The following is a 70,788-nucleotide window of genomic DNA, read 5'->3' as shown; positions in this document are numbered from 1 at the left end:
AAGCAAGAGCTCAATCTGCAAAGTTTGTCCAAACCATTTTCTGATTGACTCGCATTTTATTACAGTCTATTCCTAATCCCTTTTAATCCTGGTTTTTGATTAATGTTCCTTTAGCACTTCAACCAAGGTGAGTGAGATGCTGGGAAATGTCAATACAAGTAGTGCTCTGTCTGCCTTTGAAAAAATGGAAGAGAAAGGTGAATAAAAATTATTGACATTACTCATTAGTTGTTCGGGTATTAAATATATAATAATAGTATGCTGGTCTATCCTTGATGTATGCCCTTGCTTAAATTGGATTGACAGAAAGATATTAATGGTTCTATGCTTTGTATCCTGCTCCCTTTTTCTATATATATTTGACATTTGCATTCATTTCAACAATCTGAATAGTTTTATTTGCATATTCAGTTATTACGATTATGCTGAACACAAACTCTGTGTTTTATAGATGTTATGCTGTTATGTGTGTGCTATTCTTATTTCTTAAATTGTTGTAGTTCATGCAATTGTAGTAAAAATATATGGTAACAGAAGTTTATGAGTAAAACTGAAGTTGGTATAGTTGAACATTTGCCTAATCAATATGTGAATAGTAGTAGCTCAATTGGAAATGGCATGTATCACTTGGACTCTTGGTGTTGCCTTGTTGGAAGCAGGGAAAGCATATTCCACCGGATTCGGGTTTCGTGGTTTGGAATTCCTTCTAATGAAGATAAATCCCCTTATTCTTTTTCTCATTTTGTTGCTTTCCTTGATTATCCTACTCTGTGCTTTATCATGTGTTTGCAATTCGATACCAAGGTTCTTCCGGAGGAAATATCCTCCCGTTTTCAGACATATCAATTTTTTTTATCTTGTACACCTTTCGTTTATGATATAAAAGAGGAATTTTTTAATCTTCTCTCATTTTTTATCAATCACTTTTAATAGGTATATAAGAGAAGTGTATACTAACTACTAAGTAGTGCATATAAGATCTCTCAATTGCTATATTTGTGTAGCTCCTACGTCTCGCCTGCTGACCGACTTCATGTCATGTTTTCAGCAGTTACCTCTTGATGCTTCCATTGGATTTGTGATGTGAAGGTGCTTTCCAAGTTTATCAGGCCGGAGGAAACAAATCGCCCGGCGATGATCAACATTTAAGCCCAATCATTCATCACTTCCATTTTAAAATTTTGTAATTGAATATCTTGTATTCTGTTAGTGTTTTATCGGTAGCACAAATTTTGGTATTCTTGACTTGAATTGTCAAGATATATTTTGTAGATTAAGGCAGCAGGGTGAAGTAGATCAAAGGTTCATTTTTGTTTTAAGGTATCGAGTTACATGTTACTATTTTTTGTTCTTATGTAATAAATGTAACTTTCTGATTTTGTTCATCTAATTCTGAGTCATGTTAAATATTATAAAAGGGGAGTATAGATTCTGAAAAAAACTCAGTGGGTAATTTTGAGTCATCTAACTCCACTGTTTATATGCACGCTTTTATAGTCCTTTATCATTACTCAATATGATATAAAACCAAATTAACAAAAATGGGTTCAAGACACAAGACTAAACTCACAGATTCGTCTTGAAATAAGACAAGTTCTTGCTTACATTTTCAATAGAACAACCAAAGCAATAATTGAGACCAGTTAATAGAGCTCCAACAAAAGATACTGCCACAGTAGTTAATAAAATTTTGAATTGAATCTAAATTTAAATTTCTCATCAAATTTATGCCTGGGGTAGAAAGTTCACCCCAGCATTTGTCACTGATGATATTTCAAGTTCACCCTGGGGTAGAAAGTTTCCAATTATCATCATGAAGCCAGCACAAATCTCAAGGAAATCCAATGTTGCTACCAAAGCACCTCGTCTGCACAAACACAACATTGAGCACATATATCTACCTAATTATCCATTAAGACTAATTAATAAACATTTGACGTGCATATTAGCTCGAACCAACAAATAAGCAAACCATCGAACACTTGGTGTGCACAGGAAAATTCATAGAAGGGAGGGAAGAAGAAAAAGAAAAAACGCACGAGTGTTTCTCTGAATTCTTATTGTGCGATCTTGCGCTCCTGAGCCCTGATTTGTGCAGCTTCGGCCTTGAGCTTCTTGCGCTCCTCATTGGCAACTTTAAGGGCTTCTCTGCGAGCTTCGTCCTTGCGCTGCGTCTCGATCTGAAGCAACTCCATGGCAAAGTCATTAATAATCACCAAAGCCACAAGGCCCTTCAATTCAGCACCAGATGCACCACCACTCCTCATCAAAGCTTCTTTTACAGAAATAAGCTCATATAGAACAACTCTGAAAGCATATACATTTATTTTGGGAGAAACACTTCCATATACATATCTGCAAATAAGAGAATCCTATTATTAAATCTAAAAAGCTCACTTTCCTTTCTAGAATGTGAATGTGTGAAGTTAATACTGAAAAACTTCTACTTTTATTGCTTCTAATTGGAAACAAGGAGATGTAGATCAATGAATATTCTGTCAACATTCATAAACTCATAACTATGTACTAAATTAATGGGGAAAAAAAGAACTACCAACACTTTGCAAGTTTAGTTAATGTATAATAGTTAGCATACTTTAATCCTTAGTTTGCCAAAAGAAATTGAATAGATAGAAAACAGTTCATCATACTCTAACAGTATTATCATACATAAAACTTGACTATGCATGCAGCATCTATTCAAGTAAAAGAACTGCAATTTAGTTTCTCATTAATAAAAAAATATATGCAACTTTTCTTTCAAATACTTGTAATCAAAACTAGTAACACAGAGAAATTATGAACCTCGCCATTGAGCTCTCCATAATAGACTTCACCAAAACCACCTTGACCAATCTTTTTAGCCAAACTGAAGTTATTTGTGGCATTGGCTAGTTTCTCATACGAAAACTCTGCTGATTTTTCTACCTTAACACCCATAATACTAGTATCATCTGAAGCTGAAGTTCTGTTTTTGGCATTATGAGAGGTTTCGCCAGAAAGAGAGACAATGTATAAGAGTTACTAATCCAAGCATGCTATTAGATAAAATATAAGTCGAAATCCATATACCTTGGCGAACAAAGTTCTCGCTGGAATCTTTAGCTACCAATTTTTTGTTCCACATCTTCTTTCTTCTGTAACATTTAACATAAACACAAAATACCAATAACAGAAGTGCTGCTACTATTCCAACAGATATTCCACCAATAACGCCACCGGATAGACCTTTCCCTGCAGAAACAATAGAACATCACAAAGTCCTTACCTTCACTGTCTTGATATCAAACTCAAATGAAAAGAATGATCAATGATAGAAAAACTGTGCTGAGATTGTCAAACCTCCATTGCTGAAAAGGAAAATGAAAACAGGGTCATTAAGTTTAGAAGATCACTGAAAAATGAAATTTAAATAGCTTGGACAGTAAGGTTAAGAGAAAAGTTACCTTAGTTTAAAGGGCACATAGTTTCCATTTTCGTCTGTAAAAAAGCGAAATGAAAGGAGAATGTGAGATATTATTCACTTCAAAATTTTGAAGTTCCTCGGAAACCAATTTGAAAGATCCAACTATAAGAATGATGCTAATAAGTTAAGCATACTCTTAACAGTATTAGAGACAGATTAATTAACACTTATTTAACAATGGTTTATCAGAATCATTAACAATGGAGTAATTCACAGTAAAAACAGTAGGATTCACAGATTAATTAACACTTATTCAACAATTATTCAACCCATAACAAATTCACAAATTAACTAATAACAATTATTCAGTAATTGTTATAAAAAATTACTTGGAATCTAGAAGCCCTAGAACAGAGCAGAGCAGATCTTGAGCAAGAGGGGGACAAGGACATGACCGAAGGGATGACAGGTGAAACAGAGATAGCGCCGGCGACGATGGAACAAAGCTGCTCGACAGAAAAAGGAGGCGAGCCTGGCGACGATGGAACCGAACTGCGCGACGGTGCTTTCAAAGCTGAAACAGTAGCTTCAAGATGGTGGAACAGAGCTGCACGATAACGACGGTGGCTTCGAAACTCGTTTCGGCGACGGCGGCAGGAGATGGACAGAGGTGAGGGAGTGAGATCGATGACGGAGAGAGGAAGGAGGAGCTCGAGGGTGATGGGAAGGATGGGTTCGCGTTTAGGCGTTGTGTGGAGTTAAGGATAGGAAGAGGAGAGAAGAAGAGGAGCAGAGAGATAGAGAGAGAGAGAGCGAGAGAGAGAGAGAGAGAGAGAGAGAGAGAGGATAGGAAGAGGAGAGAAGAAGATGAAGAAGAGTGAGATTTCAGTTTATTTTTTTAATATGTTTAGTACTAATAAAGAATAATTTTAATTTTTTGTTTTTTTAATATGTTTTTGTTTTGTTGTTTTAATTATTTGAATCTATAAAATTAAGATTAATTGAATTATAAAATTTGATTAATTTAAAAGGATATTTTTGTCTAATCAAACAAAGAAAGGATGTTTAAGTTTTTTTATAAAATTAAATAAATAAATATTTTTTATTTTTATTTAATTAAAAGGTTGTTTTAGTAAAAGTGGTGATATATTATATATTTAAAAAAGAAAAAGTGGAAAATAAATTCCACTTATCTTGATGTTATTTGTCCATATTTTAAACGTATCGATACGTATATATTTATCATCGTACCGTAGCAAACACCTAAATATTTATTTAGCTGTAGAAATTTTTTCAAAAAAGAATATAATACAAATATAATTTTTTTAAAATTTTTTGGTTTTCTTTATTTTAATTATAAGCATTTTAATAAAATACCGTATCTCATATTCTTACTGTTGGTTTCCAGTGATATTTTAAATAAAAAATTTTTTTTATTAAAAAATAAAATATTTTTATTTAATTTAAAATTTATGTAAATACAACTTTTAAAATAATATTTTTATTTAAATCTTTTTTAAATTAACAATACTTTCTTTAAAAAAATAAAAAACATTTTTAACATTTAAAATTTTTTTAAAAAATTTATTTAAATATAAAAATTTTTATTTATTAAAAAAAATCTTTTAAAAAATAAAAAATAAATACTTTTTTCAAAAGCAAGTTACTTATTCCGCCAAAATCTTCACCTTGTTTTTTCCTTTTCCCAAAATACCCTCTTCCTCTCGCCCTCTTCTCCCCTCGGTTCTCGCCCCAGCCGGTGGAACCCTCTCTGCTTTCACGCCATCGGCAAAGTCTCGCTTTCTACTCTCTAAACTGCCTGCCTTCCCTTCTCTTCTTGCTCAAGTAAGTGGCTTCTTCCTTCAATCTCATAAGAATTCTTTTATGCGTCCTGGAGAAGGTGACTGAATGTTTCATGCATCCAAGTGCACTTCATAGTGAACTTGTCGATGCAGTCCTTCGAAGGCAACACACCTAATAACTCTTGGAACCAATCCCATGCAGGTCATTCACCATCAATGTACTGCTAAAAATCCGTCAGGCATTCGCTGACATACTGTTCATTAATGGGAAGGCCTAACTGGTACGCAATATCCTGTAGCGTAATCGTACACTCCCCGAATGACATGTGGAAGGTATGCGTCTCTGGCCGCCACCACTCAAAAAATGCACTGACCAGCGGCTCATCCAACCTAAACCAGTGGTCATTGAGTCTCTCGAGATGGGCTCAGCCGGGCATCTACAGGTACGGTATGATCCTGTCGTCTATAGACATAGCATGCTGCCTCCTCATGCTGGTGATATATCGATGGGCTGCATGACGATGAAAAATTTTCTTAGAACCATGACAATTAACAAACCAATTCACCAAAAAACTATTAAGTAATGCCGACCCTTTTCAAGAAAATCATATCCAAGTTATATCAAAAATCACCTAAAGCGGACAACTCTATTAAAAGTAAATTTTAATGTAAATTATATTGCAACTAGTGACAGATCCAGAAAATTTTGGTAGTAAGGGCAAAATTTATATAACGTGATAATAATTTTTATAATAAAAATAATATGTGTATATAAAAAATTAAATATTAAATTATCTATTAACCACTATATATCTGTGTATAAATACATGTATTGTTTAACTTATTTTTAATATATATTTTATATAGATAATTATTTTTAATGTACATATAACAAGATTATTGTTATGATTATATTTTTTATTGTAAAATATGATTAGCTTTCAAAATATCTAATATACAAATTAAAATACTAAAATAGTAATTAAATAATAACATATAATTTAAAATTCTATTGTTTTAGGTTTTATATTTTTAAAAAATTAAGTAATTTTTCTCTTAACACTACCATCAAAATTTCTCTCTTTCCATATATATTACTAAACAATTATTTATAAATTCACTTTCCAACACAATTAGAAGCCGACTCTTATTGATATTCATAGTTAAAAAAGTTCTTTCAATTAATATAGTTGCTATGCAAAAAATAAAGCTAATTTGAAAAGAAAATAAATAATATTCTTTTGAGTTGATTTTTAAAAAGAACACTAATTTTGTTTAAATCTGAGAATTGATCATTCTAACGAATATCTAATATAATATTTTTAAATTAACGATTAAGTACCAAAAGTTGAGTAAAAAATTATTGTGGGGTGAAATTTAATAATCTAATAGGAGCAAATAAATATTATTATCATATACTACTCAAACAAATTCCAAATTGTAGTGGGGGCGCTTGTCCCCACACCATTACCCTAACCGTCCCTCAATTTGCAACCATGGACATAAATAACTTAACATTCAATAGTTTAATAAAATTGTATTAAACCAAATTAAATTAAATTCTAACAGTACATAATTAATCTAATATTCAAGACGTAAAGTATAAAATTAAACTAAATTAAATTACATTAATTTAAACACTAATATTTAAGGATTAAATTAAATTAATTTTAAATAAATTAAAATTAAACTAAATTAATAGCTCGTTAATCTAACCTTTATGAATTAAATTAAATTAAAAAAAATAAACTAAAATAAATCTTTGCCAAACTTCTTTTGCCTATCTAATATAACATTCGAAATCTAAATTAGATTTATCTAACTCCAAAATAAACTTCTAATATAGTTAATCACTACTCTAATTAAATATTGTTTATCACTCTTCCACCTTGCATTTGTACTTTTAAAATACTAACAAACTACTAAATTACTACTCTAACCAGCATTTGTAATAAGGTTCTAAAAATCGGACCGGACCAGCTAGTCGAACCGGTTCAACTGAAAACTGGCAATGCAAACGGTCCGGTCCTCTTCCTATAACCGTTGGGAGAAAACCATTAAAAAACCGTCAAATCGGTCGATAACCGGCCGGTTGGACCGGATCGGTAACCAGCCGGTTCCCCTAAAACGACGCCATTTTTAAATTTAAAAAAAAAATGAAAACCAAACAGATGCGTGAACCATCCCCCCTTTTCCCCATTCATCATCTCACTCCATTGTCGTCGAACCCTAGCCCTCTGAAGCAAAAGAACCCCAAACCCTATCCCTCCATCATCGCCGCCGTTCTGAGGTCGTCAGCACTGCCGCCGTCCACAGGTCCTTAGCACACCCGCTTCTTCCTCTTTCCCGTGTCAGGAACCCAGTAACTCGACAGATCCTCTTCGTCTTCACTGGCTTCTCGAACCCAGGTGAGTGCTCCTCATCTTCATCTTCTCTGAACTTGTTCTTCAATTTTTGTTCCATATTTCTTTAATTCATCTTGGGTCTTGGCTTGAAATTTGGTTCTTCAATCCTTCTTCTTCGGTCTTCAGTCTTGGTTTAAACTTTGAAGTGTGGTACTGTCTTGGATTTGCTGGTTGCTAATGGTGAAAATTTTACAAATTTGTATGTATGGTTCTGACTTCTATTGCTTTGTTACTCACTTACTCTGTTAAATACTTAAATCATGTATATTAAAATAAACTTACTCTGTTATATCATTTGTATCAACTAGAACTCCTAATACAGTAATACTTACTCTGTTACTCTGTTTTAGTGTTTTCTAATTGCTCGATGGCTCTGATATGTTTTACTGGTTTACCAGATGCTGATGGCTCCTAATTTGTTTGTTGTAATATTGTTGAATGCTGTAGGCAGAATTTTAATATGGGCTCTGATAGTGTTTTTGCTTGAATTTTAGAACAAAGAACAATGTAATGTATTCCTATTTATGATTCGATAAGACCAAGGTTAAATTAATAATTCAGGTGGAGTTGAGTTTTATTTATGAGTAATTAAATGCATGAAACAGGAATAGGATTGCTAATTTCTTTTGTGACTTTCATTATTCTTTTCCCCTTGTTGTGCTGCTGTTGTTGTTACGCTGCTGTTTTGTTATGGCACTGTGATTCTGCGATCATTGATCAGTGTTTTGAATTTGAATTTTCTGATTAGTGACTTGTTAAGCTGCCGTTGTTGTTGTTATGCTGCTGTTTTGTTATGGCACTGTGATCATGATCACTTATCAGTGTTTTGAATTTGGAATTTGTGATTAATGACTTGTTAAGCTTCTGCTGTTTTGTTATGGCATTGTTGTTGTTATGCTGCTATTTGTTGCTGAATGAGTAGGGTAGCTACCTGCCAATGCCATATATAAATAAACTGATGAATGATGATGATGGTAGTGGAAGGAGAGTCAAAGTGTGTAGGTAGTTGGTAATATGTTATGTTTTCTTATTCAATGACTACTTGTTATGTTGATACCTCAACTTGGAAATAACACTAGGTTCCGTTTATGGCTTGCTCAGCAAGAAGAATCTGTTGTTAAGAGAGCTCTCTTACAACAGATGAACGCAATACTGCCTAAGATTAAACCGAAAAGGTCATCTTTCAAGGTTCAGGTTCATGTTCAGTTAGCACAATACCACAGAATGATCAATATTTTCTAACTAAACTAGCTCAACATTCTTTTGAAATTGATAATCCTTTGTCTCCTGACATTTCTAAATTAGAATCTGAGGTATTAAGTGATCCTGTTAACCCTCAAAGTCAAAATTTAATATTTAGATATTTCTTTTTACTATTTAACTTTTGTGTTTGTATTTTGATAATATCATATGAATTGGGTTGTTGATTTTTTGTCTAGCGTTTTAAATTTGGAAGATATTTTAGGATGTTTATTTATAATTTATTTATTATTTTTATTCTAAAACGGTTTTTCTGGTTGAACCACTGGTTAGACTAGTTAGACCAGTAAACCAGTAAACCAATAACAATAGCAGTTTGATGACCGGTTCGGTTGTCAAAACTTTGTTATTTTGTAGTTTAAAAATCTTAATAGCATATATAATAAAATTCTAAGGGACTTAACATCACAAACAATTATTTATTTTTTTTAAAAAAAAATTAAATTTCATTCACTAACCTCTTCATGTATGAAATAAGCAATATGGACAACACCGTTTAACCGATAGATACGATTCAAGTTGTCTTTCATGTTCACATGATTTTTTTGGTTCAAATTTTCTTTAAAATTAGCATTTAGGGGAGCATTTTGATGAAATATAATTCAAAACAAATAAATCCGAATTCTTTATGTACTTATATATATATACTAAGTCGAAGTCACTCAAATCGATGGGCATATATCATAGATCTACTTCAAAACAAATAATTTTGATTTATTATGAGTGGATTACAGTTAGAATAGCTAAATCGAATTTAATCAATTTGAATTACATATAATTATAAATAAGATTTTATTAGATTTATAATGATTTTTGTGAACAATGTGAACAATAAATTCTAAAATTAACTTAATAAAGTAAAAAATACTTTATTCTCAAATTATCCTCTAAATCTTAAGATTATGATAATTATTTGCATACCTAATAAATTGAACATCTATTCATTATTAATTATATATGAATAAACTAAATAAAAAAGAATAAACAACTAATTAAAAATAATGAATATAATTATCTACATACTTATTAAATTAAACATTCAATATATCTATTATTCACGTTATTTAATATTCTTATTCGTTAGTTATACTTTTTCTCGTGAATATTTCTTCTTTGCAGGAGTTCCTCATAAAATTGAATGGGGTCTAGTTTCTTCCTTTTTTTTATTTTTCCCATTTTTCCCAAAACCCCCGTTCCTCTCGCTCTCGCCCGCTTCTCGCATCCCATCGGTTCTCGGCTTCTCGCCACAACCAAAGGAACTCTCTCTGCTTCCACGCCATCGTCAAAGTCGCTTTTTACTCTCTAAACTGCCTTCGCTTCTCTTCTTGCTCAAGTAAGTGGCTTCTTCCTTCAATCTCATACGAATTCTTTTATGCTTCTATAATTCCATCGTTTTTATTTGTTGTTCTTTGTTATCATTCATCATTCATCAACCAACATGTTTAACTCCCACCGTTACAAACCCCTTATCTATCTAAACCTAAAAGTTCTATTCCGAAGAACACAACCACACATGTTCTGCACTTCACAATCACACTCTTTGACGGTTTCATACCTCATCAATAACCTTGGCTTCACCCCACAATCTGCTCTAAACGCATCAAAACGGCATCGTTTCAAGACCCCACACAAGGCAGACTTAATAATCGCATTCTTCAAGACCCATGGATTCTCCCATTCCCAAATCGCTGCCATTGTTGCCAAGCTACCTAAGATACTTTCAGCCAATCCGGAAAGAATCCTGCCAAAGTTTCAATTTCTGGCCTCCAAAGGTGCTTCCACCGATGACATTGTTCTGCTATCCACTAGGAACCCTAGATTCTTGCATTTGAGCCTCAAGAACAACATAATCCCTACTTATGCAATGCTGAAAACCTTCTTTCAATCCGATCAGAAAACGCTCCGTTGCATTGCTTCTATCCCTGGTTTGTTTATGGAGGCTCGCTTGGTGAAAAATGTCAAGTTGTTGGCTGATGCAGGAGTCTCTGACTCCGCTATCGGCTATTTGTTGCGGACCAGAGTTTTAGTGCTCTTGTCTGCTGACTTGAGGAAGCAGGTGGATGAAATAAAGGAATTAGGGATTGATCCTTCAACGGTTAAGTTCGCCATAGCTTTGCAAGCCAAAAAGACTGTACCGAAATCACTGTGGGATGCAAAAGTCAATGTCTTGAAGAGCTGGGGTTGGTCTAAAGAAACAATGTCCGAAGCATTCAGGAGGAACCCTTTATGTATGCTATCATCTAAGGATAAGATTAATGAGGTGATGAAACTTTGGGTCAATCAGTTAGGTTGGGACCCTTTGGCTCTTGCCAAGATTCCATGGCTTTTTGGATATAATTTGGAGAGAAGGATCATTCCGAGGGCTTTTGTTCTCCAGTATTTACTTGCAAAAGGATTGAGAAACAAGAGTGACAATTTGTGTCTGCCGTTTTTTATTCCGGAAGACATGTTCCTTAAAAGATTTGTGGAAAGTTTTACAGAAGATATGTCTCAACTACTTAAGATATACCATGAGAAAAAAAAGATGTTTATGATAACTGCCTAGTATGTAACTTAGATATGTCACTCCGTAAATTACGACTGATTGTTGCATTCTTCAATTCCCCGTGCACTTGTCATGTATATCAACTATCAACTAGCTGATGCTTTAGAAATGACTGATGCATTATAAGTTTTTTACAGATTCTTTAGTATCCAAATATTTGTTTGTAACCTAGATGACACTACCATTATGTTGTTGCTGCCATTCTGGGCAATATGTGTGTTTAGTGTTTTGTCCGTGCAAGGATCTTTAGTGCTTAGTTCTTCTTAAATCTCAATTTTAGGTGCAGGTTAGCTCATTGTGCTAACGAGATAGGTGAAGATATCAAAGGTTCTCTTAATGATTGTGGAGTTGGAAATTTCAAGGTTCTCTTCAATGACCAAATGAGAGCAAAGTTTGATTGATGGGATAGTTGTTCATCCATCAGTTGTTTTTTTATGTTTAGTTGCAGATAAGATATTAACTACAGATCAAGATATTTCTTCTTTTCAGTTTTGAAGTTCCCTCACTAGATTTTATATATATTGAAGAAACTTAGCTTGCTTTCTCCGTTTTATTTCTTTTATTTTTTCACTCTCTAGAGGTGTTCAGTAAAATTCTTTTCAATATGCAAAGAGAAGTTATGTTCTTATTTACAGCATGATCATGTGAATAACATAGAGCATAAGTTACTATCATCATAGAATGAGTTTGATACTTTGATTCCAACTTGCTTTTTTGCATTCTCCTGATTATTTTAATTTGCGTCATAAGTTAAGCTTTCTGTACTATACATGATGGGTAATCTGTCTCAGAAACCATCTACATGAGCATGTTCCTTGGATGTGAATCCTTGGAGTTTGAAATCGTTGGATACAATAGTTCAATGTGATGGTTAGACAGCAATGTCACTCTCTTTACTCTCTTTGACATTTAATTTAACAAAGCTTTCCGATGAATGCTAATAAAACCCCAAGTTAGTCACAAAAATATAGTCAAATTTAGTTACATAAGTTTTAGAATATGCTGCCTTAAGAACTGATTTGATTGTCAAATACTCAGATGTCAAAAGTGCAAAACCAAAAACTGAATTCATTGCTTTTAATTATTAAAAACTAAATTGTCAACCCTTGCAATGCATTAAAAAAATGATAACTAATGTTCCGGAGACATGTATTAAAAATATAAAAATAAAAATAAAAGTCTATTTATTTAAAAATAAAAAAATTGATTTATGATCTTGATTAAAAAAAATAAGGAGAAATTAAAAATTATTGATTATCGGTTTCAAAAAGTCATTTCCAATATTTTCAAATAACAGGTTTTATTTATAGCATCCTTCTCTTTTCTCAATGGGTGAAAACCGAAAAGTCGAGAAAAGTTAGACCCTGTCTCACAGACTTAGTTTGGTAAAATTTTTATTTTTTAAAAGTAGCTTATGAAAACTGTCTTTTAAAAGACAATTTTTTAAAAGCGACAATTTTTTAAAAGCGGTAGCACTTATGTTTGATAAAATCACGTTAAAAATAATTTTAATAAGCACAAGCATTACAATGGTGTGTTTGGTAAAATAGCTTTTAAAAATAAAAAAATTATAATAAACATATTTATAACAAAGAATAATTTTTTTTTCAAATTTTAGAGACTAATAATTTAAATATTTATTTGATTTACTCTCTATATTAATATAAATAGAGTTATCATTAGTCAATAAAAAAATTTGAATGTAATCCAATGTTAGTACTGATACGTCCATTACCCATCTATATATATCGACTCACTTTTACAAATCACAGAAGATGGGACACATATCTCAAGTAAAATTATATATCTATATTTACATATGTATATATATGTTGTTATTATAATTTTGACTAATGTTCATGAAGTTAGTGTATTTGTGTTGAAAAACAAACATCTACTAAAAATACAAAAAACACACAAAAAATAATATAAATAGATAGAAGTTCATACCTAATACATGATAGAAATGTATTTTTGTTGAAATTGTGAAGATTAGGTTGAAAAATAAAAAAATATATGAAGATTGTGTTAGAATTTGTGAAGGTTAGGTTGAGAAATTAAATATATGAGTATTTCAATGGCAATATAATAGTGGGAAATATGTGTGGAAAAATAAATGAAATCTGGTGTTAATAATTAATAATGGTAATTTTGAATATTTATTATATTAGATTTTTTTTTAATTTTGATAAGCACAAGCCAATTTTGAAAAGTTCCCTCTTAGGTGCTTTCAAAAGTAGGCACTGGGTCCCAGAACGTTTGGACTATTAAATGGTCCATAACAAAACATGTTTTTTAAGTTTTTTTAACAACTGCTAAATAATCATTTTCTAATTTTAATTATAAATTAATCTCATATATTTTATTGAATTATAAAAAATATTTTTTATTTTATAAATTATTATTTTATCATTCATCTATTATGATTATTAACAATCAAAATAAAAAACAATAGCGAATTAGATCTTCCATTGATCGTAATAAATTTTGTGGCCATTCCAATCGATTAAAAGTTTATATTTGATTCGTCACGTTCAGGACTGTGAAATCGTGTTTCTTTGAAAATCAATCGATTGAATTTCAGGTTTTCCATAACTCAATTGATTGTTTCGCAACTAAAATGTTGGTTTTTTAAAATTTAATCGATTGAATTTTGCAAGGCATGCGGGGTTTTTCTTATTCAATCGATTGATCATATTAAAATCATCAAAGCAATCTGGTTTAGTTAATTCAACCGATTGGTTCTGTTATTCCCTCGATAAATTCATCTCCAAAATCTTGTTTAGATTCATATTATTTATCCATCATATCTTGGTCACATATTAGCTCTTTTTGTTGGTTAATGTCATCGTAATAGTATTATTCATCCATCTCAATGTCCGTAAATATACCTGACATCTTCAAAATTTATCAATGAAAAAAATTCCAATACACTTCCTATAACATTAAAATCATTTTTAGTTATTATTTAAAAAAATACCATTTTCCAAAATTCCATTTTTCAACTTTAATTTTTCAAATACGATTTTTTTTATTTAGGGCGGCGAGTTAACGGCACTCTATATTTTTGTATAGATTTTGTCTGACCTCCCGAACTCTATCACTTTTATACAGTTTGTCTAACCCAGCGAATTTCACTCGAATTTTTTTCAAAACCAACAAAACTCAAATTTTTAAGCCATTATCATCGTGTACAAGAGTACATAGGAGTACACAAACATACACCGATAACAAGCATGATTTTTTGAACATTAATGGCAACCATTATCATCATTTCCAATATTCTTGTGTACTCATATGTACGACGATGATAATGGTTGTCATTGTTTATTGTGAAATTTAAGAACTTGAGTTAGCCAGTTTTTTTAGGATTTGAAGTGAAGTTCGTCGGGGTTAGGCAAACTCTATAAAAATTATAGTGCGGCGAACTTGCTTTGCATAAAAAAAACTCGTATTTGGGGAATTAAAGTTAAAAATGGGGTTTTCGAAAATAATAATTTACTGAGGGCTAACATAACCAATCAATTGAATTAATTAAACCCAGATTACTTTGATGATTTCAATCGATTGGGTAATATGACCAATCGATTGAATAAGAAAAATCTCACATGCGTTGCAAAATTCAATCCATTGTGTATCAATTCCAATCGATTGAAGTTTGGGAAGCCTAATTTCAATCGATTGGTTTGTGCATCCAATCGATTGAATTTTTAACAAAAACAATTTTTCTAACTCAATACGTATGAAATTGGATCAATGATAAAATTATAATCGATTAAGATCGTAAAATATTTATTACGATGAATGGAATATCTAATTTATTATTGTTTTAGTTTTTTATTCTCAATAAACATGATAGATGAATGATAAAAAAATAATTTATAAAATAAAAAATAGATTTTATAATTAAATAATATATAAAGAACTAATTTATAATTAAAATTAAATAAGAACTATTTAGCAGTTATTAAAAAACTTAAAAAACATATTTTGTTATGGGACCATTTAATTTACCAAATGCAAAATGAGAAGCTTTACCAAACCCAGCCTTTGTAGGTTAGGCTTGCAAATCAGTTACATGGTCTGAGTCTGTTCCTGAAACTTGTTAAAAGATCTGGTAATTTTTTAATATTTAGAATACTAATTTATTTTAAAAAAGCATTTATGTATATTGTATAATATGCCAAATTCAATATTTACAGCAATATTTAAACTTTTTAAACATTTAAAATATATAAAGTCGCATTTCGTCTAGCATCTGGTAGAATCCAAACACCTCAGACCTCATCATCTTCATTGTTGAAGCTGAAGCCACCCCTCGAACGAGAACCACTTGATGCTGATAAATTCTCTCTTTTATGTATTTTGCTGGATTAGAAAACGGAAAATGTTAGTGGGTAGAGACTTTGGAAGCAGTGATTTTGGACTCAACCTATTTCCATAATTACAATGGCATTACATTTTTTAGTCTTTTTAGTAGCTATTGTTTTGTCTGTGAAGCTTGCCAGTCTTAACTTGCATTTGCAAATGTGGTTGCTGCATAGATAATGCTTGTAATTCTGGTTTTTGTGTGAGGATTTATTGATGCCACTATGATAATTATTTGGATATGATGTGCTGTTATTGTTCTTGGCTTAAGATGGTCGTCCAAGGGTTACTTTTGACAATACTGCTGCAGGCCTTTGTGGTTGAAACGTACATAGGGCCATGCCGAGATTGTGGAATACGAAGCTAGATTCTGGCAGTTATGGGGAGAGGCCAGTTCCTGCAAGTGTGCAATTACGGCAGATCATCCTCTTGCATGAAGGCAAGGCTGTGAGTAGTTATTGACTTTTGTAGTTGGATTGTACTAATATAAGTGCTTGCACTTGGAATTGATCTGTTCATTTTCCAATGTACCACAACAATTCTTTTATTCAAGCCACTATCTGTAAGGTTAATGGAGTAAGCTGAGACTTTGTTGAAACACATATTTTATGGACCCATTAGTATACAAATGCACATAAAATACATGTATTTAATGTTTCTCCAAAATGTTGAGACACATATACAATCAATTGGACACAATTTTTTACACTTTATCCCTTATTAATTTTTAAAATAATATTTTATTTTATCTCAAATCCTAATTTTTTTTCTCTATCCAGAGAGATGCTCACCATCCTCCGTCCTCCCTCCTCCATCTTTCCTCCGCCACTAACCTCTCGCTCAATCATTACTCTTTCTGCCACCGTTGCTGCCACTGCATCTCCTCCTTCATCCAGATCTGCCGCCGCTGCTACGTCTCTTCCTTTGTCCATATCTGCGATTGTCGCCTCTCCCCCCTTCGCAGCACCCAGGACCGCCTCTCCCTCTTCCTCTTTGAGTCTGCCATTGCCGCCTTTCTCTCTACCTCGGTTCTTCTCCTTTTACAGATCTGCTCCTCAGTCACCTTCTCCTCTCCTTTCGTTTTTCTTTTTTCTTTTGAAAAGTAAATATTTTTGTTGATTCTTGTGAAATTTTTGCTGGCTGATTTGTGATGAACTATGTGTGATGATAAATCTAGTGGTGGAGATGATGGATAGTAGTGGCAGCAATGGTGGTTAATTTTTTTGTTTTAAAACAAAATTTATTATAGGGATAATATGGACTTTTTTTAATTTTATTGTGTCTTGTTCAATACTTCAATATTTTACCAAACACAATACATATAATTTGTGTCTATGTCTTTAATGTTTATATCTTTGTCTCAAGAATTACAAAAACCAAACACTGCCCTAAGGATCCTCCCCACCCACCAAAAATAAAACTTTTTTTTGCCAACAATACGAATGTTTAGTCAGGTTTGAAGTTATTTGTACATCTCTAAATCTCAATTATCAACATGATCAATAGTTAAAATATATTAGCATATACCTGCTTCTTGTATATTAAAAGGGGAATTATTTGAGTACAAAAGAATGAGATCCCAGAAAACAAAATCACAAAAAATTTCTCCCCTCAATTTAAGTGTTAAAAAATCAAGTCAAAATTGACTCGAGCCAATCTGATGTCAATTCATATGCTACAAATGTTACAGCACCAGCTGGTGCAGCTTTAACAGTTGATGGGATGATCCCCTTATACAGACCAGCCCAACCTTCTGCCTGTGATATCCGTTTCATGGCGTCAAACATGTTTCTGTACGCACGGTGTTCCACACGAGCTCCATATCTTGGATGCCTTTGCAGACCTTCAATCTGGAGGAAAGAAAGCATGAAGATCCATAACTACATACTCGATGGACGTCCATAACGATAGGGCATGAGAAGCCATTTATTCAGCATGCGTTCTATGGGTAGGTATGAGCTCAGGATCTAGTTCTAAAGGGGAAGGGAAGAAATAATAAAATAGATTCATAATTACCCTGAAAGAAAGACGGTCTGTCAGATTCTAAAATCTACCTGAAATCTTTTCTTGACTACATCAAGTGGATGACAAACAAGCTTAGCGCATGTACCAGCAGCCAACCCACACAGGAAAAGTTGAAAGCTAGATAGGCTATCTTCTCCAATAGCATTTGAGTATTGAGTGTGGTTCCATGCCTACAATTTTCACATAATATGACAATTACAAATGAGGAGATATCAAAGAATCTCTCACTATAAGGAATACTTATAAAGCAAAACATTTATTGGCTGCATGTCAAGGAATTCAATTTTACAACTATATAAACCAAATTTGTACAGTCCCAACTTTGTACAGTCCCATTTTAACATATACCTTATTCTACTATTTCCATACAATTGTTATAAAACAAGCTGAAATACACCTGACACAAGGTATGCCTAGATGCATTGCTCTATAATGGCCTCCATATGTAAAACTGACGGAATCAAATGTCTAGATATCTGGAATGTGCTAACATGTGGAAGGTAGACATTAGGAAAGTGAGACATAAAACTGTAAACCTCATATCTGCATAAACTCATCATAGGATTCCAAATAGCTTATCAATGCATTTCATATAATTCTAGATCTTACAGATTCATTTCACTTAAACCAAGATTGTAATATTACAGCACTGAAGAGACACACATACTAGAATGACAAAAATGCTGAATATTAGAGAACCAAAAAAATGAAACTAAGTTACTCTGTTTTCAACTTTCAACATGATCGGCGGCATTTAATGCATGCAGGGAACAATCATGTCAATAGAAAACAAATAGAAAAAGGACTGAAATTTTACCATAGCCCAACGTTTAAACGTATCGTAAGTACCAAATTGTAGGCCTGCATAAGGTATAATCTCAACTAGCGTTGGTGACAGTCCGGCATACAAGCCAGAGAAACCACGAGTCTTAACAATGTCAACGAATGCTGACCTCATGTTTGGATAAACCTAGATGATGGGAAAACATTAGCATAGCATAGTTATTAACTCAAATCACGAATAACGTCATTATATGCATTCAAAAGGTTAAAAATTCTATTGTCAAAGACCAGGAGCTCAGTCTTTTCAATTCTTCTGTTTTTCTGACCTCTGCAGGGTGAAACACAAAATTACATTACATTAATTTATTTCAAATCCTCATTTAATAATGTTGATACCTTCGGTTCACCTTGAGAAGCTAATATGGTTCGAAGGAGATCAAAAGGATATGATCCTACAGTAGCTGTACACCCAGCTAATGCCCCACTCACATAGGATAGATAAGGGCTCAAATTAATGTGATTCTCTGCAGAAACAGAAAGCAAGCAATGAGCAACATACACCTACAACAGGAAATTTATGATAATTATTTATAAACTGCACAGGGACGCAGGTTTTGGTCTGCATATATATAGTTTATGCTACAGAAAGCATCCTACCCTAAAGTGACTTGCAAAAATAATTCAGCAAATGAAGTTTGACATTATGGTAAAATATGCGGACCTACATTTTCAAAAATTATCGATAATAATGTGAGAAATCTAGGAGATAGGTTCACACTGCTCATCAGGCTAATATGTTGGGCTAAGAAATAACAGTTGAAAACAAAACTGAATACCTGATTTGGAAGAACCAGAGGCAAAAGATTTTAACTTGTGCAAAACTGTGAACTGTATGGATGTATATGGCATAACCATGAGCAAAGCTGGTACATTGCCCCGCCAAAAACCCTGTAACATGTTGCACACAAAAAATGATAATACACAATTACACATTTTTTCCATCGAAAAATGGTTGGCAAAAAACTTCTAGGAAACTACTTTAAGAATAAGCATTATCGGGAAAGGGTAGCCTAGTGCTTAAGGTTCCTACCTAATGTGATATGGGGAGAATATAAGTGTGTATTCTTAACCCCCACTAATGGACAAACTATTCTATTACTCCAACCCATGACTTATAGGCCACAAGGCAGCAACCTTGTTACAGTAAAGCTCTTCCTCTCGATGCAAGCAAGCGCTATCACATAAAATAATTTCACCAACAACTATTTGGTAACAGTTCAAGGGGACTACAAATGCAGCACCAGAATTAACAGGGAAAGAGCAGTAGGCAATTTAACCATAATTATAAAAGCTTAGTTATTTTACCCGTATGCCTTCTTCTCTAAAGATATCTTTGCTTGCTTGAAGCATGCCAGTATATTTTGATGGTGCAGAAATTTCCTTGCGTAGTAAAGCCCATGAAGATGTGGGCTCGAGTTGAACCTGAAAATAAATGGGAAAAGCATTCTTCAGCTCAATACTTGATATGATAACGGAGCAGGAGATAATGAATAGCCATGACTCTCCAGAATCCTATATCTCATAAAAGTTAAAAACATTACATAGTGCATAGATACAAATCACACTGAAACATGCCAAACCCCATGTTAACGCAATTATCCTAACGTCACATGATTTTTTAAGAACAATAATGGCAACCGCTGAGAAATCCATGGTACATTAACTAAGTAATTGGAAATTTTTTGATGGCCATGAATGAATATAATTCTCTAAATGGTCAATAGACCATTTTTTGTTTGCTGAGGGTATGATGAAAGGAAAATAACGACATGAAGCCATATTTTCAATTTCCAACCACACATCTATAATCAAGCAACAACAAAGCAAATTATACTCCATACATTTCACACCAGATTGTATATATCACACCCATGATTGCAACAAGAACTACATAGTCATTTAGCCATACTCTTTCCAAATTCCAACCAGTTAAACTTTAGGTGAGCCGCATCACATCAAAGTAAAAGTGGAACAGATTACCAAAACAAAGCCCATTGTGACATAAATGATATAATGGCACACCCTGGAAATTGATTCTCTGCCATATGCTATTCATTAGTTACAAAATCAAAAACTGGTTTCCAGCAAAATTTTGACAGTGACATGAGTCTTTGCCAAGCAGTATACATCTCCCTAAGATATTTTTTTAAAAAAATAACTATATAAAAAAATTGCCAGGCTAATGTTTGTCCCCAAGTTCCATTCTGTCTCTATTTAGTGAAGTTTCAGCAGCTCTTACCAAACTGTATATGAGACCATCTTCAATACTCAATAGTTCTAGAACCTAGAAGAAGCAAGTTTTAATAGTGTTTGAATTCTCAATGTACCGGTTTTTGTACTTCCCCTTGCTTATTAATTACTCTATCCACTATTTCATACCCCTCTATATATCATACAAAATTAGCAATAATCTTCTTATGATTACTTTTGTAAATGCAGCATAAAACACAAGTATGAATATGACAAAAAAAAATGATCATGATAAGAAAAAGAGTTGACCTGGAACCTAATCTTAATAACATCAAGGGGAGAGGTAACTGTTCTTGATATAGCACCAGAAATAGCTCCAGCAGAGGAATCAATCAACGCTCTCTTCAGCTGGCTCGGCTCTTCCTCCTCCATTGCCATACTCTCTTCCCTTTTCCAACTACCACCTACAACAAATCGTCAAAACAGTTCATTCTTTTGACCCATTGACAAAATAAAAATAAAAAAATCGAGGACATGGATTGAGAAAATTAGGGTTTCTTTCTTAATTGGGTAAAAACGGCAACGTTTTGGGGGGGAACTCACCGACAATCGAGGACGGGGAAGGAGGCAATGGAGAAGGACGCAGGCATTTAGAGAGAGAAAGAAAAACGGTATTTGATTGGTTGAATTGAATTGAAGACTGTCTAAGAGATTTGTTTGAAGGAATTTAGAAGAGTCCAAGGAAGAAAGAAACTAATTTATTTGTTGTAATAACTAAAAAAATAAATAAATTATGGGTTGAGTTGAGTTGTGATGGAGAGAGTGATTCTGGGGATGAAGTCAAGCTTTTAGTTGTTCTTCTTTTTGCTGTTTGGTACGGGTCAAGATTCTTTCCTACTTTGCAATCTTCTATACTTTTCTTTTTTTCTGTTTTTTTTTTTTAACTAAAATTTAAAATAATATACTTGCATGAAAAACAAGAGAGACTTTAAAGTTTAAACAAGAGAATTTATCACGCGTCAAAACTCAAAACCCAAAAAAGAAGATTAAAAAAAAATTTGTTAAAACTAGTCAAAATCAAAATTCAAAAGTCATCCCGTCATGCACACAGACAATCCCTATTTTGGTCAGAATAAATAATCTACTAGGTTTAAAATATAATAAAGGTTAAAATTTTCTCAAAATAAATTAATAATTTAGTATACTTATACATTAGCACAAATTGTAGTGATATTTTTATGAAAATATTTTTATATGAAAATGATATAACAAATAGTTAGATAATGCAGTTAAATATATTTAGTCAAATATTTTAAATTATGAAAAATTTTTAAAGGTTAATAATTTTTAGTATTTTTTTGTCAATATTTGATTAATACAAATACTAAATTATCTTTAACAAATATAATTTATAGATGTAAATTATGAGTGTAAACTGTATTAATTTATATGTGTAAAATTTTAGTAAATATAAGTCAAAATTATATGCTTTTTGTATATAAAATTTCTGTAAATATAAGTACAAATTATTAATAGTCCAGTGCTAATAAAAAATAATAACATTTACTGACAATATTGCATTACTTTTAAATTATTTAACAATTTATAATATTATCTTTATATAAAAATATTTTTGTTAAAGTAACCACCTCCTTATAAAGCTACGTAGAAAGATATGGTGATAACTAATAAGAGATTTAGATAACTTGTATGCATTTTCAAAAAATAGTTTTCTTTTATGATAAATTATATGCTTTTTTTGTTAAATATTATATGCCTTTTGTTATTAAGGATAAATACTTTGTGCAAGATTAAAAAGATAGAAATTAATATTTGTTAATGATCATGTTGAATTAAATAAAGAGAGAGAAAATCAGTTAGTTAGTTAAGTTGTTTCTCTTTCGTATAAAATTGTAATCTATTCTTGTGTAATTAACTTTGCCTAATGCATTAGTACATGAGCATAAATGTTACAATTTTGATTATGATAGACACACTAATAACAATTCATGCAATACAAAATTTTATCTCAAATTATTCTTCTCTATCTCATTCAAACTTCATCATGATATTCAGAGTTTAGAAAAAAGATCCATGACATCTATCAATTATCATTTCTTTTTCATTCTCTACCTCCACCACCTCTCTTTTTGTACCCGTCATTGACAAGCTCAATGATGACAATCATAGAACATCGCAGAAGCTTGCATTTCACGTCATTCATGCCAACAAACTTGGTAATCATCTTGATTCCTCAAAAACTGTCATTCATGCCAACAAACTTGGTAATCATCTTGATTCCTCAAAAACTCCATCACAATTTGAGAATGATGCTGCACGAACTGCAGGTATTGAATCTACTTTTTTACTGATTGGAAGGTTAAAGATCACAACTTAATGATATGAATTTTTAATTTTATGGATCTTTCATTCAAGAATCAAATACTTGATTGTGAGTATATACATCAAGTTTGGGCAATAATTCAAGAATATTTTACAAAGATTTTCAAGATTCGGGTACAACAACTTAAAGCACAACTCAAACTTATTCGCAAACAAGGTATCGAAGCAGCTGAATATCTGAAAAAAGATTCGCTGTAATTATAGATGATTTAACAAAAGAGTATGCCATGTATATTTCTTCCATCATGCCTAAATATGATTCATTGTCTTTGATTGAGATTGAAGGTATATTACTATATTACTTGCACATAGAAAGAGTCCAAAAAATAAAATTAGGGACTAATGGCTATACATGCAAATTATGTTCAAACTCCATCACAATTTGGTAGAGGAACTTGCAAGAACTCCTTTGGTGGAATGGACGCAGTGAAAGATTCTTTGGTAGAGAAGGTAGGTTCTCGAATATAGATGCTAGACCTCAATGTCAAGTTTGCTAAAGATTTGGCCACACAACTATGACATGCTTTCATCACTTTGATTCTTCTTGTCAACATACTCCTCTTGTATTCAACTCATCAACAACATGACAACCTTAACCTCCTCCATCAACCTTTCATACACCTCGAGCATATTTGGCTACTCCATTCACTCTCACTGATTCTTCTTGGTTGCCAGATACTAGTGCAAACCACCATATCACTGGTGATGCACATCATATGCTTACATCATCTGCATATAATGGATCAAATCAAATCTTGCTAGGTAATGGCAAAGGTAGTAGAATTTCACATTATGAAAAATTATTTTTAGTTAGCCTTATACATAAAAAGCTTTCTTATTAGATAAACTATTTCTCTCTCCTGAAATCACATATAATCTTGTGAGTATTCAAAAATTTGCTGCTGATAATCATTGCTACTTTGAATTTCATGATGACGCTTGTCTTATAAAATTTTGGAAAACTCAGAAAATGCTTCTTTGGGGCACACCTAAGCAAGGCATTTATGTTTTTGATTGTGTGGCTGTGACATCTTCTAATTCTACCTGTTATAATCTTGCTCCTATTTCTGATAAAAATAGCAATTTTTATTTTTTTGATTCCAACTCTAGCAATCTTGTTCCTAGGGACTTAATAGCGAAAATTGACTCTTACACACACTGGCATCACAGACTTGGACATTGTGCATCCAAGATTATTCTCAATGTAATGAATAAATACAATGTGAATTCTTCTTCTAAAATTGTTCCTTCCAATGTATGTGAATTTTGTTGCAATGCTAAAATGCATCTCCTTCCCTTATTTATTGATTCTTTTAATGTTTTTGCACCTTTAGAAATAGTATATGGTGACATTTTGATGCGGATTTTCGGAAACTACTATCGGTAAGTGCACCAATTCGTATCAAGTAATACTACAGGAGTGGGTTATTGTTCCTACGAGGATTAACGGACTAAGAAAACAACGGTCAATTGATTAATCTAGTCAGACAATCAAAATTTAGGGTTTTAGAATTCCTTAACATAAAAACAGTAAATAAAATACAGTAAACAATAAATGATTGAGAGAGTAATATGATTAAAAGAGTTAACGTTTCAGAGATGTTGAATTTCAGGAAGAATGCTTTTCACTCTTTACTTTAATCATGCAAGATGTATCTATGGCAAATCATTAGTAATCAAATCCCAATCCCTTGATAATTTAATTTCTCTTAACTTAATAAACTACCAATTTTTTGATTAATTGATTATGAAAAGAGGTGAAGTACGTTCATTGATTTATAAACCACACAATTCACAAGAGTTGACCCTAGTTGATTCGATATCACTTATCAAGTCTAGTTTCAAAAACTTAAAGAATTGTGAGAAAGAGTTTTCAAGCTTAATTCCAAAAACTAAGTTTTCCAATATGATCATTAGAATTTGTTTAAGATTAGAACTATTTTTCAATAGATTCAAACCCTTGTGATGAAGAACGAAAGACTCTTTCTTGAGAAATTATCAATGCATTAATCAAAAGTAGAAAAGCTATAACATTAGTCATTAGAATCAACAGAGCTCTTAACCTTAACCAAGGAGATTACTCGTATTAAGCTTCAAAACAAAAAACAATATCTAAAAAATGGCCAAAAGGTCCTGTCCAAGTTTTTTAGAAGCCTTTATTTTATACTAAACCTAAAACAAAACCTAAAATTCAAATTCAAATTTCATTAAAACAGAATCAAATCAAATCTTTCACAATTAATCTTCAGTTCTCATTGTGATTTAGGTCCAAAACTTAGTGATTCAATCTTTTTGCATGCAACGTAGGCTTGGGTGATACTTAAAGTGCTTGTGGATTCTTGGGCCTTGGGCGTGTGGCACCCCCACCCATTGAAGTGTTGCACGCCAATCTTTTCAAGCCCCTAGGAAGCAGCTCCTTGGGCGTGTGGCACACCCGCTCATTGACATGTTGCACGCCAATTTCTTCAAGTCCCTGGGAATAACCATCTTGAGCATGTGGCACGCCCACTTCTTGACATGTTGCACGCCAATTTTTAACATTGGATGAGGCTTCGAAGGTGTGTAGAAACATCACACCCTTGTTGATTGGCGTGTGGCACGCCATAAATTGCTTCATCCTTGAGGTCTATCCCTGGGTGTGTGGCATGCCCTAGCCTTGGTGTGTTGCATGCTCACTTCCTTTCTTGGCCTGGGAGCCCTTCCTTGGGCATGTAGCATTCCCAACCTTCGCGTGTTGCACGACCACTTTCTTGCTTGAACTGCCTTGTATTGAGCCTCTGAAAAGTTAGTTAAACATGCCATGCCCTTGCAATGGCATGTGGTATGCCACCTTCTCCCTTGGTTCTTCTTTCGGCGTGTGGCATGCCCTCTTGCTAGCGTGTTGCACACTACCTCAAATCTTGAATCATGGGAGCTCATCTTGGCATGTGGCATGCCCCTGTCCTGGCGTGTTGCACACCACCTCCAATGCTTGAATCCTGGGAACTCCACTTGGGCATGTGGCATGCCCTTGTCTTGGCGTGTTGCACGCCAAAGATTTGTGAAGTTTGGGGCCTAAGTTTGGCCCAGCGTGCTATGCCTTTAGATTGGCGTGTGCCACACCTTCCATTTGGCGTGTTGCACGCCAGCTCCTTTGCCTTTTGGAGGGTGCTTTCCTTGTTGGTTCTCTTTGTTCATGCTTTGCTTCCTTTTTGTTATCATTCACCTACAATTATCAAGAAATCAAAGCACTTAAAGTACCAATTGAATAATGTATAAAAGCACATAATTATCAAGCAAAAGTTATCAATTCTTTATAAAAAAAAATACCCAAGAAAAGTACTTAAAATGCTCATGCATCATAACACCAAACTTGAGATTTTGCTTGTTCTCAAACAAACAAAGAGTCATGAATTTAACATTAAAGAGTTCAAGCTTAAAATTCAAGGGTGAATGGTAGCAATTCAAATGGTTTTGGTTAGCCTTTTCACTTATTCACAATTCAACCCAAATGGTTAAAATCTTTTAAGGCATCTATCCTGATTATATTATGGAACCCTTCCTTGAGGCACTTCCTTGAAGCAAGCTTATTTCCTTTTCTTTCACAGCTTATTTTTTTTATGGGATGCTTTGTACCTTGAGCTTAGCTTTGAATCTAAATGCTTTGTTTTCAAGCTTTTCTTGATACATAAGCCCCATAAACACTTGACTGAGAGGCTCTTTGAGCTTATATTTCTTTTACTTTCCTTAATCAGTGGTGCTCAGAATCTTGGACTTCTCTTTCTTGGGGGTGCTTTGCATCTTGAGTGTAGCTGTGACTTCTAAATGCTTTATTTCAAACTTTGCTTAATACATAAACACCACAAGCACTTGACTAGGAGGCTCTTTGAGCTTATGTTTCTTTTCAACATTCCAGTTAGTGGTACTCAGAGCCTTTGGCTTCTCTTTTAACCTCTTTTTTATTAAGTGTTATTCAATATATTTTGCTTCTTCAAGGCTTTGTCAATTGTAAGGATTCTATAATAGTCCTCTAGATTAAAGCCTCAAGCAATTTTGCTCAGTTTGTGTTGAACATTCTAAGTTAGTTTGACCTTCCAAACTCAAATAGTCATGCTCTTTTTGTTCAACCCTTTTTTTCTTTTTATTTCATTCTTGGTACATGATCTTTGCTTGCTTTATGTAATAAGCACAATTACATTGATGGGTGGTAATAAACAAGACATAATAAGTAATTGAAGGAAAGAAATCACAAATGCATTAGATAAGACAAATAAAATAACATACATGCAAACAATTAAAAGGAAAGAAGCACATATAGCAAATAGAATAGAACTCAACCACCTTAATTGTTATTGCTATCATCTCTATCATCTTTCTTATCATCATCTTCATCTTAATCATCTTCATCATCCTCATCATTATTACCTTTGTGTGGTTCTCTGGCTTTCCACATCTCTTGTTGTGGGTCAAGAGATTGCTAATTGATGTTGACATTCTCATGGAAGAGTTAATTATGAATTCAATCACCAACCTTTGGATATGGTGCCATTGCTAGATTAGATACTTGTATTTCCATACATAGCTAGGTAGTTCACTTTGCACTCCATGACTTGCTTGAAATTTTCGAGTATAGCCCATTGATTTTCTTGTTCATATATGATATGATTGATGAGTCTCCCTTGGTTCAATTGTTCCATCCTAAGTTGCTCAAGTGATATGGTCCGTTGTTGCCAATATTTAGGAGGTGGTAGCGATAAGACTTGAGGGATAGAGGATTCTGCTTCTTGAGTTAGTTGCGGTGGAGGCAGTTGTTGAGCTTCCCTTCTTAGTGGCCTTGGCCTTTGCATACGTGGGATGAGCATCACTCTTTTCATTTGTGTGTAATTGGGTGATCCAATCTGATTGAACACATCTTCATCAAACTCCACCCCTGCTTCTTCATAGAGTCTATGAATGAGGTTTGAGGATCTAAGTTTTACTTTCTTTAATACACTTTCAACCATGCGTTGGAGGGAAAATTATTTCCTCCACACTCACCTCCTCTTTGGTCATGATATAGTTGATTACAATGGCTCTTTCTTTAGCCACTTTAGAGTTGTTAGAAGAAAGGATAATGAACCTCCTCACAAACTCAAACTAAACTCTTGCTACCAGAACAAGATAACTTCTTTTCAATTGGTTTGGGTTCCCTTCGACATCATTTTTTATTGGGTCCCAATACACAAATATCATTTATGATATCATCGTACCTTGGATAGTTACTTAGTCTCTGCTCACAGCTCATTATAGAAAAAGAAGAAGAAGATGGATCTCCCAGTTTTAAAACTCTTCATATCGCATTGGGTCCAAAGTCCACAGGTTTACCTCTTACATAGCTCATATAAGAGGATTCTAGTTGTCCATCCATTGCAGGATTTGCATAGAACTCTTGGACTAGCAAGAGTCCCACTTTATTAGGTGGGTTACACAGAGTTGTCCACTTTTGCCTTTGAATTTGTCTGCAGATGCCTGTATAGAGCACTCTTTCTATCTCAAATTCCACATCAGATATTACTATTTTATAGATGTCCACCCATAGAATTGATGTTCATGGAAGAGAGAGAGAAACCTTTTCTCTTCATGTTGAGATTTAGCAGGTGCCTTGCCCTTTTTTTTCTTTAATGAGGATGCATCGGATTTGGAAACCATGGAATGAATAAATATGAATGAAGAAGAACCACAACACCAAACTTAGAAAGTTCCTTGTCCTCAAGCAAGAATATGAGTGTAAGAAGGGAAGGGAGGAACGAAGAGAGGGTGAGGTAGGGAAGAAGGATAGCTTGTGAAGGTGAAGAATGATATGAAATAAAGAAAAGAGAGAGAAGTTTGGTGATGTTTCGATTGGTAAAAGAAGTAGAGAATGAGTGAGGAATGAAGAGTGTGAGTTGCATGAATTTATAATAAAAATAGTAGTGTGGATCGTGTGGTAAGAGATGAGAGTGGAGATCTAATGGTGTGCATGTATGGGTTGTAATCGAAGATCTTTATAAGGAGTGTAAGATGATATAAGAGTGTATAAGAGAATATTATTGGTTGTGGTTTTCGATGATAGTGAGTGGTGTATATATGTGAGAAGGCTAAAGGACAAAATGTATAAATGGATGGAGGCTTTAGGATAAAATGTATAAGTATGAAGTGATGGTGAGTGATTGGCACAGTCAAAGAGGTATTAATGGAAGAGAACCTATGCATGTAGTTGTATGATGACAATGAAGGACTAATGCATATGTTCTTGGTAGATTAATTATCAATGCATGTGATGCATGAGGAATGCAATATAGAGCTAGTAATGTGGCATGAAGTGAGTCAAGAGTTAGGTGCACCTAAGGAATGAAATAAGCCATGCATGCATGCAGGGGAGGGTATTGCATAACCCATCCTCTTTTGCAACAATTGCATATGAAAAATACTTAAATTGAATATAAAAATAGTTGAAGAAGTATGGAAGATAAGATGCCATGCATAGAATGCATTAAAAACTTCCTAAAGGAATAACTTAACTATTGTGATTGCATGGAAAAAATGTGGTGCAGCTAATGAATGCGCCTTGCATAAATAAAATGTGCCAACACCAAACTTAGTGTAGTAATACCAAATTTAATGTGGCACATTCACTATAGAGCTAGGCCAAGTATCCAGTCGAGTGAAATTCGATTAATCTTGGTGGGAGAACACCAAACTTACTCCATACAATGCATACATACTAAAACAAAAATAATTAAATGCTAAATGAAAAGAGCTAGAACAGAAATTACTAAATGATGGGTTGCCTCCCATTAAACGCTTCTTTAATATCACTAGCTTAACGGTGTAGCTTCTTCAAGTGAGGATTTGAGTGGTTCTCTGAAGATCTATATCGCCTCTAAGGTAGTGCTTCAATCTCTGGCCATTAACAGTGAATTTCCTCCCAGAATTCTCTTCCATAACCTCAATATGACCATATGGTGACACTTTGATGATAGTGAAAGGCCCAGACCATCTAGACTTCAACTTTCCTAGGAAGAGCTTTAACCTTGAATTGAAAAGAAGCACCATTTGTCTAGGATCAAATGTTCTTGTGGAGATCCTCTTGTCATGCCACATTTTGGTCTTTTTCTTGTAAAGCTTAGCATTTTTATAAGCCTTCACTCTAAACTCATCAAGTTCATTTAGTTGAAGCAACCTCTTTTCTCCCACAGTCTTTGTATCAAAGTTAAGAAACTTTGTTGTCCAATATGTTATATGCTCCAGTTCCACTAGCAAGTAACAAGCCTTGCCATAGACAAGTTGATAAGGTGGAATCCCAATGGATATTTTGAATGCCGTTTTGAAAGCACAGAGAGCGTCATCAATCTTCTTCGCCCATTCTTTCCTTGAAACTCTCACCATCTTCTTAAGGATTCTCTTGAGTTCTCTATTTGAGATCTTCACTTGGCCACTAGTTTGAGGATGGTAGGGGTGGCCACCTTATGCTTGACTTCATATCTTTGGAGAAGTGTGTCCAATTGTTTTTTACAAAAGTGGCTACCTCTATCACTAATCAAGGTTCTTGGAATACCAAACCTACTGAATATATACTTCTTGAGGAAGCTAAACACTACTTTAGCATCAATGGTAGGCAAAGGTACGGCCTCTACCCACTTAGAAACATAATCAACAATCACTAAGATATAATTATTGGAGTAAGAGGAAGGGAATGGTCCCATGAAATCTATTCCCCACACATCAAACAACTCCACTTTCAGAATAGAATTTTGTGGCATTTTATTCTTTTTGGGCAAACTCCCAACTCTTTGGCATTAGTCACAATTTTTCACAAATTTTCTAGTATCTTTGAAAAGTGTGGGACAATAAAAATCACATTGGAGGACCATTGTTGCAGTCCTTTCTCCACCAAAATGTCCACATATTCAGAACCATGGTAATGTCAGAGAACTTCTTTAGTCTCTTCATCTGAGATGCATATCTGGATTATGCCATCTGAACCCCTCTTGAACAAGTAAGGAACATCCCATAAGAAGTATTTAACATCATGATGTAACTTCTTTGCTTGTTGCTTAGTGAACTCCTTTGGAATGATCCTCCCAGCCTTATAATTTGCTATGTCTGCAAACCAAGGTGTATTGTATATTACAAAGAGTTTCTCATCAGGAAATCCTTCATTTAAGGGGATTTGATGAGCTTGAGATTCCACTGGTTCAATTCTAGAAAGATGGTCAGCTACTTGATTTTCAAAACTCTTTCGGTCTCTAATTTCAATATCAAATTCTTGAAATAGGAGCATTAATCTAATCAACCTTGGTTAGCATCTTGCTTGGTCAAAAGATACTTAAGAGTATAGTGATCAGTGTAGACAATTACTTTTGAACCAATTAAATAGGACCTAAACTTATCAAATGCAAAAATCACAGCTAGAAGTTCTTTCTCTGTTATGGTATAATTCTTTTGGGCATCATTAAGAACACGCTTGCATAATATATTACATGTAATAGCTTCTCTTGTCTTTGCTCCAAAACTACTCCTATTGCAAAATCACTTGCATCACACATTAACTCAAAGGTGAAGTCCAATTTGGGGGAGCAATAATGGGTGCAGAGACAAGCTAAGCTTTAAGAGTTTCAAAAGTATGCAAGCATTCATGATCAAAGATAAAAGAAAGATCAGCAACCAAGATATTGATCAATGATTTAGCAATTTTTGAAAAGTCCTTTATAAATCTCCTATAAAATCTAGCATGATCGAGGAAACTCCTTATTGCTTTCACATTCACATGGGGTGGTAATTTCTCAATTACCTCCACCTTGGCTTTGTCAACTTCTATCCCTTTGTTTGAGACGCGGTGTCCAAGATCAATAACTTAATTTACCATAAAATGACATTTCTCCTAATTCAAAATAAGATTTATTTCTTGGTACCTTCTCAAAACTAAAGCTAGATGTTGTAAGCAAGCTTCAAAAGAATCACCAAAAATAGAGAAATCATCCATAAATACCTCAATGAATTTTTCAACTATGTTAGAAAAAACCTTTGAAAGTAGTAAGAGCATTGAAAAGTCCAAAAGACATGCGGCGGTAGGCAAAGACACCAAACAGGCAAGTGAATACCGTTTTCTCTTGATCTTAGGGTCTACTATAATTTGATTATACCCCGAATAACCATCCAAGAAGCAATAAAATGCATGTCCAGCTAATTTCTCAATCATTTGGTCAATGAATGGTAGTGAGAAATGGTCATTCCTTATAGCGGTATTGAGCCTTCTATAGTCAATACACATCCTCCAACCGGTTATGGTTCTAGTGGGGATGAGTTCATTATTCTCATTGGCAACCATTATGACTCCTCCTTTCTTGGAAATAACTTACACCGGACTCACCCAAAGACTATAAAAAATTGGGTAAATGATTTTGGCTTCCCATAGCTTCATGACCTATTTTCGAACCACCTCTTTCATGATCAGGTTGAGCTGCTTCTGTGCTTGCACCACTAGTTTGGAGTCTTCTTCAAGTAAGATTTTATGCATGTACATTACTGGGCTTATTCCCGTAAGATCACCAATGGTCCACCCAAGAGAACTTTTGTGATATCTCAACACCTTGAGCAAATCTTTTTCCTCATTCAAGCCTAGAAAAGAGCTTATAATCATTGGATATGTATTGTTGTCACCAAAGAAAGCATATTTAAGATTGGGAGGCAGAGGCTTTAGCTTAAGCTTGGGTGCCTCCTCCTCCTTTGCTGGAACATGTGAGGCTTCAAATTCCTTAGGTACTAGGGACTTCTCATTTTTGGCTAAGTCTTTTTCTTCAAGGGGTTTAAGAGAATTGTTGATCTCCTCCTCTTCTAGAGTCTCTTGTAACAAGGGGTCGATTATATCAATCTTCATACACCCTTCAGAATTATTGGGATGTTGCACGGCCTTCAATATATTGAATACAATATGATCATCATGCACTCTTAATATCAACTCACCTTTTTGTACATCAATTAAAGCTCTCCCAGTGTCAAGGAATGGTCTTCCCAAGATAATGGAGGTATTGGTATTTTCTTTCATGTCAAGAATTACAAAATCAGCAGGGAGTATGAATTTACCCACTTTCACCAACAAGTTCTCAACTACTCCATGTGGGAACTTAATGGAATGATCTGCAAGTTGAAGAGAGATCCTTGTGGACTTCAATTCATCAATTTGCATCTTCTTCATCAATGAGAATGGCATGAGATTATTGCTAGCCCCCAAGTCACAAAGAGCTCTTTCAATAGTAATCTCACCAATGGTGCAAGGAATCAAGAAACTCCCGGGATCCTTCAACTTTTGGGGTAAATTATTTTGTATGATTGCACTACACTCCTTATTGAGGACCACTGTTTCATCCTCCCTCCATTTCTTCTTTTTTGCTAGCAACTCCTTCATAAACTTTGCATAGAGAGGCATTTATTCCAAGGCTTCAGCAAAAAGAGTATTAACTTGTAGCTTTCTGAAAACCTTCAAGAACTTAGAGAATTGCTTGTTCTTGGTCTTCTTTTGTAGTCTTTGAGGGTATGAAATTCTAGACTTGTATTCTACCACTTTAACCTCCTCTATTGGTTTCTCTTTTGAAGCTTGAATTGGTTGTGTAGGGGAGTTTGTAGGGACGTGTTTTCCTTGAAGAATGATCTCTTCCATGGCTTTTCCATCTTTCTTGTCATTGCTTGTGGCTTCTTTACCCACCATTTTTTCACTCTTCAAATTGATAGCCTTATATTCTTTTTTTGGGTTTGAAATTGGGTCACTGAAAAAGGAATTTGTGGGTATTTCAGCAATTTGTTTGGCAAGCTAGCCTATTTGAGCTTCCAAGTTTCGGATGGAGGCTTTGGTCTCATGCATAAAATTTATGGTAGATTGGACAAAAGTGAAGGTGTGGTGGGAGAGTTTTTCTAGGGCAATTTCAAGAGAGGAATTTGAGATGGTTTTGTTGATTGTTGTAGTGGTGATGGTTAGTAGGGAGTGTTGAAATTATTTTGATGAGGGTTGTTGTTGAAGTTATTTTGTCTCTGTCCTTGATTACCTCATCCAAAGGTAGGGTGATTTCTCCATCCAGAATTGTAGGTCTTAGAGAAAAGGTCATTCTAAGGTGGCCTAGAAGAGTTCCCCATGTAATTCACTTGTTCAACATAGGATTGGCCAAGTTCATAACCTTCATCTTGAGGGACTTCTCTACTCATGTCATAGGAAAAACCTTGTGTACTCACTGATGAGACTTGCATATGTCCTAGTTGCTGAGGGATTGCTTTGATTTATTGAGACATAGTCTTACTTTGTATTAGAATAGTATCCAGTGTTTCCAACTCCATCACTCCTTTTCTCATTGTTCTTTTTAAGGAATATAAGTATTAATTGTTGGCCACTATCTCGATTAACTCCAAGGCTTTGTCAGTGGTCTTCTTCATGTGCAGAGATCCTTTAGCCGAGTTATCCAATGAGTTTCTTGAAGCAGATAGAGATAATCCCATCATAGAAAATCTGGAGTTAAACCCAGTCAGAGAACATATAAAGGACACTTTCTCAGTATTTCTTTGTATCTCTCCCAAGCTTCATAAAGAGATTCTTCATCTTGTTGTCTGGATATTCATTCTCAACTTTGTCAACCTTTAAGGTGAAAAAAATTTGGTTAAGAACTTGCTGAGCAAATCATCCCATGTTGCTATGCTCTTCTTTGGTTGAGTTTAAAGCTAATGCTTGCCCCGTTCCGTTACAGAGAATGGGAATAACAACTACTAAATTTCAGCAAGGACTCCATTAGTTTTGACCGTGTCACAGATTTGGAGAAAGTTGGAGATGTGCTGGTTAGGATCTTCTTGAAAACTCCCACCAAATTGGCAATTTTGTTGTACCAAGGTGATGAGTTGGGACTTCAGTTCAAAGTTGTTGGCATTTACATTAGGTGTTACAGTACTACTTCCACAATTTTCAGGATTGGGAGTAGTGAAAGACCCAAGAGTCCTCCTAGCTAGCTGGGCATTAATGACATTGTGGACAATGGCATTATTGTTGTTCTCTGCCATGTTAATTTCAATTTCTTCTTCAATTCTCTAGTCTCTGATTTGTTTTATCTGTCGCCGGAGGGTCCTTTCCATTTTAGGATCGTATTGAAGAGGCTCTTTATTCTTATTGCTCTGCATAAACACTAAAAAAATAAGGAAAATTGAAATTTTCTACGTCAAAGTGAAGGGAATTCCCAGTGAGGTAAATAACAAAAAATAAACAAAAAGAAAAAAGTCTAATCTAGGTAATAAATTAATTGGTTTGTTGTTAATTTCAATTAATCCACGGCAACAACACCAAAAACTTGATGCAGATTTTCGCAAACTACTATCGACAAGTGCACCGAGTCATATCAAATAATACTACGGGAGTGGGTTATCATTTTCATGAGGATTAACAGACTAAGCAAGCAATGGTCAGTTGGTTAATCTAGTCAGGCAATCAAAATTTAGGATTTTAGAATTCGTTAACACAAAATTAGTGAATAAAATAAGGCAAACAGTAAATGATTAAGAGAGTAATATGATTAAAAGAGTTAACATTTTAGAGATGTTGAACTTCAGGAAGAATGTTTTTCACTCTCTACTTTAATCATGCAAGATATATCTATGGCAAATCATTAGTAATCAAATCACAATCCCTTGATAATTCAATTTCTCTTAACTTAATAAACCACTAATTCCTTGATTAATTGATTATGAAAAGAGGTGAAGTACATTCACTAATTTATAAACCCTACAATTCACAAGAGTTAACCATAGTAAATCCGATGTCACTTATCAAGTCTAATTTCAAAACTTAAAAAGAATTGTGAGAAAGAATTTTCAAGCTTAATTCCAAAACCAAGTTTTCCAATATGATAATTAGAATTCAGTTAAGATTAGAACTATTTCCCAATATCTTCAAATTCTTGTGATGAAAAACAAAAACTCTTTCTTAAAAAACATCAATGTATTAATCAAAAATAGAAAAGCTATAACATTAATCCATTAGAATCAATAGAGTTCCTAATCTTGACCAAAGAGATTAATGACTCATGCTAAGCTTCAAAACCAAAAACAATATCTAAAAAATAGCCAAAAGGTCATGTTCAAGTTTTTCAGGAGCCTTTTATACTAAACCTAAAACAAAACCTAAAATACAAATTCAAAATTCATTAAAAAAATTAGATCAAATATTCTGCAATTAATATTCAATTCTCATTGTGATTCAGGTCCAAAACTTAGTAATTTAATCCTTCTGCATGCAATGTGGGCATGGGTGATACATGAAGTACTTGTGGATTCTTGGGTCTTGGACGTGTGGCACACCCACCCATTGGTTTGTTGCACGCCACTCTTTCTAAGTCCCTAGGAAGCAACTTCTTGGGTATGTGGCACACCCACTCCAACACGCTAACTTTTAACACTGGATGAGGCTTCGAAGGCGTGTAGAAACGACACACCTTTATAGTGAATTATTTGTTACTGATCCAGCATCTAAAACATAAAATCAGTTTCCTCACACTTCTTTAGTGTTTCCACTAAGCACTCCCTCTACTTATACCCTTTCCAATAACTCTACTCAAAACCAAATTGTCACCATTCTTCAATCCATCTCTACTCATAATCTTCATCATACCAATTCTACATCATCACATTGTCATTCACAGTATGCAGAATAACCTCAGACACCTACTCCCCTACCTCACTTTCACAAAAATCAAACTACTCTTTTACATACTCAGCTTTATTCTGATAGCATTCGAATATTAGGAATAGAAATCCAGTTTGGTAGTACACCGAAAACTCAAATTATTTCAAATAAGCACCTATGCAAACCTGGTTGAAATCGAGTATTACAAAACCAAAATTATACACTGCCTTGACCTACACACAACCAGATTTAATTGATAATGTTCCTACTAGTATTAATCAGGGTTTAAAATCTTTACATTGGCGCCAAGCTATGATTGAAGAACTTACTGCTCTCTTTAAAATAAAAACATGGAGTATTGTTACTACTCCTGCTCCCAAAAACTCCAAAGTCATTAGCTGTCGATGGATTTATGCCATCAAATGCCACCCTAGGACACTACAAGAAAAACTCTAAATACCGTCGAATTTAGCATCGCAAATTAACGTTGACTTTACTGGCGGATTTACTGACAGTTTAGGTGTCAAATATGTAAGGTCAAATCATTACTAATGGATTTTCATTTCTGACGATAAATTTGCCGGCAATAATTGGAGAGAAAATGGGAAAAATAGGTGCAAAATTAAGCATAGGATTTACCGGCGGATGTTTCTTCCGGTAAACCCAATTAGTGGAACGCTGCGTTTTTGTGACCTGCAATGCACGCCAGATTTATCCGCCAGTAAATCTAACGGTAACGAGCCCTAAAATTTGAAGTATGAACCATCTCCCACTTCATTTCGAATCGCCGCCTCTTCTCTACTCACTATTTATTGCCCACTTTCTCTCTAACCCTCTCCCACTTTCGCCAGCCCACTAACATTCTCCCGTTGCTGCTATGGTCGGTACTGCCGCCGCCCCCTTCTCTATTCTCTTCTCTACTTTTGCATTCTAGGTTCTTCTTTATTTTAATATTAATATCAATCTTTGTTTTAGTTATCCTTAGTATTATTATAGGTTTTAGTTGTTAATTAGTATTATGCTCGAGTTAGATTTAATTTTTAATTTTAGGGGGATTTAGGTTGTTAAGATAGGTTAAATTTAAAGTATTATATTTTAAGTTGTTGAAAAGTGTTTAGAATTATGAATGAATTAATCAATTAAAATTGTTTGTTTGGATATTCTGTTGGAAATATTGTGAATTATTGTAGCTAGTATATTGTTAATGTTGACTTCTTGTCAATTAGAGTTGAAAGAATGCTTGGTTGTGCTATTTGATATGTTTAATGCTTTTGAATACCAAGTATTCGATAATATGCCTCTTGTAATAATTGAGTTTTTGATTATATGTAGTGATATAATATCACATTAGTTTGTTTGTGAACTTACTTTCAATCACTACATATCACACTTAAAAACTTTACTTTTGCACAAATTCACCATGAATTATTGTTGTCTTTTGTATATCTATTAATATTTTTAGATTTGGTGAATTTAATCGAGTTTTAACTGATATTGTGGATTGAGATTGGTTGAATTTGTGGGAGCCGTAAAGGTGGATATATGTCAAATTTTAGGGGAGGTTATGTCAAAATTTTTTTTAAACAATATAGATGTTGAAGGATTTGTATTGTATATGCTAATTAGTGTTAGACAACAGGTAGCAGATGTATCACGAGTCGGCCTCGTGGTCGTAGTTGAGAGAGGGTTTTCACTAGTATCCCAGGGAGTTCTCAGTCATCGCCCTCTATCCCGACTACTACGTCGACCCCTGTGACGTCATAGGAAGGTCAACCAGACTAGCAGTTCATCATGATCCTGAACCCAACTGTGTGGCTCCTTCTGCTACTCCCCTTCCAAATCCAACGATAGAAACCATAGCGCTGGAATCCTCTAATGTGTCCCAATCAGATGCCCCTCCACCATCGCCCGTTATACGGATGACGATTTGGCCTAATGTCATGTCGGCGTGAGTACTACTTTAATGTCTTTCATTTTACAATCTATTTTGAATTTGTTAAGTTTTACGTGTTTGTTAATCTTAAGTTTTTCATCGATAGGTTTGCACCAAACAACAATGCATATACACAGTGTAAGAACCGCAACTAATCAACCGGTTAATTAAGTGATTAATTGCCCAAATTAGATTCCAAAAATTTAGAGAGAGAATTTGGAGATTTAAAGGTGATTTTTGGACTCAGTGAGTCTTTCTGAGTCAGAAAATGTGCATTCTACGAAAAAACGTGAAAAATCGCGAACCGACAGTTGAACCAGTTGAACCGGTTCAAGTCTGCCTGGTACCGCACGAGAAAAGTGAAAACCGTCAAAAAACCTTAGAAAAACATTAGAAACGAAAAACCGGGCTTTAATTTTAAAGATTTGGCCCGAAGTTAGGCCAAACGGGCTAAAAACGCTAACGGGTTGGACCGGACCCAAGTTGGGCCCAAGCCCAACATATAAATACACTTAAATGAACCCATTTCAACCACTTTCACCCTCATAACCTAAACACAACAGCAGCTGAAGCGAGGAGAGAGGTGAGAGCTTTTCACCATTGTTACTATTCACTTCAAACTTCCCAAGCTCATATCTTGAGCTACGGAGCTCCGATCGCCGCACCGTTTGTGGCTACGCGTTTCTTGTGAAGAGCTCTACAAAAACCACCCAAGAAACCCTCAAGGTAATCACGAAATCTTCCCAGTTTCTCTCTTCAAAATTTCGGGTTTTATTAGAGTTTTGGGTTAAATGGGTTTTTGTGATTTTGGATGTTTAGGTTTGCTCTAATCCTTGCTTAGCTTTGGATTTGTGTTATCAAATCTATTGAGAAAGGTAAAATCTCTTAAACCCTTGTGAGATTATGCTTATGTTGAACCCTAGGTTAATTTGTGGTGATTTATATGTATATAATTTGATTATTGTGGCTTTGGGAGCTTTTGGAACTTATTTGTGCTTGTTGGAGTGAATTTGAAAGCTTGGATTGTGGTTGGAAGCTTGTTGGTGCTCATTTTGAGTTTGGGTGCATAAAGGGAATCGGCCAAGGTATGGTTTCGATTTTCTCTATGTAGTATATAATATTCATGGACACTTAGGCTAGTTGACCCTAAGATAGGATTGAATGTTGTTGGTGTATGAATGATTATGTGTAAATTGATGTTAATTGTTGGTGTCCTTGGAATATTGTGATTAAGGATGATTATGGAGAATTGTTGGTGTTAATGAGTATTGATGATTAGTGTTGTTGATGAGGTTGTTGGTATTTAATGATTGATGATGAATAATAATGTTGTTGGAATTTAATGATTATACAGGTTGATGAGGGATGTATGATTTATTGTTGTTGATGAGGGTTTGTTGATGTGGTTGATAATGGATGATAAATATTGATATTTTTGGTAATTGAAGGTGAGTGTTGGGATTGTTGATAAATGGTTATATTGATGTTGATAGTATGATGTTGGAGTTTGATGTTGAAATTAATAATGATGATGGTTAGTAAGGGTATTATTATGTATTTGATAGTGAGAATTGATGATTATATATGGTGGAGTGGTAAATTGGATATGGAAAATGGTAAATTCTGATATGTGATAGAATTGATGTGGTTTTGGTTGGATTGGGTTATGAAAGTTGGTAACTTGAGATTCTTGTGAGTCTTGGTAAAAGTTGACTTTTGGTGAACCTTGTCTAATCATAACTTATGCCTTGGTTTTCAAAATCTATTGAAATTAGTTTAGCATTAAAGCTTATTGAAAACTGTTCGAATCGATATAAAGTTTGTAAAAAAATTGGAATTTGGTAGAGGAAGTTATGATCATTCAAAGTTGGTGTTAAAAATCTGAAATTTTCCAAAGTTGCAGAATTTCATTACTTCTTATATGTGCGGGTGCACACATCCTGTTTCTCAAAAATTTATTTGTTTTTAACTATTTTGCCTTTTCAACAAGGTTGTAAGCTTCTATAACAGCATTTTAAGACATTTGGGCCTAGTTTTGAGTATTAGAACATGGGATATAAATTAAGGCTCTAGTACATGATTTTAAGGTAAATTAGAAAAGGGAGGCCTAGGTTTCTGGCGTGCTGAGAATGGTTTGACGTTAGGTGAAGGATGATTGGTATATGAGATGAGGAATGATAGACTTTTGGTATTTGGAAACTGAGTTATAAAGGGACAGTGGTTGAGATGAGTCGGAGACTCGGATTGAAGTGATGGATCTATGTATGCTGAAAATACTTTTGAAAACCATTGAAATAATATTTTTACATGATATTTTGAGACGCTATGCGCCTGGGAGGGACGGTGGTTAATCTCGCTTGTCGAGGTAGCGGCGGCGGCGTAAGGACGGTGGTTAATCCCGCTTACGTTGAGATGTGAGGTCTGAGGCAAGAATATCCTGCTTGCATCCCTTCGGATCTATAGGGCGAGCAGGCACCGGTACCTGGACAGTGATGCGGGCACTATATCTCGGGGGTTCCCATATGAGAAATCCGAAGGGCGATGTCTCCATGGAGATGTGTCGGGTTGGCAGTTGAACCGACAATGTGATATCACAGCCAGTAGGGCAGGCATTCATCATATGCATTTCCTATCTGCTTGTATGCTTTGTCTACTTGTAATGGTTTGCCTAATTGAATAACATGCTTACTTGCTATCTGAATTATTTGCCATATATGCTACTACTTGTGCTTTACTTGCTTTGAACATTATCTGTGTTTTCTGTTGGGATTGAGGAGGTTCAGAAGGCGGTGGCAATGGGATCGCATGGAGGATCGATTGGTGAAGGATGTGGGACAGTGGTGTTTGGTTAGAGTAGAAATCCCTTAAGATAGATAACCTGGTTTATTTAAGTCAAGTTGGTATATTATGCTTAAATGTTTTAGAATGCTTTAAGTTGAATCTTGTGATTGATATGAAGCTTAGGATTGCCTTTGGCGTCCCGGAGTCTTATATCCTATATCACTGGGAACTGTTACCATACTGAGAACCGCCGGTTCTCATACCATATTGTTGTTGTGTTTTTCAGATGCAGGTCGTAACTCACCTCAGTGAGTTGCTTTGGTTGGTGACAGGAGCGGAGAATCTTGGATCATTTTGGAGTTCTTTTTGGTTTATTTTGTTTATACATATCTCCTTTTGTATTTTGTTTTGCCTAGAGGCATGTATTTGAGAGAACAAAACTTGTATAAGCTGTTTTCACTGTATGGTTTTGTATATTAGTATATGGCTAGCCGGCTTAAACTCCTCGAGTCGTGACTAGTTCCCCATGATATTATATACTTATCTTTTGTTATATATTCTCTGTTTCTTATGCCTTAAGCTAGTAGCTCCGTTAGTACGTTTGTGCTTCGAAATTCTGTTTTTGAGCTATATCTTTCATCGGGCTTCTAGATTATACTATTCTTTCTATATGTATATATATATATATATATATATGTGTGTGTGTGTGTGTGTGTGTGTGTGTGTGTGTGTGTGTGTGTGTGTGTGTGTGTGTGTGTGTGTGTGTGTGTGTGTGTGTGTGTGTGTGTGTGTGTGTGTGTGTGTGTGTGTATTATGTATGAGTTTAGAACTGTCGTAATCTCTGATTGACCTTGGCTTTACAACGCAAGGTAAGGCTTAGGCTAATTAGGGTGTTACACACAGGAGCTATCCAATGTGATTAAGTCCATGTACGACAACCCATGACCAAGCTATACGAAGATCCTTGCTGAGACCAGATAGCGATGGTTTCAAAAGTGGGTAGTAAGAACCCAATGTTTTTGAATTAACTGTATTTTAATGTTGTTGAATTACTTTGTACATGAGAAATTTATATAGGATAGGAAACATGATCTCATGATCAAGAAGATCTACGACTACTAAATAGCTAGACAGCTTCAGCATATGATGTAGGATGTTCGTGAGGGGCGCAACTGCCTCACAATTTGGATCCGTCCAGATATTAAAAGGGCACTAGACAATCATTTTAGTACTAATGAGGGATTCAGGCGTCACCGTATGACGAATAGAGCTAACAGGGCATTGCTGTGGTTGTCGAAGTATACCGGTGAGTCGACAACTTTCATGAAAACGAAGAGCAGTTTGGTATGTACTTTGCTAATCTTTGTTAATTATTACTTGAATTCATTGTTACTTGATTTATTTTATTACTTGGTTTCAATATGTGTAGTCTAAGTCATTGGAACATGAGGCGACATTGGCAGAGACCTTCAAATATACTCATACATTGAAGACCAACAAAGAAAGATTTGCTGATGAGCAGTCTGTGGCTCATTATGTAAGTTTTCAATTAATTCTATGTTTGAAATGTATCCGGTTTAAATTCAATTAACTGTCATCCTAATCACAATGTGTGTTACACAGGAGGACTATACGCAGAGATTAGAGACTGTGACCCAGCAATCTCAGCCTAGGGGGACAACCCCAGGTCTGTTGCCTAAATCGTCGATCCTGATAGGGTTTGGCGTGACTCCACCTTTGAGCTCTATAAGAACCGTGTCTACAAGTTGGGGTCGTTCTTCGCCAGCATCTTCCGCACCTCCACATTGGCGGCTTCATCTGCCTCTGCTTTTGCCACCAGCCCTGCCGATCTCGAGGAAGTCATCGATTTGAGGGATTAGGTGCAGAAGCTCACACAGAAGATTCACCAACAAGCTCAGCAGTCTGACGAGAGGTACAATGAGCTTCTTACACGCGTGGGAGCCACCGATTCCCTCGGGCTACAGCTGAAGGAGGACCTAGAGCGGCTAGAATATTTGCGAGCTGAGAGCAGATAGCGATATACAACGAGCAGATGTGTGCTAGAGGCAGCGTCGCTGCTGGTGGGGCACCGACGTCACCACCTAATCCACCGCCTCAATAGGGTGAAGACGATGACGACGACGATTATTGGGATCTGTAGAGTTTAGGAATTTTATTTGTTTTATGTGTATGTCATTGTATTTTACTTCTTTGACTTTTTATTATATTCAAACCCTTGATATTTAAAATTATTAGTTGATTTCTGGTATTAGAATTTGTACACTAATTTTGTAAAAAAAAGAAATTAAATTTGACTACTAATTGTGCATTAATTGTAAAAAAAATTTGCTTACCTATAGATTTATCGGCAGGCAAATTCAACGATAAATGGGCGCCAAAAAACATAATATGACGCCAAAAATTACCGTTGAAAATATTGGACAGTAATGAACTGCTTATTTTGTCGTATTTATTGCAAATTCCAACGCAAAATCTACTAGTAATTACCATCGGACAAAATAATTCGTCAATAACTTTTTTTACATCATTTATACCATTAGATACATTCCGTTGATAAATCTAGCTATATTCATCATTTTTTTATAGTGATAGTGATATATTGAAATATAAAACCCGCTTGATTGCCAAAGACAATCATCAAATTAAGAGCATTGATTATGATCAGGTTTTTTTCTCTGTTATTAAATCCACAACAATTCGGATTGTACTTACTATTGCATTGAAAAATTATTGGCAAATTCACCAATTTGATTTCAACAATGTATTTTTAAACGGGGACTTGCAAGAACTTGTTTTGATGAAACAACCACTAGCTAGACTCTTGTACAAGATGCTAATATTCAAGTCTATCGATTACATAAGTTTTATATGGACCAAGGTCAAAAATGCTTAACTTATCCACCGCATTGGCTTAATTTGATTTTCTAAAAGTCAAATTAGATCATTCTTTATTTGTTATAGGCTATAGCATTCTTTTATCATAGACTGATGTACTCTTGGTTTTCATTCTTTTTTTTTCTTTTCTCTATAGTTTGGGAATGAGGCATGTATTTTATAAGAGGAAAGGGGGCGTAAGGGAATGGGCCTCTGGCCCAGAGTCTCATTTTACAAAGAACAATGTTCATATAATGGGCCTTGAAAGGGTCGATGAAGTTTGAAATCATATTTTTGACTGTTTCTTTTCCACTGATTTTCTCAAGTTGGTTGATGAAATTTAAAATCTTGCTGATGTTGATAAAGGCCTGTTAACCATATAAAGCATAGCGGACTACATAACCCAAAAATGAGATTTAATTAATTACAAAAAAAAGACAATTGTCTCGCCAACAAAAAATATTAAGAAAATTGTTGGACTTCCGAAATTAGTGGAGAAATTTAATAGTGTAATGACAGATTAAAGACCAAAAAACAACTCTGTAGGTTGTTTTTTTTTCCTGTATCCTGATGTTAACAAAAAAATAATAAAAACAAAAAAACCGATAGCATTTATAATACACAAAGTTTTAATGTAAGATCAGGCCCATGAACAAAGAAAAAAAGTTTTAACATATCACATTTTATCAGATCTCTAACCAATTCAACCTATGAAAACATGACAAGGAAAAAAAACTATGCAAAAGAAATTTGTTTCATGCATTAAATACATGTATAATTAGATTCATCATATAATTACATACAAATTACAATGGAGAATAATTTATCTTTTGAAAAGTACCAGAAAAATTGCCTGCCTTTATTATTTGTCCCAAAAATAATATTTGGTTTCCGCATTCAATACATTATCCTCATACAGTTATAAATTCAAATACAATAATATGAACCTTTTATTGCAAACATGTGTAATTAGTTGTCTACATCTTTTAAATTGAATTGGAATTGCAATTCAAGAGTGTATTATTTGGCTCCTTGGATCTGTCTCTTGGGGGGATCCAAGAGATGTCAATTGAAATATTATTGGAAGAAAACTTGTTTATGTCTGCTTCTATTATTTATGTTTAGTCTTCTGTTTGGTGTTTTCGAGTTTCGACTCTTTCTCACCACAAAGTTTCAGCCTATCCTCCTTTTCGTTACTTTATTTATTTTAGGATAAATGCTAGAAAATTATCAGAATCTGTTGTTTTTTATTATCAATTAGTCATTTATATTTAAAAATATGAATTAAAATATGCTGTTGTATTACTAAACTAAAAAAAACTAAACTAAAAAAATTAAATTGATAATTAAATAATGATAAATAATAATAAATTCTAATAGTCTTAGTATTTCTGATATTTTAGGGTTGGAAAAGAAAGCATTTTGAAGCACGAGAATGATGAATTGATGAGTGAAGGGGGATAAAGTTGGTGAGATTTGGTCAGATCTTATCACTCTTACTTTTTTCTCTCCTAAGGACACTGTTATGAAAGAAAATATGAGTTTGTTAGTTATTACATAGTGACGAAAGAATGCAAGTGTAAGAAAGAGATAGCATGTATCTATATGCTCACCAGTCGCTATAGCCTTATGCAAGCAAAACTATGTTTATACTTCCTTTGGATCCTTGTGACTTTGTGAGTGGTTTCTTTATTAAAAAAAAAAAACATTCTTATTAGGTATATTAATAAATGTATATTTTTTAGGATAAAATTCATATTTTATATTTTCTTGCATTTTATTAGTCGCATTTAATATTAATAAAATATATACATAAAAGTTAAGTATATAATGCTTTCTTTTATTTTAAATATATACATCTTTTATAATATCTATAGTATAATTTTTTTTTGTGTGAATACAAGTAAAATGCCTACGATATTTAATTAAATCTCTCATAATCTCTTATGTTGTTTGTTTGCTTATCGAATACCATTGATCATGAAAAATAACTATCAACACCGCTTCTTTTAATATGAATCACATGAAGATAACACTGACTTTAGAGTCAAAAGTAGCCTCTTTTTATAACAAAGTTGTGCATGAAATATATATCGTGCCACTAAGGTTATTGTCAATGTTAGCCACTCCAGTTTGTTAGTTAATTAATGATATTTGCTACGGTACGTTAATAAATTCATATGTATCAATACGTTAAAAATATAGATAAATAGTAATAAGTTATGTGAAATTTATTTTTCACATTAACATTTAATTTTTTTTAAATATATATTATATCACCACTTTTATTTGATTAGACAAAAATACCATTTTAAATTAATCAAAATTTAAAATTAAACAATAAAACAAAACAAAAATATATCTAAAAAACAAAAAAACAAAATAAAAATTTTTTTATGAAATCTGATTTCAAAAACCCTCTTCATCTTCTCAAGTTCTTCTCTCTTCTTCGTATCACTATCTCTCTTTCCCTGGAGCTCGGTCTCTCTCATCTCCTCACCGTGGCGTCGCCGTCGCTCTCTGTCTCGTTATCGTCTTGCACATAGTCGCGCGCCTTCGTTGCGCTCTTCGTCGCCGGCGGCAGAAGCAGCAGGTCCTGGGGCTCGTCGTCTTCTTGCTTCGAGTGTCGCCGTCAGCCTCCTTTGCGCAATCAGAAGCTTCATGATTTGGTGAGTTCTAACAAAGGTAGGATTTTATTGTTCCAAAGTGACGTCTTTCACTATCCCTTGACCCAAGTGTCTCTCTTTTTCACATTTGGGATTGAACTCTCAGACCACACAACGGAACATGCACGTGGCTGGGTTGGGATTGAAGAAATCCCAGTCATTTGGATCTTTGGTTTGTGATTTAAACTCAATTGGGGTTCAGGTGTGTGTGATTTGTTCTGATTCCAAATGTGATTGTTTTTTTTGTTCCTTTGTCGTGCTGGTTTATGTAGATTACATGTTTGAGATTTTGATTCTATGGTTTTGAAGCTGAAAATGTCGCTATAGAATGTTCAATTTTGATTATTCTATCACCTTCGATTTCGATAGTGAAGGTTTGAAGCCTTGATTTGAAGGTAAGAAGAGATAGTTTTCAAGTTTATTGGCTGGATTAAGAAATTTGGGTGCCGTGCTGGTAACTTGTTTCTTTTTTAGCATTTATCAGTTGTTAATTATTGTCTATGTTCTCATTTTAGCAATTCTATTGAAAAGTAGCAAAACCAGAAATGAGCACTGTCTACAAAAGCAAAGCATTTACAAAGTACTTAGTTGGAACATGCATAATATAAACACTAAACAACAAGAAACTCTCTCAGCTCATATTTGCTTGCATTTGCATGTTGGTTTTATCTCAATCAATATCTAAAAAGTAAAAACATCATGGTCTGGATCTTCACTGGTAAACATAACAAGGTTGTTTTATCTAAGTGGTAGTTTTAGTTTTACTATATATTTGTAGGACTTGTGGTTTTTTGAGACTGAAAATCGCAGTAACAATAACTTCAACGCTGCCATAAAACAGAATATAACACTGGAAAAGTGTTACACTAGACAATATAAAATTAGAATGGAAAAACATCTTAGGTGGTTTGGCCATGCGTAAAAAGAAAAGTATGTAAAGTCATGAACTCCGTCGGGTACACTAAAACAAAACTACTGCTGAATCCATATAAAAAAGATATAGATTAAAAATATTTATCTATATACATAGTTCTAATAAAATGTCATTTATTTGTTTGTATAACTCGCCCACTTAGTAGGAAAAGAGTTGATTGTTGTTTTATTTATACTACATAAGTTGATGCTTTGCCAGAGATAAAGGGCAATTCTACACCCAAAGTCCTCCTTAGATATAGAAGTATATAATAACAAGACTATGTACTTAGTCATGTCATCATAATCATTAATTAAGAACGAGAAACCAGCTTTACAATGACATCTGCAAGTAATAAGGTGCAAGCGACCCAACTAATGGTAATGAATGAGAAGGTTAATTTTACCTAGCATAGCGAATAAGCAGATTATCAGGCTTAAAATCACCATGAAATGCTAAAAAATGAGAACATAGACAATAATTGAAGAAATCCCAATCATTCGGATCTTTGGTTTGTGATTCAAACTCAATTGGGGTTCAGGTGTGTGTGATTTGTTCTGATTCCAAATGTGATTGTTTTTTTTGTTCCTTTATCGTGCCTGGTTTATGTAGATTACATGTTTGAGATTTTGATTCTATGGTTTTGAAGCTGAAAATGTCGCATAGAATGTTCAATTTTGATTATATTCTATCACCTTCAATTTCGATAGTGAAGGTTTGAAGCCTTGATTCGAAGGTAAGAAGCGATAGTTTTCAAGTTTATTGGCTGGATTAAGAAATTTGGGTGCCGTGCAGTTAACTGTTTCTTTTTTAGCATTTATCAGTTGTTAATTATTGTCTGTGTTCTTATTTTAGCAATTCTATTGAAAAGTATTCCAAAGTGCATATTTTTTTGAACTACACTGTAAGCGCATCTGTTCAATCAAGTCCTGTTTTTTTTAATACTTTGATATCTGATTTCTTGGCTGTCATTGGGATATGACCCGGTCATTTTATAAACACAGGTTTTGCTTGTTGTCAGCTCAATAAATTCTTATATGAATCAGATAAGATATTAACTGATTGATGAACCACAATGATAGAAATAAAAATTTCCTTGGAGATGAATATACTTTGTTTTAAATTAAGGTTTCTTTTATATTGCATTCTTTCTCTTTTTTTTTTTGCCAAAAATTTAATTTATTCAGTTAGAAATCAAGGTAACAAAGTCACTCCATTAAAGTCAAAACTTACTTATTTATTTGATGTAATTCCTAGGATACATGTGATTATTGTTTCATGCTCACTGAGAACTTGTATGGATATCTCCCTTTTTCAAGTTGGTGAAAAACAGATGCACAGGCCGAATTTGCCTCTTTAATTGCAAAGATAATTTATAACAATGAAATTAAAGGATTGGTTGTCATGGTTAAATTTATAGTTTACCTATTAGGTCCTAGATATCTTAGTATGCTGTGTCTTATGTTTCTCAAATTCATCTGTTGCATGAACGATTCATATATGTATCTTTCCATATATCTCATTATCTATCTTCTTAAAGGTGTTGTTTCTTTGATGATTCCATCAATATCATTGTTTATTTAGTTGTTAATCCAACACTATGTTAATGTAAAATAAATTGAATGCTTCTAGGTTTGGGTAAAGTGGGGATAGAGACGCCAGTTCATTCCCTAGAACAAGTTAGGTAACGTAATTGATAATTTTTTATAATAGATCAGTTGTTCATTCCTTCAAGTTTTTCATTGTATGCTAATTTGTTTTTCTTTTTCAATGTTCATCTCAGGTGCAAGATTTACACTTTATTATTCCTGACTATTTCTTTTGAGTGGAGCAGTGATACACTCCCGCTTTCTTATCAGCAGGTTAGTATTATGTACATTAAAATTGCACTTTCATAGATATTCTGATATTTTGGAAACCATGAGAGTAGACTGTTAATTATTTTTTTATTTTGCATATATATCAATTTTATAGATAACAAGTAATAATAAGCTACGTAGAATTTATTTTCCACATCAGCATTTAATTTTTTCTTTTTTAAATATGTACTATATCACCACTTTTACTAATACACCCCTTTAAAATAGCTGTGGCTTGGTCATACCGGCTTCAAATAGAAGGTTTTCTTTAAGACTTATTATTTTTACCTCCAATTGTATTTGACTTTTTTTTATTGCATTCTTGAATATATTAAATGCTTAAAATCATAGACACGTCTAGTGCATCAGTGAATTCTTTATTATAGTTGATGATTTACAGTGCCTGTTTCTTATCTTCCTTACCTTTTGTATTCAGGCTAAGGGAGGGGGACTTGCGTTTTGAAAGGTGATCTGTCTGAACGAGCAGTTATTGATGGAAAAATGTCGCAGATACTGCTTGGTGTGGTGTGTTGGAGGGGAAACAAGAGAGGGACATGAATCCAGAACACTGTGAAACCATTGTAGGTCAAGAGAAAGAGGAAGAGGAGAGCATATAGTGAAGTGGGGAGAGAGAAGAGCAGATAAAGTAAACATCTTTTAAAGTGAAGATATAGATAGATACATGGATTTCACAAAGAATGGGATCCAAAACTTTTTGCTACACTGTAATTATGGGAATATTAAACTCCGCCTATGTTACACTTGCGGTACATAGCCGGTCCCAAGCCCGGATAAAAGAGGAGGGTTGTGTTAGGTCTTCGGCAACCAACGTAAAAATATAGCCGAACCCCCCATGACATGAATCAAAGACATTATTGCGCTAAAGCTAGGTCGTTACCCGGAAGTAACGCGCCGTATGGCTCGAGTACGGTGTCAAAGCAAGAGCCGCTGCATCGGTGCCTGGATGTAGTGTTAAATGAGCAAGGGTTCTCGCGTTTTCGTGAACGGACGAGGGTAAATAAGCTAGTTCACAAAGGAAAAGGTAAAGGTCGAAGCCACAAAAGGTTGAGATTTGGGACATGGAACATAGGCACTCTAATAGGAAAGTCCATGGAGGTGGTGGATACCATGACAAGGAGGAAGATTAACATTATGTGCCTACAAGAAACGAAATGGGTTGGTGCAAAGGCTAGGGAGTTGGATTCTTCTGGTTTCAAACTTTGGTATACAGGAAAGGTGAAGAATAGGAATGGAGTTGGAATAATTGTGGATAAGCAGTGGAAGAAGGACGTAGTTGATGTCAAGAGGGTGGGAGATCGGATCATCTCTATCAAACTTGTGGTGGAGGGAGGTGCTTTTCATGTGATTAGCGCCTATGCACCGCAAGTGGGTTCGGACGAACAACACAAGATAAGGTTTTGGGAGGATCTAAAGAGTTTAGTTCAAGGCATATCTTTGGGAGATAAGATTTTCTTAGGAGGAGATTTAAATGGCCATGTTGGGAGAGAAGTGACTGGATATGGGAGTATTCACGGAGGCCATGGTTTCGGGGTGATCAATGCCGAGGGTAAAACTATTTTGGAATTTTTCTCAACTTTTGATCTTCTCATCGCAAATACATGTTTTAAAAAGAGAGACGAACATCTTATAACCTATAAGAGTGGCATGACAAGCTCTCAAATCGACTTCTTCTTGTTGAGGAGAGTCGACCGGAAATTTTGCATTAACTGTAAAATTATCTCGGGAGAGAGTTTCACAACACAACATAGGGTGCTCGTCATGGATTTTCGCGTTGAGCAAAAGTTGAGGAAAAGACATCATACGAAGAACCCAAGGACGAGATGGTGGCGGATGAAAGGTGAGGAACAAAGAAGCTTCCTAAGACGGGTAGGAGAAGAGGCAAGGTGGGATGGGAATGGAAGCGCGGAAGAGATGTGGAGGGAGATGGCAAAAGTTATTAGAAGAACAGCAAAAGAAAGTTTTGGTGAATCTAAAGGAATAGGACCAAGAGACAAGGAGTCCTGGTGGTGGAATGCGAGTATACAAGAAAAGATAAAGATAAAAAGAGAATGCTTTAAAGAGTGGTCTTTATGCCGCAATGCAGATAACTGGGAAAAATATAAGGCGGCTAAGAAAGAGACAAAAGTGGCTGTAGGTGAAGCAAGAACAAGAGCATATGAGGGTCTCTACCAGTCTTTGGACACGAAAGAAGGAGAAAAAGGTATATATAGAATTGCAAAGAGCCGGGAAAGAAGAACGAGAGATTTGGATCAGGTTAAGTGCATAAAGGATAAGGATGGAGAGGTGTTGGCTCAAGAGGAGAAGATTAATGAAAGGTGGAAGAGCTACTTCTACGAGTTATTTAATGAGGGACAGAAGACTCTTCCGAGCCTTGGTCGATTATGCACAAGGGAAGAAGATCAAAACTTTGACTACTATCGAAGGATTCGAGACTTCGAGGTAAAAGAGGCTCTAAAGCAGATGAAAAATGGCAGGGCAGTAGGACCTGATAATATCCCGATTGAGGTTTGGAAGGGTCTTGGAGGAAAAGGCATCAACTGGTTAACCAAGCTTTTTAATGAGATTTTAAGGTCAAAGAAGATGCCTGATGAGTGGAGAAAGAGCACCTTGGTACCTATCTACAAGAATAAGGGGGATATACAAAGTTGCGGAAATTATAGAGGGATTAAGCTTATGAGTCATACTATGAAGTTATGGGAAAGGGTGATAGAACGGAGGTTGAGAAAAGAGACACAAGTAACAGAGAACCAATTTGCATTTATGCCAGGCAGATCTACCACTGAAGCGATATACCTATTAAGAAGGATGATGGAGAGGTATCGTAGTAATAAAAGGGATCTACACATGGTGTTTATTGATTTGGAAAAAGCGTATGATAGGGTATCAAGGGAGGTCTTATGGAAGGTTTTAGAAAAGAGGAGAGTAAGGATCGCATATATTCGGGCAATTAAAGACATGTATGATGGGGCCACAACTAGTGTGAAGACTCAAGGTGGTGTGACAGAGGAATTCCCTATTGGTATAGGATTACACCAGGGATCATCCTTAAGTCCATACCTTTTCACATTAGTCTTGGAAGTACTCACAGAGCACATCCAAGAGCCTGTGCCATGGTGCATGCTTTTTGCCGATGATATCGTCCTTATGGGAGAGTCAAGGGAAGACCTAAATAAGAAGTTGGAGTTATGGAGAGAAGCTCTAGAAGTGTATGGTCTGTGCATAAGCCGTAGCAAGACGGAATATATGGAATGTAAGTTCAGTCTGAGAAGGGAAAACTCCAATATAGAGGTGAAAATTGGAGAGAACACCTTACGAAAAGTTAAAAGTTTTAAGTATCTTGGGTGCATCATACAGGATAATGGAGAGATTGAACATGATGTAAATCATAGGATCCAAGCAGGTTGGTCAAAATGGCGGAGTGCATCTGGTTTTATATGCGACAAAAAAGTGCCTTTAAAACTTAAAAGTAAATTCTATCGCACCGCTATAAGACCGGCTATGCTGTATGGTACGGAGTGTTGGGCGGCTAAAGGAGAGCACGAACATAAGCTGAGTGTGGCAGAGATGAAGATGTTGAGATGGATGAGTGGTCACACGCGATTGGATAAAATAAGGAATGAAGATATAAGGGAGAGAGTTGGAGTAGCACCCATTGTGGAAAAGATGGTTGAATCGCGTCTCAGGTGGTTTGGACATGTGAGAAGAAGACCGATAGAACATCCAGTCAGGAGGGTGGATGAGATGGAAGATGGACAAAGGGCGAAAGGCAGAGGAAGACCTAAGAAGACCATCCATGAGGTGGTCAAACGAGATCTACATGTAAACGGTCTCTCTGTAGACATGATACATGACAGAGCACAATGGCGTTGTTTGATTCATGTAGCCGACCCCACTTAGTGGGATAAGGCTTTGTTGTTGTTGTTGTTGTTGTAATTATGGGAATATTAGTGACGATATAATTCAAGCTGTGTTTGAAAATTCCAAATTAGAAATTTTTTTTCTTTTTCTCCTTTCTTAGTAGTTGAAAGAAGCCTTATAATCATACATGTTAAATGGTTAGGTGAGTAACAGATTGATTATTAACCGACACAAGAATATGCTTTTCAAATCCCATTGCATTCGATATTCATCTGCTTCTTTCTTATAGTTACTTTACAAGATGCACTTTGTTAAAATTATGCAAAAGAATCTCAGCTTAACTTGTCACCATTGTAGACAGTATAACTGGGATTTTTCAAGAATAAATCAATTGACATTTTTATCACAGTAGCATAACAGGAAGATCCAGGCATGAATTTCACTAATGTATTTGTTCATCACTACATTTAAAACCCATTCATCAAAGCTTTAATATCTCATCTTAGCAATTGTATCCCTACCGAACCAAAACATAGAAACCGTTTGTGTTATGATTTTATTCTGAAATTGGAACCCTCACTTATTTTCTATTATCATGTATTGTAAAAGGAAAGAACAGGGGGGAAAATATACTAATCCCAGAAAAATTTGCAGAATGATTTTTAAATATATAAAGAGCATAAGCACTTTCTACATACATCCACAAATCCTGAATCCCTCATAGAAGTGTCACTAGACTTCTCGGGAAGACACCTTCTGATGTCACCATATGTCAGTATTCCTTCCAGAAAACCTTCTTGATAGACCACTAGCACACAGTTCTGGTGGCCATCATGAATGCATTGGATTGCATCTTTCAGGGTTGCAGATGATGAAACCTTCAGATAGCTGTCAGACATGGCCTGAGAAACCTGAAAAGAGCAATAATGACATTAATGAAGGCATAAAGTTGATGGACAAAAAAAAAGAATCACATGTCAGCATTCTGCTGGAGAGTTAACAAGAGAAGGATTATTTTTATTGATTAAAAGCTTTTATCAACCTTAAGATTTTCGAGATGAAGTTCCTCGTCAATTGCTTCATGATCAACAGCATCACCAACAACAGAGAGTTCTAAACCATCAGCAGCATTTGCCTGTCTCCAGTTATCTTCATTTTCATCAGCAGGTGAAACTGGAGAATATCCTTTAGGTGAGTTTCTTGTATCAGATTTGTTGTCAATTTCCTTCTTCCGGTTTGTCACAGAGGGAACCCATATTGCTAATCCAACAGCCCCCTAGGTACAAAGTTTACAGTAACACAGTACGACAACTGTAATCAATAAGAATTACAATAGGACAAAGTACTCCCTTTATAATAAAAATATTATGTAAAATCAATAAAATATTATGCCATAGAGAAACAATTTTCTTCTGCCTTGCTTTAACATAAGATACAGGGAAACAACCAATGAGAAAATGAGCATGTAAGAATATACCAAACATCTTCTCTTGTTCAGTCGAGGTAAAAGAATGCAGTTTGCAAATTTTTCATTTTGTTAAACACAAGAATAGGAGAACAGCAGAAAACTGCACATGCAAGACATAAAATAAACATTTAAAAAAAAAACCTATTGATAGAACCAACTAACCTCTTCAGCTAACACTTCATTGTTTTTCATTGCATTGAGCCAAAAAGGAAGACAAAAGAGAAAGAAATAAAAGTAAAATAGCATGACAACAAAAGAGAAATAAAAAGACAAACCAACAAAAGGAAGAGGTTACCCTTTGTGCGATCATTACCTGAGAGAAATTTTATGATAGTTAAAATCAGCTCCACAAAAGAAATCGGAGTTGCTTGAGGAATGAGATTCCGTTTTAGTCCAAGAAAATGAGCCTGTTAAGATAAAGTACATACGATGAATGATAAATTAGGAATGCAGCAGAACATGAGTATACTATACAAAGGGGAAGTCAAGGAAGCAAGACTCAAGATGAAAATCATAAACTATGTCTATGGTGAGGTAGCAAGTTGGATTGTGTGTCGAATTTTAGTGGTGATTTGAACTTTGTGATCTATCTTGCGTAGCTGCTTTACCGGATTAAAAGTTTATGCAAGAATGATCCCTTTGCGGCTTTGCCCATTGGACTATTGGAGTGAGTTGATCACATTCAAGGTGATGATATCAAATTCTTAATCTCTCTATTAGATAAGGGAAGCACTTTTCAAAAGACCTAGGTGACCATAAATCTTGACAAGGACTGCAATTACAGCACATCATCCTACGTACATCTCTGGGATTTTGAGAGTGCTTTAGAAAATATGAAATGAATGCAGTTTGATATTTAATCTTGTCTATCCATGAAAAAGAGTAAAAATAAAAAATCGTGTGTGCTTCTTAAATAGGCCTTGATGGCAAATAACATAAAATAAAATCTAGTCAATTTTGCCAAAAATGCCAAGCCATATGTATATTGGATTGAATAATTTCTGAATTTCTGATATATCGTATGCTTAGCAATTGGTCTATGCATGACAAAAGAAAACTACAATTTGTGTTATGCTGCTGCATAATTTGGTTTTTCTTGTAGTAACAAGTGGCAATACAGCAATAGGCTTCTAAATTTGATATGAAATATTTATGTAAATTAGATGGTACATGACCAAGCAGGCACTGGTATTATTACATTAGTTCAGATTATGTGTTTGCTGTTTAAGATATCAAAAAATGCTTGTAGGTGCTGTTTGTAAGGATGATTTTAATAGAAAGGTTAATTTGACAAAACAGTGCATTCACTTCTTGATTGCAGCTGCAGAACTACACCTCAGGCTGCATGAGTGGGGCAAGAAGAGGGATACAAGCAGAAGGGTCAATGAAGGCACTTCTAGTGATGAGGGTACAACCCATGATTTGTCAACTTCAAGATAACATTAACAATTGCAACTTGGGAACCATTCAGAATCAAGGATTCTACCTTGGATTTTTATCTTGTTCTATTTAAGATACATTTAATTAGGATAGCATGAAAGCAAACTAATTTTTTTCTATTGTTGTTGTCTGCAATAAACCCAGCAAAGGGGTCTTATTGATTTATGCATCAATTTGAGTTAGACTTCTGCTTAAATATCATGTGATCAATTGCAATATTTCACATTGGCAAAATGTTAAATGAATTCAGGTTTCTGAAACAGACCAAGGCATACTTATGATTGTATTTGCAGACTAATATCTTCTTCTCTTGCAAGAATGCAAAATGAACATAATAACAGTGCAAAGTACATCTAACTAGCCATTAAACATATTACAAGCACAATGAAGTATTTTCATAATCCATCTTAAGAACAATGCCGTTTGAAATAAGATCATTACCTTAGTAATAGACTTTTGAGCACTCAAGCAAGCCACAGCATCTTTCACCTCTGCAGTAACACCAAGGATTGGATGCAGTTAAAATATATACAGTTTTGGTATGTAATAATTTAATAGTTGAAAGAAACAGAAAAATTGATTCGAAACTTACTAGAGTAAAATTGAACTTTTTTATCTAACTTGGTATTGGACTTCGATTCCGCACTGCAAAAGCGAGAGAAGAACATAAATAACTGCAAACTCCAGCTCAAGTCGCAAAGTAGATTTTAAATTTTGGGAACTAGGAAAACAGGGAAGGAGGGGAAGATATTAACTTTTCCCCTGGCCACGGACAGAGAAGCCAGCGAGGATGGGGACGACGTGCCGAGCTACCTAGGTTCCGGACAGAGGGAAGAGGAAGAAGCGGAAGCGCTGAGCATGGGGACGCCGGCGGCAAAGAAGCTAGGACTAGGGTTTTGATGTCTTGGTTTGGGACTTTAGAGGAGGCATGAATGATTAGGAGGATTGGGAAAGATGAAGAACATTGATTTTTTGTTTTTTTTTTATGTTTTGTTTTGCTTCAGGAGCACAAATGATTAGGGGAAATTGGAGAAAATGAAAGAATAATTTTGATTTTTTGTTTTTTTTATATGCTTTTGTTTTATTGTTTAAATTATTGGAAACTATAAAATTAGAATTAATTGAATTCTAAAATTTGATTAATTTAAAAGGGTATTTTTGTCTAATCAAATAAAAGAAGAATGTTTAAAATTTTTTATAAAATTAAATAAAAATATATTTTTATTTTTATTTAATTAAAGGGATGTATTAATAAAAGTGGTGATATAATATAAATTTATTATCGTACCTTAACAAACACTTAAAAATTAATCTAATAACTTAACTCACATGTAGATTTTTTTTAAAAAATATTATTTATATATTAAAATCAATTATTAAATTAATTATTAAAAATTTATGTATAAATATATATAATTTAATTTATTTTTAATATATATTTATATTTTAATATATATTTTATGCTAATGATTGATTTTGATAATTAATTTTAATATATACGTAATATAACTCATATTTTTTAGAAATTAAATTAAAATGTTTAATTTTTCAAAAAAAATCAAAGTAACTTGTATATATTCTTTTCAGAACAAAATCAACTTGATCCTTATTTTAATTTATGCAAAAGTTGACCCTTATCTAATAAAGGGGAATGATGATGGACTGATGGGATAACATTAACTTGGTATAATTTTTTTCTATTAATTGATGAGCAAATATCCTGGACCTCGCTCAAAGAATTAAGTGTCTTAGATCAGATAGTTGAATTTATCCAAATTCAAGTTTGACTCATTTAATTTGTGAGCTCAATTCCAAGCTCAAGCTTGGCTCACCAGTTCAACTTGTCGAGCTCGAACTCGAACTAGCTTATGAACTGGTTTGACTTACTTCCAATTCTAGTTTGTGTCAATATAATTTATATTTAACAATTCTATACCAAAATTGATTTTGATAAATGTTGGATAACCTTTTAATTTCCTAGCTAATTCTCTGTTCAACTACATTAAGAATACAATATACATCATAACAAAAAATATCCTGCTAAGACCAAATAATTTCTTTTTGGTTTAAGATAGTTACTCTAGGGTGTTAAAAATTATTTTCTTCTAATCACAAGATCATGGACACAATAAATAGAAGAACAAATATATTAGGAAGTTACAATTCAACTATTTAAATATCTAGGTTGGCTATTTTCAAATGTAAGACATACTCAAATTTCAAAAATTTGATCTAGAGATGTCAGAACAGGAATGGTGTATTCGGTGCAATTCAATGATCTTTTTCTCATTCATCATTCAACTGGTTCGTCCACTTCAAAAACCTTCCTCAATTTCTCTTCATCTGATTCGAAAACCTTTCTTGCCTGTTTCAGCTCTTCATTCATAGACAACAATTCGGTACATCGATTAAGTTTTGGCATATCCTGCAGCACAGCAGCAGTAAAAAAGTTGGGATTAATCCTGAACAAAAATGTTCAATCATGTATTATAATGTTAAGGTGCACTGGCCTAAATCAAGCTATCGTGTATCAGAATGGTCACAATACAAATATTTTGTAGTGTGGAGTCACACAATTTCAGATATACCAATAATTTTTTATATTTCTTAACAGTTACTGTGTTGTATTACACAATGTCACAATGATCCTTTAATGGTAAAGAGTGAAGATTGTATGAGCCTTAACCTGTTTTGATAGATATATTTAGGGTTAAAAATAATTTAAGAAACACGGCTACATTAGATGCACCTTCTTGCATGTTTCACACACTTGACTTTTAGTTTAGTTTCAACTTGCGGATTGGTTGACAAAAACTTTAAAAATCTAGCATAAAAAACTGAATTGGATTAATGTTTATGGATACTTGAAAGTTTGAACAAATTATGAAGAATTAGCCATTTAGCCTCTTAATCCATGACAGTACAGCTTCATATATCATGCCTCAAAGCAATTGAAGAGCAAATGGGACAAGATTTCAATGAGTGGTTTCCTTTGAGATATTTCATTCAACGCAGAAACTAAAAGAACTCCAGAGAGTTCGAGAATAGAACATAATCTTCAATTCTTCATGATAATTATTTGAAATTCTTTTATGAACAAAGAAGTACCTTGCGAATCAAATAAAGGAAATCCTCAACTGATAGTTTCCCTCTCTGTGATCCAATATCTTGAGCTTTATGTACCTTCGTAAGAAAAAATTTCAAAGCACAATAACAACAAAAAATTCAAATTAATCCAGAACACCGTAATTCAGTTGAACAAGAACAATGAAAAATTAGGTTGAAAAAATAAATAAATAAATTTGGTTACCAATTCCGTGACATATTCCACAATAATATCCTCCATAAGCGCCACACTTTCAGGAAGAGGCTAATTGTGCAAAACATAAAATAGTTCAAAGTTTAATAGCCATTAAATTCACATCCCAAAAAGTAATTAAGAAATTAAAGAAAATGGTTTAGGTCACTTACATTGGGATCATCTCCAAAGCCGTACATCATATGCTGCACTGTATTAGCAAGCATAGAGAAAATTATTAGTGACAGTTACATGCATAACTTGCAAAGAACTTTTTTTTTCCTTTCTCTTCAAAGAAAAGGAAAAAGAAAACAGAAAGTTGCAACGAAAAAAGGAAGGTTGGATAGGGGTGATTACTGACGTTCTTTTTGGAAAACTCCTCTTTTGCGCTTTGAAGAAGTTTCGGAAGGTTGAGAAGAAGCAATTCTTGGTTTCGACAAGCTTCCACCACCGTAACTGCTCATTCTTCCGCACAAGAAGAAGAAGGAATGAACGACGATGAGTTTCTTTCTTTCCACTTCACAAGCCGGTTTTTCTTTTTTGTGTGTGTGTGTGACATTTTGGGCCTAGATTTTATGTTTGGGCTTCTGATATTCTTGGGATTACTGGGCTAGCACCTAGAAGTCCAGTTTTTTTATAAATCCAACTTCGGCCCAGGTGAAACGGATGGCTCACATTAGTAGGATAATGAATTAATGATGTTTTTCACTTGTAGCCTTTAATTTATTTTATGATGATTTTACTGATTCTAGTTCAAACACTTCACAACCATTTGTTGGTTAGGCTGAATTGGGCGACGGTTGGCATAAAAATCATTAAATTGTAACGAACCTTTCCTTAAGCCTTAACCACAAATACCTAACTTCATAACCACTTCGGTAACTATTTATTGAACCTCTTACCTGTATGCTGCATCTATTATTGCTTTTATCCCCGAACTATATTCCTAAATCCCGATGCTATACTATACTATTGTTTACGTACACAAAAGGAAAACAGGTTAATGAAAAAAAGAAAAACGTTCAGACAGATCACCTTTCAAAACGCAAGTCCCCCTCCCTTGGCCTGAATACAAAAGGTAAGGAAGATAAGAAACAGGCACTGTAAATCATCAACTATAATAAAGAATTCACTGATGCACTAGACGTGTCTATGATTTTAAGCATTTAATATATTCAAGAATGCAATAAAAAAAAGTCAAATACAATTGGAGGTAAAAATAATAAGTCTTAAAGAAAACCTTCTATTTGAAGCCGGTATGACCAAGCCACAGCTATTTTAAAGGGGTGTATTAGTAAAAGTGGTGATATAGTACATATTTAAAAAAGAAAAAATTAAATGCTGATGTGGAAAATAAATTCTACGTAGCTTATTATTACTTGTTATCTATAAAATTGATATATATGCAAAATAAAAAAATAATTAACAGTCTACTCTCATGGTTTCCAAAATATCAGAATATCTATGAAAGTGCAATTTTAATGTACATAATACTAACCTGCTGATAAGAAAGCGGGAGTGTATCACTGCTCCACTCAAAAGAAATAGTCAGGAATAATAAAGTGTAAATCTTGCACCTGAGATGAACATTGAAAAAGAAAAACAAATTAGCATACAATAAAAAACTTGAAGGAATGAACAACTGATCTATTATAAAAAATTATCAATTACGTTACCTAACTTGTTCTAGGGAATGAACTGGCGTCTCTATCCCCACTTTACCCAAACCTAGAAGCATTCAATTTATTTTACATTAACATAGTGTTGGATTAACAACTAAATAAACAATGATATTGATGGAATCATCAAAGAAACAACACCTTTAAGAAGATAGATAATGAGATATATGGAAAGATACATATATGAATCGTTCATGCAACAGATGAATTTGAGAAACATAAGACACAGCATACTAAGATATCTAGGACCTAATAGGTAAACTATAAATTTAACCATGACAACCAATCCTTTAATTTCATTGTTATAAATTATCTTTGCAATTAAAGAGGCAAATTTGGCCTGTGCATCTGTTTTTCACCAACTTGAAAAAGGGAGATATCCATACAAGTTCTCAGTGAGCATGAAACAATAATCACATGTATCCTAGGAATTACATCAAATAAATAAGTAAGTTTTGACTTTAATGGAGTGACTTTGTTACCTTGATTTCTAACTGAATAAATTAAATTTTTGGCAAAAAAAAAAGAGAAAGAATGCAATATAAAAGAAACCTTAATTTAAAACAAAGTATATTCATCTCCAAGGAAATTTTTATTTCTATCATTGTGGTTCATCAATCAGTTAATATCTTATCTGATTCATATAAGAATTTATTGAGCTGACAACAAGCAAAACCTGTGTTTATAAAATGACCGGGTCATATCCCAATGACAGCCAAGAAATCAGATATCAAAGTATTAAAAAAAACAGGACTTGATTGAACAGATGCGCTTACAGTGTAGTTCAAAAAAATATGCACTTTGGAATACTTTTCAATAGAATTGCTAAAATAAGAACACAGACAATAATTAACAACTGATAAATGCTAAAAAAGAAACAGTTAACTGCACGGCACCCAAATTTCTTAATTCAGCCAATAAACTTGACAACTATCGCTTCTTACCTTCGAATCAAGGCTTCAAACCTTCACTATTGAAATTGAAGGTGATAGAATATAATCAAAATTGAACATTCTATGCGACATTTTCAGCTTCAAAACCATAGAATCAAAATCTCAAACATGTAATCTACATAAACCAGGCACGATAAAGGAACAAAAAAAAAAAAAACAATCACATTTGGAATCAGAACAAATCACACACACCTGAACCCCAATTGAGTTTGAATCACAAACCAAAGATCCGAATGATTGGGATTTCTTCAATTATTGTCTATGTTCTCATTTTTTAGCATTTCATGGTGATTTTAAGCCTGATAATCTGCTTATTCGCTATGCTAGGTAAAATTAACCTTCTCATTCATTACCATTAGTTGGGTCGCTTGCACCTTATTACTTGCAGAATGTCATTGTAAAGCTGGTTTCTCGTTCTTAATTAATGATTATGATGACATGACTAAGTACATAGTCTTGTTATTATATACTTCTATATCTAAGGAGGACTTTGGGTGTAGAATTGCCCTTTATCTCTGGCAAAGCATCAACTTATGTAGTATAAATAAAACAACAATCAACTCTTTTCCTACTAAGTGGGCGAGTTATACAAACAAATAAATGACATTTTATTAGAACTATGTATATAGATAAATATTTTTAATCTATATCTTTTTTATATGGATTCAGCAGTAGTTTTGTTTTAGTGTACCCGACGGAGTTCATGACTTTACATACTTTTCTTTTTACGCATGGCCAAACCACCTAAGATGTTTTTCCATTCTAATTTTATATTGTCTAGTGTAACACTTTTCCAGTGTTATATTCTGTTTTATGGCAGCGTTGAAGTTATTGTTACTGCGATTTTCAGTCTCAAAAAACCACAAGTCCTACAAATATATAGTAAAACTAAAACTACCACTTAGATAAAACAACCTTGTTATGTTTACCACTGAAGATCCAGACCATGATGTTTTTACTTTTTAGATATTGATTGAGATAAAACCGACATGCAAATGCAAGCAAATATGAGCTGAGAGAGTTTCTTGTTGTTTAGTGTTTATATTATGCATGTTCCAACTAAGTACTTTGTAAATGCTTTGCTTTTGTAGACAGTGCTCATTTCTGGTTTTGCTACTTTTCAATAGAATTGCTAAAATGAGAACATAGACAATAATTAACAACTGATAAATGCTAAAAAAGAAACAAGTTACCAGCACGGCACCCAAATTTCTTAATCCAGCCAATAAACTTGAAAACTATCTCTTCTTACCTTCAAATCAAGGCTTCAAACCTTCACTATCGAAATTGAAGGTGATAGAATATAATCAAAATTGAACATTCTATAGCGACATTTTCAGCTTCAAAACCATAGAATCAAAATCTCAAACATGTAATCTACATAAACCAGCACGACAAAGGAACAAAAAAAAAACAATCACATTTGGAATCAGAACAAATCACACACACCTGAACCCCAATTGAGTTTGAATCACAAACCAAAGATCCAAATGACTGGGATTTCTTCAATCCCAACCCAGCCACGTGCATGTTCCGTTGTGTGGTCTGAGAGTTCAGTCCCAAATGTGAAAAAGAGAGACACTTGGGTCAAGGGATGGTGAAAGACGTCATTTTGAACAAACCCCACAAATCAAAAACCGATTTTTTTAGCTGCTAAGCTCAAATCACAGTGTGATCTAGCGAAGTGGGTGAGCGAGAATATAAGGATTCTTTGTGGCAATGAGGTCGAAGAAGGAATGGAGAATGGTGTGCGAGGAAATGGAGAAAAACTTGCAATGAATGATGGAAACTACGAAGGAGGAACACTGGTTTTAACAGTGTGTGGCTTTGGTTTCGATGATTCCAATGAAAAGGGAAGAAAACATCAGCGTCACGGTTTCAAGTTTCAACTAACTTGGAACAATAAAATCCTACCTTTGTTAGAACTCACCAAATCATGAAGCAGCTTCTGATTGCGCGAAGGAGGCTGACGGCGACACTCGAAGCAAGAAGACGACGAGCCCCAGGACCTGCTGCTTCTGCCGCCGGCGACGAAGAGCGCAACGAAGGCGCGCGACTATGTGCAAGACGATGACGAGACAGAGAGCGACGGCGACGCCACGGTGAGAGAGATGAGAGAGACCGAGCTCCAGGGAAAGAGAGATAGTGATACGAAGAGGAGAGAAGAACTTGAGAAAATGAAGAGGGTTTTTGAAATCAGATTTCAGAAATAATTTTTTATTTTGTTTTTTTGTCTTTTAGATATATTTTTGTTTTGTTTTATTGTTTAATTTTAAATTTTGATTAATTTAAAAGGGTATTTTTGTCTAATCAAATAAAAGAAGGATGTTTAAGATTTTTTATAAAATTAAATAAAAAATATATTTTAATTTTTATTTAATTAAAGGGGTGTATTAGTAAAAGTGGTGATATAATATATATTAAAAAAAAATTAAATGCTGATGTGAAAAATAAATTTCACGTGGCTTGTTACTATTTGTCTATATTTTTAACAAGGTTCTGAGAACCGGACCGGTCATCGAACCGCTCTAGTTACTGGTTCACTGATTTATTGGTCCAACCGGTCTAACCGTGGTTCAACCGAAAAAACCGTTTTAAAATATAATTATAAATAAACATCCTAAAATATAACTCATCCCATTTTTTGTCTCATGACAACACTATCATTCAGACAACATAATCATTGAATACAATGCGAAGCTACTTATTCATTGAGATCTCACATTATACAAACAACTTTCATGACTTAAGTTCACATTTTCAGCAAACAATTGTAACCAATGTTATTTTTTCTTTTAAGATGATATGTACAAATCGCGTATAGTACAAAACTACCAACTAACTGGAAATAGATATGAGCTTAGATGCATGATTATGTAGTGTAGTGAGGTGAATTTTTGTCTCTGTTGTTAACATGAGATTATACAATGCTCCCCCTGTGAATTTGTCTCCAAGATACATTATAATATTCATGAATTCACAAAATGTTTACTCTAGGGAACCAGAGAGCATACATACTGGACTAGGCAAGTAATGCTTAACTACATTGAATAAATTTGCATGGCCTTGACATGACTTTGACTAATAACACAGAGACAAATATGCATTGAAATAACCACAATCATAAACACCATTACCAAATTAAATAAAAAATCAACCAAAAATCACCTTGCAAATCAAAAACTCAATCTCTTGAACTCAATAATTACATCCGATATCCAACTAAATAATTGCATCACAGTTATCATAAACTGATTTCAAAGCCTAGAAGCAGAGTAAAATTAAAAACATGAAGCATATAATAAATCAAAAGATCACCAATAGCAAGTTTTTTAATAAGAACAGAAGTTAAGAACAATGAAAAATGAAAAAAGATTCAACAGTTTTCAGCCCAATTTTAATAAAGCTCATCACAATGATTAACAACAACAAAAAGTACTGAAGGAACAGTGAATTGCAAATTTAAAATTTAAAAGTTATCAATTTAAAATTTATCATCAAATACAATCAGTGAGCAAAGCCAATCAACCAAGCACTAACTAAGTATTCTGTTCTGATTCTGTGACTAGGAAGCAACAAATTCAGCCACAAATTCAAGTTACAGCAACAAATTTAACAAATCCAAGTAAAGTCCCAATTTACAGTAACATTTAGATTAGCAACAAGGCAAATTTGATTAGCAATTCAGCAACAATCAGTGAGCAAAGCCAATCAACAAAGCACTAACTAAGTATTCTGTTCTGATTCTGTGACTAGGAAGCAACAAATTCAGCCACAAATTCAAGTTACAGCAACAAATTTAACAAATCCAAGTAAAGTCCCAATTTACAGTAACATTTAGATTAGCAACAAGGAAAATTTGATTAGCAATTCAGCAACATGCAAAAATACAGGGAGAAGGAAAATCTGAAAGAGAGAACAGGGAAGGATGGTGCAGGGACTCACCAACGGTCGACAGCGAGTCGGCGACCACCCCACGGAAGGCGACGAAGCAAGAGACAACCCCACGAGTTGCTTCTGCCGCCAGCAACGAGACAGACGAACCACGAGATGCCAGTGACTGAGACAAAACTCGAGTGAGACTGGGAGGCAGAATCGAGCAGAGACAACGACGGACGACAAGCAGCAACCAACACGCACAGCTCGAGCACTCACTGGCGGAGGGAGGCGCGAGCAGCCGAGCACAGAGGAGAACGGCGAGATGCGAGCACCCAACGTGGAGGATCCGGCGAGAGGTCCGAGAGCACTAAGACAGAAGTTCTTGAATGCGATGGACAGCGGCAGCAGTCTCTCACTACGACAGACGGCGACAACTATTGGTGGAGGCTAGGGTTTGCTTTCTTTGGTGGAGGCTAGGGCAATTTGCTCTTCGCTGAAGGAAGGAGTTGGAGAAGGGGGAATGGGGATAACGCGTGCTATCTGCCTTTCAAGGAAGGAAACGACGTCGTTTTCTGTAAACCGGCCGGGTTCCGGTCCGGTCCAGCCACCGGTAACCGGCCAGTTCAGCGGTTCTTGAGTGGTTTTTGATTTTGCGGTTTTACACACTGGATTGGACCGTTTTCTTTGCCGGTTTCCGGTTGAACCGGCCGGTCCGGTCCGGTCCGGTTTTCAAAACATTGATTTTTAATGTATCGATACATATGAATTTATTAACGTACCGTAGCAAATATCACATAATATGCTAAGAACGTAATACGTGGCTTTTTATCTTATATATCAGGTTAATAAATTAAATAAATATAATAATTATCGAAATAAATAATTTAAAAAATATTATTAAATTTATTTTTCTGTCTTATCTCATTTACATTATAAACGAGATAATTTTATATGTATTTCGTTTATACGGTAAATGAAATAAGTCAGGTGAATATGACCCGTGTATATCTCGTTTGCACTGTAAATAAGATACGTGTATTTGTAAATAAAAAAATATATTTTTCTGAAAATAATAAAAAATATTAACTAAATAATATTTTTTACTGAATGATATTTATTCTATACTTAGAGTGCCGGAGGTGAACTTAGAACCGAGACTAATCATTTGTTTCAAAGACAGACGGATCAAAGCAGTGTAAACAAACCTTCGAATTGCATGTAATTTCTTTTTCTTATACCATTTTTTAAATTCTTTTTTTACCATATTCTTCTAATTCTGTATATATTTTTTTTAGAATAAAGAGCCCTTTAATGTTTTATTCAAGAAAAAAAGGTAGGAAAAAACAAAAATCTGCAACTACGTAAGTTCTAAAAAAAAGCATTTCCGGGTGTATTTGGTTATTATTTTCTTATTTGGGTGGATTTCAGGTTGAGTCGGGAAGAAGAATCGGTAAGTGACCCAGCTCAACAACAGATGATCGTTTTTTAACCGCCCTCTGAACCGCTTAATATGTAAGTTTTACAACTAAATTTCAACCTTCTAATAATCTATTTTAAAGGATTTTCTTGATGTATTATTTTTGCCTTGTTTAGAGTTTCAATTCAACTATGCATGCCTTCATCTCAGACAACATTAGCAAGTTCTGTGCCGCCATTAGAACCATCCCCCTAACAGAGAGGTGAGGAAAAATATTCGGATCTATTTAGTTATTATTTGGGTGTATATCATGAAAATTGAGCTGTAGTTGATTTTTTTATAATTTGATTAGTTTTCTCTAACCCTGCAGCACTCCACAAAAGTTGATGAAAGCACATCGACGGTGCTACCAGCTCCATCTAAAATGTAAGTTCAGCACAATAGAACATGGTTTTCGATATCATTCGTTTATTCTTATTCTTATAGTACGATATATGTCAACACGCAGTGAACCAGCCCCTGAAGCCACTGCCGCTGCAATTAGGAGTGTTCGCGATGCGTTTTGGTTCGGTTTTTGAGAGAAAAATCATCCGATCCAATCATTTAATTAAACTACGATTCGGTTTGGTTCGGTTTTTTTATCGAGACCATCTAAACCAAACCAAACCAATTAAAATCGGTTTTGTTTGGTTCGGTTTGTTCAATTTTTTCAATCAATTCAAAAAATATACTATCATACTATTTTACAAAGTCATAACATTGAAATCGACAAACACAAATACACAATATCTAACAAAGTCTTGATCCAACAAAATACATTAAACTTACTATAAATAAATAGCAGAAACAATAAATTAAATTAAAAGAACAAATACATTATTGAGTTATGGTTTTTCACTCTAAAGAATGCACATTGATATAAATGTCTCTTCTGAAACACTCCATGATTTAAATTTTCAAATACATGGCATATTCTTCTCTAATTCATCTTAAATGAGAAAATTTGAAATAGGACAAAAAAAAAAAAAGAAGAAGTAGCAACTATCATATCTAGTGCATCTGCGTTTGTCTCCTACATAGTATGATGTCAGAAGTTTACAAACAACATAAATCGCTTAATAAAACAAAGTGCAATGGTCAAGGAAAATATAGTCATTTTATTTTTATTAATTGTCTTAATTAAGTAGACCTACGAGAGATAAAAGAGAAGAACAAAAGAACAACCACTGCATTTTATGTGGCAGTGAATAAAATTTCGGTATTATAAACCACAGTGGTATGATGAGATCACATTCTTAGATATATTGTTTTTTAGATATATTTTTGTTTTGTTTTATTGTTTAATTTTAAATTTTGATTAATTTAAAAGGGTATTTTTGTCTAATCAAATAAAATAAGGATGTTTAAGATTTTTTATAAAATTAAATAAAAAATATATTTTTATTTTTATTTAATTAAAGGGATGTATTAGTAAAAGTGGTGATATAATATATATTTAAAAAAATTAAATGTTAATGTGAAAAATAAATTTCACGTAGCTTGTTACTATTTGTCTATATTTTTAACGTATCGATACATATGAATTTATTAACGTACCGTAGCAAATATCATTAATTAACTAACAAACTGGAGTGGCTAACATTGACAATAACCTTAGTGGCACGATATATATTTCATGCACAACTTTGTTATAAAAGGAGGCTACTTTTGACTCTAAAGTCAGTGTTATCTTCATGTGATTCATATTAAAAGAAGCGGTGTTGATAGTTATTTTTCATGATCAATGGAATTCGATAAGCAAACAGACAACATAAGAGATTATGAGAGATTTAATTAAATATCGTAGGCATTTTACTTGTATTCACACAAAAAAAATTATACTATATATATTATAAAAGATGTATATATTTAAAATAAAAGAAAGCATTATATACTTAACTTTTATGTATATATTTTATTAATATTAAATGCGACTAATAAAATGCAAGAAAATATAAAATATGAGTTTTATCCTAAAAAATATACATTTATTAATATACCTAATAAGAATGTTTTTTTTTTTAATAAAGAAACCACTCACAAAGTCACAAGGATCCAAAGGAAGTATAAACATAGTTTTGCTTGCATAAGGCTATAGCGACTGGTGAGCATATAGATACATGCTATCTCTTTCTTACACTTGCATTCTTTCGTCACTATGTAATAACTAACAAACTCATATTTTCTTTCATAACAAAGTGTCCTTAGGAGAGAAAAAAGTAAGAGTGATAAGATCTGACCAAATCTCACCAACTTTATCACCCTTCACTCATCAATTCATCATTCTCATGCTTTAAAATGCTTTCTTTTCCAACCCTAAAATATCAGAAATACTAAGACTATTAGAATTTATTATTATTTATTATTATTTAATTATCAATTCAATTTTTTTAGTTTAATCTTTTTTTTAGTTTAGTAATACAACAGTATATTTTAATTCATATTTTTAAATATAAATGACTAATTGATGATAAAAAACAACAAATTCTAATAATTTTCTAGCATTTATCCTAAAATAAATAAAATAAATAAAGTAACGAAAAGGAGGATAGGCTGAAACTTTGTGGTGAGAAAGAGTCGAAACTCGAAAACACCAAACAGAAGACTAAACGTAAATAATAGAAGCAGACATAAACAAGTTTTCTTCCAATAATATTTCAATTGACATCTCTTGGATCCCCCCAAGAGACAGACCCAAGAGCCAAATAATACACTCTTGAATTGCAATTCCAATTCAATTTAAAAGATGTAGACAACTAATTACACATGTTTGCAATAAAGGGTTCATATT

At 34.1% G+C, this 70,788-nt stretch overlaps 7 protein-coding genes and 1 long non-coding RNA gene across 21 annotated transcripts; 3 read left to right on the top strand and 5 right to left on the bottom strand.

Annotated features, from left to right (window-relative positions):
- Window positions 1-7,377: 7,377 nt before the first annotated feature.
- Window positions 7,378-11,964, top strand: LOC112796449 (transcription termination factor MTERF15, mitochondrial). 4 transcript variants are annotated; one of them, XM_025838901.3, is made up of 3 exons: window positions 7,389-7,616; window positions 8,693-8,788; window positions 9,993-11,554. In XM_025838901.3, exon 3 carries the CDS (start codon window positions 10,312-10,314, stop codon window positions 11,416-11,418), a length of 1,107 nt encoding a protein of 368 aa, XP_025694686.1. In that variant the 5' UTR covers window positions 7,389-7,616; window positions 8,693-8,788; window positions 9,993-10,311; the 3' UTR covers window positions 11,419-11,554. The 4 variants fall into 4 exon arrangements, with proteins under 4 accessions (XP_072091355.1, XP_025694686.1, XP_025694685.1 ...); XM_025838900.3 differs by having other exon boundaries at window positions 7,395-7,616; window positions 8,693-8,801; XM_072235254.1 differs by having other exon boundaries at window positions 7,378-7,616; window positions 8,715-11,554.
- Window positions 11,965-15,692: 3,728 nt separating this feature from the next.
- LOC112796448 (uncharacterized) lies at window positions 15,693-17,062 on the top strand. The gene is made up of 2 exons (XR_011881013.1): window positions 15,693-16,233; window positions 16,566-17,062. It is a non-coding gene; the product is annotated as an uncharacterized lncRNA (long non-coding RNA).
- A 227-nt stretch (window positions 17,063-17,289) lies between these two features.
- On the bottom strand, window positions 17,290-21,973 carry LOC112796446 (mitochondrial thiamine diphosphate carrier 2). Of its 4 annotated transcripts, none has more exons than XM_025838895.3 (8): window positions 21,448-21,973; window positions 21,154-21,308; window positions 19,960-20,076; window positions 19,431-19,542; window positions 18,991-19,118; window positions 18,629-18,781; window positions 17,841-17,981; window positions 17,290-17,636 (listed from the first exon to the last, which is right to left on the bottom strand). In XM_025838895.3, the coding sequence occupies exons 2-8, from the start codon at window positions 21,280-21,282 to the stop codon at window positions 17,418-17,420; spliced, it is 999 nt and encodes a 332-aa protein (XP_025694680.1). In that variant the 5' UTR covers window positions 21,283-21,308; window positions 21,448-21,973; the 3' UTR covers window positions 17,290-17,417. The 4 variants fall into 4 exon arrangements, with proteins under 4 accessions (XP_025694680.1, XP_025694682.1, XP_025694681.1 ...); XM_025838897.3 differs by having other exon boundaries at window positions 21,161-21,308; window positions 21,448-21,951; XM_025838896.3 differs by having other exon boundaries at window positions 17,803-17,981; window positions 21,448-21,879.
- An 8,111-nt stretch (window positions 21,974-30,084) lies between these two features.
- LOC112794721 (uncharacterized) lies at window positions 30,085-30,633 on the bottom strand. Its single transcript, XM_025836704.1, has one exon. The coding sequence runs from the start codon at window positions 30,631-30,633 to the stop codon at window positions 30,085-30,087; it is 549 nt and encodes a 182-aa protein (XP_025692489.1).
- A 2,038-nt stretch (window positions 30,634-32,671) lies between these two features.
- Window positions 32,672-33,673, bottom strand: LOC112794720 (uncharacterized). Its single transcript, XM_025836703.1, has one exon. The coding sequence runs from the start codon at window positions 33,671-33,673 to the stop codon at window positions 32,672-32,674; it is 1,002 nt and encodes a 333-aa protein (XP_025692488.1).
- A 13,162-nt stretch (window positions 33,674-46,835) lies between these two features.
- LOC112796445 (uncharacterized) lies at window positions 46,836-54,132 on the top strand. 3 transcript variants are annotated; one of them, XM_072235253.1, is made up of 4 exons: window positions 46,836-47,176; window positions 49,719-49,765; window positions 49,870-49,948; window positions 50,382-54,132. In XM_072235253.1, the coding sequence occupies exon 4, from the start codon at window positions 50,804-50,806 to the stop codon at window positions 53,861-53,863; it is 3,060 nt and encodes a 1,019-aa protein (XP_072091354.1). In that variant the 5' UTR covers window positions 46,836-47,176; window positions 49,719-49,765; window positions 49,870-49,948; window positions 50,382-50,803; the 3' UTR covers window positions 53,864-54,132. The 3 variants fall into 3 exon arrangements, 2 of the variants coding, with proteins under 2 accessions (XP_072091354.1, XP_072091353.1); XM_072235252.1 differs by having other exon boundaries at window positions 49,719-49,770; XR_003199202.3 differs by lacking the exon at window positions 50,382-54,132 and adding an exon at window positions 50,174-50,358 and having other exon boundaries at window positions 46,854-47,176; window positions 49,719-49,770.
- A 106-nt stretch (window positions 54,133-54,238) lies between these two features.
- On the bottom strand, window positions 54,239-58,246 carry LOC114927555 (chloride channel protein CLC-f). The gene is made up of 8 exons (XM_029297576.2): window positions 58,233-58,246; window positions 57,488-57,730; window positions 57,325-57,377; window positions 57,174-57,223; window positions 55,606-55,699; window positions 55,455-55,468; window positions 54,867-55,100; window positions 54,239-54,735 (listed from the first exon to the last, which is right to left on the bottom strand). The coding sequence occupies exons 1-8, from the start codon at window positions 58,244-58,246 to the stop codon at window positions 54,487-54,489; spliced, it is 951 nt and encodes a 316-aa protein (XP_029153409.1). The 3' UTR covers window positions 54,239-54,486.
- A 419-nt stretch (window positions 58,247-58,665) lies between these two features.
- On the bottom strand, window positions 58,666-67,083 carry LOC112796444 (transcription initiation factor TFIID subunit 13). Of its 6 annotated transcripts, none has more exons than XM_072235249.1 (10): window positions 66,608-67,072; window positions 61,707-61,758; window positions 61,529-61,607; window positions 61,271-61,303; window positions 61,066-61,095; window positions 60,392-60,495; window positions 60,204-60,241; window positions 60,043-60,102; window positions 59,841-59,915; window positions 58,666-59,157 (listed from the first exon to the last, which is right to left on the bottom strand). In XM_072235249.1, exons 6-10 carry the CDS (start codon window positions 60,492-60,494, stop codon window positions 59,026-59,028), a joined length of 408 nt encoding a protein of 135 aa, XP_072091350.1. In that variant the 5' UTR covers window position 60,495; window positions 61,066-61,095; window positions 61,271-61,303; window positions 61,529-61,607; window positions 61,707-61,758; window positions 66,608-67,072; the 3' UTR covers window positions 58,666-59,025. The 6 variants fall into 6 exon arrangements, with proteins under 6 accessions (XP_072091350.1, XP_072091351.1, XP_025694676.1 ...); XM_072235250.1 differs by having other exon boundaries at window positions 61,712-61,758; window positions 66,608-67,063; XM_025838891.2 differs by lacking the exon at window positions 61,271-61,303 and having other exon boundaries at window positions 61,712-61,758; window positions 66,608-67,083.
- Between the last annotated feature and the right edge of the window lie 3,705 nt (window positions 67,084-70,788).

Source organism: Arachis hypogaea, chromosome 4 (assembly GCF_003086295.3).
Source record: "Arachis hypogaea cultivar Tifrunner chromosome 4, arahy.Tifrunner.gnm2.J5K5, whole genome shotgun sequence".
Classification (NCBI taxonomy): domain Eukaryota; kingdom Viridiplantae; phylum Streptophyta; class Magnoliopsida; order Fabales; family Fabaceae; genus Arachis; species Arachis hypogaea.
The sequence above is the reverse complement of the archived record's forward strand: the minus strand, read 5'-3'. Positions and strand labels throughout refer to the sequence as shown.

Coding starts and splice junctions, on each gene's coding strand:
- LOC112796445 (XM_072235253.1), top strand. CDS start 50,804: ATGAATCAAAGACATTATTGCGCTAAAGCTAGGTCGTTACCCGGAAGT.
- LOC112796449 (XM_072235254.1), top strand. CDS start 10,312: ATGTTTAACTCCCACCGTTACAAACCCCTTATCTATCTAAACCTAAAA.
- LOC112796444 (XM_025838891.2), bottom strand. CDS start 60,494: ATGAGCAGTTACGGTGGTGGAAGCTTGTCGAAACCAAGAATTGCTTCT. Junction 60,103..60,203: donor GCTTTGGAGATGATCCCAAT/GTAAGTGACCTA, acceptor TTGCACAATTAG/CCTCTTCCTGAAAGTGTGGC. Junction 59,916..60,042: donor TGGAATATGTCACGGAATTG/GTAACCAAATTT, acceptor TTTCTTACGAAG/GTACATAAAGCTCAAGATAT.
- LOC112796446 (XM_025838895.3), bottom strand. CDS start 21,282: ATGGCAATGGAGGAGGAAGAGCCGAGCCAGCTGAAGAGAGCGTTGATT. Junction 19,543..19,959: donor TTAGAGAAGAAGGCATACGG/GTAAAATAACTA, acceptor AACATGTTACAG/GGTTTTTGGCGGGGCAATGT. Junction 17,637..17,840: donor TAGTCAAGAAAAGATTTCAG/GTAGATTTTAGA, acceptor TCTTTCCTCCAG/ATTGAAGGTCTGCAAAGGCA.
- LOC114927555 (XM_029297576.2), bottom strand. Junction 57,378..57,487: donor TGTCCGTGGCCAGGGGAAAA/GTTAATATCTTC, acceptor TCGCTTTTGCAG/TGCGGAATCGAAGTCCAATA. Junction 54,736..54,866: donor TTCATCTCGAAAATCTTAAG/GTTGATAAAAGC, acceptor TGCTCTTTTCAG/GTTTCTCAGGCCATGTCTGA.
- LOC112794721 (XM_025836704.1), bottom strand. CDS start 30,633: ATGGTGAGAGTTTCAAGGAAAGAATGGGCGAAGAAGATTGATGACGCT.
- LOC112794720 (XM_025836703.1), bottom strand. CDS start 33,673: ATGCCTCTCTATGCAAAGTTTATGAAGGAGTTGCTAGCAAAAAAGAAG.